We start from the raw sequence: 72089 nt of genomic DNA, 5'->3' as shown, positions 1-72089 counted from the left end.
ATATATATATATATATATATATATATATATATATATATATATATATATAGCAGCCTAAAGGTCACCATATGATTTCAGAAAAATAAATTATTCAGAAAACAGTTTAGGCTCTCTGAGAATTTCCAGTTCCCCTATCTCTATTACTGACCTATGTCTTCTGACCTGCATTACTCAAACTTGAAACTAAGAAGTAGCTTTAATTTTCTGGGAACATTTTCATACTTAAAAAGTCATCTAGAATCTATAGAAGAATATTATATAGTATCTTTAAGAAAGGACTTCGCCAAGCTACATTCATTAAAAAATGGCAAAACAGGTACAAGCAGAGAGGAAATTAAATATCATTAGATCCTGACATTTTTGTTTATTGGTTCAAAATTTTTCTTAGATAATATGATCTGAACTTGGTCATATCTTTCTAAGAATTATATAAATTACCAACTGTATTCAGCAAGGAAGTGCTAATAGGGTATTGGAGAGTATTCCTAAGATTATGGCAAGAGATAAATAAAATTAGAAATGTCTGTGGTAACATGTCTAATTTCTTCCTTAAAATAAAGAGAATATCTGGCCTAGCTTTTGCCTTGGTTTTCTTATTGTTTTTCACCCTTCACTGGAATTCATTACTCTCTACCCACAACATGATTAACCAATGAAAGACAATCCCCCATTTATTTTTAACATAGTCTTAATCATTTGTTAATATTCAAGGATCCTTTGCCATTTAAATGAGAATAAAGTAATTGTAATGATATTGTTTGTAAGGATCAAATAGTTGCTTTTTGATCGATTACAGAAAAGTCTACTGAATTCTGTCTTAAAAAGTTAGCTTTGCTTTATTTTCCCTCTTAACCCTTTCATTTCCTTTTGCTTTACTCATTGACTCTTCTAGAATCAATTAAAACTAGAAGATATGTGTTTAAATAGATGGCAGTCAATATTTTGCCACCAAGTATCAGGTCACCTTTACCTAAAATTGTATTTCTCTACTTTAATCATTTTCTAGGTGTATTGTTTAGTTTTTACACTTAAATTCAGATCGTACAGCTCTGTAATATACCTCAAACTTTACTATCTCGATTTGTCTTGCATTTGTCATCATCAACCTCTTCTAATTCCTATGACCAAAACTTAGTATTGATATTTATGTTGGTATTTTTACTCATCAACATTCTGAAATATTTTTTAATCTTCTAGGTATTTTTAGATCAGATAGATAGATAGATAGATGTTCTCTGTAAATTATCATTTTATTATAATTCTAATATTTATTTCATTTAATAGAACATTTTTGAATAACAATAATGGCAATAATTTTGGCCATCTTTGACTAGTTATAACATCATAAGTAACTTTTAATCAATCTTCATGAAGATTGATAACTAAATGTTTCAGTAGACAGTCATCACCTTAAATCTTTCCCCTTCTAATTTTCTTGAGACAGTTACCATTAACAGACACTCAATTGCTGACAAACATCCAATTTACTGAAAACAGTTACATCCCATATAAAAGAAAAAAGTATTTTTTTTGATATTTTTATCAGGATCCTCTGTAAGGTTGTTGTAACATTCTGAAATCCTGGACTATTTATTAAGTCACATATCCATCTCACTTATTTAATTGAGATGTAAAAGTTCTATTATTTCAGCTTCTTTCCACGGTAACTAACCTGAGAATATCTGGTCTGTAGTTCCAACATATTGCCCCTTCATACCTATTATCCTTCTATTAGTTGATGCAAACTACTTTTCGTATCCTAGACAGAGTTTCAAAGTATAGCTATAGCTATGTCAACTTTTAATGAAGTGTATTGGATGGTGTATTCCTTGACTGAATTGATCCAAATGAGTCTTTCTAAGCTAGGGTATATAATTCTAAGCCTCAGACTCAATTTTCCATATCTAGTCTATATTAGTCAAGATTCTCTAGATGTACAGAACTGACATAATCAATGTGTTTTTATAAAATGGGGGTTTATTGGTTTTCAAGGTTTTGACTGTTTATCCAACAATGGAATATCACATAATGGCCATCTGCATGCTGTCCAGGCTTATAAAGTGTAACAAGCTCAATCCATAAATTTGGATCCCCCAGAAAGACCTGGAGAATTCTTGTGAGTCTCTGTTATTCAGATCACATTGGAAGGCTAGAGACACTGGGCTCTTATATCACAAAAATGGTGGCTTAAATTGCAGGGAAACATTTCACCAACAAAATCCAAAGCAGGAAAGCAAGCTATACTGCTTTTCCCACCAACATGTTTATATCTTGTCTCCCACCAAAAGGTGCTGTCCACTCTGGATGTAGGTATTTTACCTTCAATTAGTCCTTCAAGAAAGATCCTTACAGACTTGCCCAAAGGTATGCTCTTATTTGATTCTAAATTCAATCAAGTTGAAAATTAAGATTAACCTCGGCACTATCAAATCACAATTATATAAACAGTTATGCTATAGCAATTATATAAATGTAGGGTTGACAAGTTCATTGGAGAAAGAATGGCTTTGACACAGACACAGAATCATACATACAGACTTAGAAAATGTATTAACAGAAACAACAAAATTATTTTACTTTAGAAATTTCTGGAAGGAAGTGATATATAATACTATTATATTTTATTATGTCAATGTTAATAATTAGTATCCAATGTCAGAAACAGTTCTTTACACTACAAAGAAAACTAAAGAACTTAAATTGACTTTATTAAGGGGCTTAGGTTCAAGAAAATATATGCTCTCTTGTTGTGGTGTAAGACTGACTAAAAGTAACTGAATTGGCTGGGCAGTGGTGGCACACCCCTTTAATCGCAGGACTCAGGAGGCAGAGTCAGGGTGATCTCTGTGAGTTCAAGGTCAGCCTGCTGTACAAGAGCTGGTTCCAGTACAGGCCCCAAACCTACAGAGAAACTCTGTCTTGAAAAAATTAGTTGAGTTTGATATTACAAAAATAATTTTCAGTGAATCAGTAGAATAGAATTCTAATACTGACAGAGTATCTTTCATCTAAAATTTTATGATGCCTGGCTTATGTTTTTTGCATTTCTATCAGCATTTTGTTCTTCTAAACTCAGACTGGGATTATCCATTGCACTCTTCTTGCAACATTCTTGGGCTTCTTTAACTGGCAATTCAAAACTCATGTTCCCAACCAATTCCAATTTCCTTTGGAAGTTATCCAAAGGAAATGTTAATCACAGAAACAAAATCATCAATACCAATTTTCCCTCTTAGCTATCCTGATCATTGTCATGACCATATACCTGATGAGAATCAATTTAGGAAGGATGGATTTATTTGAGGCCATAGTTTGAGTATCATGGCAAGGAAGGGAAGACAGAAGTAATGAGTCACAGCTGTGACAGCAAGGGTTTTCTAACATCTGGGTGGATCAGGATGAAGAAAACTGTATGACTTTGCTCACTTTCTATTTGTTTTCCTTTATATTCAGCCTGCGTATGGTATGGAATGATCTATATTCAAGGTTATCATTCTTCAACAGTCAATTATTTCTGTTAAAGCTCTTACAGACATGGCTAGAAGTGTGCTTCCAATATAATTATAAATTTAAGCACATTGATGATGAAGAAATGTCATTCATATAACCTACTGGGTCTATTTAGTGTTGCTCATTTGTGTATGTGTTTGGGGATAATCTTGGGGTTAGACAGTGTTAGAAAATTATGCAGAACAGGAGATGGAAAGATTGTGAGAGGCAGAGGACAATGATACCTGCTAGGATATAATGATTTTTAGATGTGACAGAGAAGCTACATGATGAAATCTCAAATATGTATTGTCTAAACAAGATCTGCATGAAAACCCATTTGATGTTACAGTTTGTACTGGAGGATTTAACAAGTCTTCACTAGATGAAAAGCTACAGGCAATTTATAGCTTCTAAGAGAGGGAGAATCAGTTTTCTCCATCACAAATATTAAGAATAGAATAAAATGAGAAAACACAGAAGCAAAGGAAACAAACAATAAAAACCTAACCAAAAAGGCAATATATTAGAGCAGCTTCTTTACAAGATTTTTTTTTTAATATAAGAGGTTTACAGCTAGAAGGAATGGTGACTTGATATTGGAGGCTTGCATTTCGTCTCATTAAACTAGCTAGTCTCAATCCAGTGTCTGTTACTTAACAATAGATCAGTCACTGTAGTATCCTCCTTTCTTTACATACCAGAAAGTACTTTTGATTATTATCAGCTTTGTAGTCTTTAAGTTCACAGGTTCTCATTCATTCCAGAGATTTCCTAGTTTTTACATCTTGGGGTAGCTAATGTCCAAGCCAAGGAGTTTCTCTCAACTGTGCAGGGGTACAGTTGAGGCATATAGAACATTAAAATATGTCTCCATAGGATTCATTTCAATGTTTAATGATCTGGCTATCTTAACACCATGTAGGAAGAGGTTCTTGGGACTGTTTCCTGGACCTAATATCTAGACTTTATATTTCTGTTGGTGGAAAAACCACAAGACGGAGAGAGAATAAGTCATAGAAGTGAAGGTAATTGCTAAATTTTGTTTGGGAGCTTTCAGTTTCCTCCAGTTATCAAGATTTTCATCCCCAAAACAGTGGGGCTAATGATCCTCTGACCTCCAAATGCTTAGCCTATTCATATGTGAACACCTCAGCATGTCCATAAATGCTTCCCCATCAGCAGCTGCCTTATTCAGCTGTCTCCCTGTCAGAAGCTATGACAGGGAGTGTCCCAGATCCTGGATTTGTCACCGGAACATAATTTAAGACAGCATTTGAGATGTAGAAAGAGACAAAATGGTCCTCTGTTGGTTAGGAAGGGCAGCCAGTCTGTTTTTACGTCAGATTTGCCTGGCTTGCCTTGTGAAAAAGGCTTTTTTCTTTTCTTCCTTCCTTACTTTCTTTTTATATCTTGTACTCTCTTATTGCTATGCTTTTATTTCCTTCCTTTCCTTTGTACAAATACTTTAGCTGTTGTATAAGCCCTTTTGTGACTTCTGATGCTCCTTTTGTGCAGCATCATTTGAAGTTTGTAGCAGTATCTTGGGTTAGATAATAATTCTAAGAGATTTCATAGTTCATGTTTTCAATTTCTTCTTACAATTTATAATTCTACAATCCTACATGAAAATATCTGCTATTGAAAGGTTATGAAGATATTCTTACAGCTTCCTGAATATATTTCATTGGCAATTCTAAAGGAAGTCTATAATTTTATATGAACTGTTTTGCTTATGACAAAGTTAAGAAAAGAATTTATTCTCACATTCATTATTATGCTGACCCATATCATTTATCAAAATAACATACTTTACATACTGCTATGTGTGTTCAGCTATACCCTGTAGTAGATGGTATCTATAAGTACATCATTATTTGTGACCCCTCCTATATTCTCTGCTTTCTACTTCTTTTCTTAATTTTGTTTTTTTTTATTTCATTTTTCATTTCAACCACAGTTATCCCTCCCACCTCTCCTCCCATCCCTTCTTGCCTTCCTGCCAGCCCACCTCCCTCCACTCCTCCCATAGGATAATGCCTCCCACAGCTGAACCAAGCTTGTGGGAACTCATGAAATCTAGACCTATAGCTGTTGAGTCTCCATGTGACCAAACTAGACCCTCTGCATGTGGGAAACAGGTATGTAGCTCATGAAATCTAGACCTACAGCTGTTGAGTCTCCATGTGACTGAACTAGACCCTCTGCATGTGGGAGACAGGTATGTAGCTTGGTCTATCTGAGGAGCCCCTGGTAGTGGGATCAAGATCTTTCCCTGGTGCGTGAGTTAGCTTTTGGAATCCATTCCCTATGATGGGATGGATTCCTCAGCATTTTCTCCTTCTTATGTCAATATCACACTTTCAGTGTGTCTATAAAGGGTTAAGACTCTCATAATATAAACTGTCCTATTCTTTATTGAGGACTTCCTTAGCTATTTGTTATTTGCATTTTGATGTAAATTTTAAATTCAGATGATTTCTTTTTAATGCATTCCTTGTGAAATGCTCTTATACCAGTAGAAAATTCTCTCACTCATGACCTCAGATTGGTTTGCATTGCTATAAGGTTTTCTCAGTGAAAATCTGCAATTTTCTGTGAAGACTTATGTAAATGTAACTTTCTTTAGAATTATTGTACAATTTCTAATAATATAGTGATATTTAAAATGGTTTTTTATTCAAAATATATTTGCTAGCATTGAAAAATTGGTATTTATATTGATATTTTTATCCACCAACATTTCTAAATATTTTATTAATTCCAGCATATTCTCAAATATTTTAGGTCTTATATGTATACAAAGGAGTTCTCTATGAGTGATTATTTTAATTCTAATATTTGTTTTATGGACAAAATATTTTCTTTTTTTTTTGGTTTTTTGAGACAGGGTTTCTCTGTGGCTTTGGAGCCTGTCCTGGAACTAGCTCTGTAGACCAGGCTGGTCTTGAACTCACAGAGATCTGCCTGCCTCTGCCTCCTGGGTGCTGGGATTAAAGGCGTGCGCCACCATCGCCCGGCCTGGACAAAATATTTTCAATAACAAAGATAATAATGGTCATCTTTGACTAGTCATAACCTCATGAATAATTTTTAACCAATCATCATGAAAATGAATATTTATGCATTTCAGTCAAAAATTATCACATTAAAGAAACTTCTACTTTTTCTTAATTTTCTTTAGACAGTTGCCATTAATAAATACTCAATAGTTGACAAATAGTAAATTTATTGCAGTTATATCCTATTTGAAAGAAAACTTCATTATTTTTGAGGTGTTTAATAGCATTTTCTGTAATGTTTTTGCAACTTTCTGAAATTCTGGACAATTTATGAAGACACATACATATTAATCTCACTGTTGTAATTTAGTAAAATTTAAAAATCTTATTTTTTCTGCTACTTTGCATGATAACTAAACTGTGTCTGTAGTTCAAATGACATCATTCTTGATAGTCTATATAATATATGTATTTGAAGCCTATATTCTCTTTATATGAAGATTTATATCCTCAATTTTAGTGTAATCATCTTCCAAATAGCTAAAAGAATTCACTATGAACTTGATATTTTGTATTAATATATACTCTTTTCTTATCTTTAGCCAATATATTTCAGATACATCTATACTAAGACAGATTTTTCATTTTATATTGAGTATATCTCATAAATACTGCATATTTTCATGATTGTGCATTAATATCTGTCTATCTATTATGGCATGTATTGGTTCTGTTTTCAAAACAGTACCCCTTCATGATCTGTATTTCATAGAGAGTATTTTTATGTTTCCAGTCATCACCATTTCTATCTTTCTATAGCTTCCTGTTTCTGTTCTTATATCAGTTGATCTATGCCTACACTGTTCATAGCACTAAAGCATACATGATAACATTATACAGTTATAACTAAGGTGACATTATGTCATAAGAAAGTAGACAGATAATACACAAATCAGAGGCACAGTCAATAAGATAAAAAGACAGCCTACTGAATGGGAAAGATCTTCACCAACCCCACAGAGGACTGTCTCCAACTAGATAAAGAACTCAAGAAACTAGACACCAAAATTCCAAATAATCCAGTTAAAAAATTGGGTATGGAAGTAAACAGGGAATTCTCAACAGAAGAACCTCAAATGGCTGAAAGACACTTAAGGAGCTGGAGAGATGGCTCAGCAGTACTGATTGTTCTTCCGGAGGTATTGGGTTCAATTACCAGGACCCACATTGCAGATTCCACTTGCCTGTAACTCCAGTTCCAGGGATCCAACATCCTCACACTAGTGCACATAAGATAAATTTAAATAAATTATTATAAAAAGACAAAAAACAAAAAAAAACAAAAAAAATTAATAAAACATGACACATATAAAAAGAAACATTTATGGTTTAAGCATAACATAATTGAAAGGAAAAAGACAATATATTTTACTTAAGAATAATAAAATGGTTTTGGATATGGTATTATTTATAATAGACCTCAAGAATGTAATCCTTTGCATTTAAACATAAATAGAATAATAGTATCACAAGAGGCTTTCTATCTTTTCCAACCTCATACTTCACTGTGTTTCCATAATATTTCATAGACTATATTGAAAACCTTTAGATTCTTAGATTGTGTGAATTTTGTTGATGTTCATAGGTATTTTGAAGAAAAATAAAGACATCTATTAAATTTTTGGTGCCACAAAGTTCTTACATAAGGGACTAGAGGAAAAGGGATCCAAAATTTAATATTTCCATGTTAGATTTAGATATCTTACAGTTCTCTAAGGTAATATTATTAATTCTATTTTTAAGGGTACAATTGAATATGAGACTCATTGGTGTTCATTAGTTTGTTCAAGGATATCCGATTAATACCAGGGTTGAAATTTCAGTCCATGTACATTTTGCCACACACATCTACTTTGATCACAGAATACTTTACTATACTATAGTATGCAAGCCTTGAAAGGTTGGTTTGAATTATATTGAGAAGGATGTTTAGATGTCAATCTTTAGAAGCGAATGCCATAATATAAATTGAAAGGTAGAGATATGAGGATATAGTAGATTGTTATTTAAAGCTATCAGTGAAAAGTGATGAAAAAGTGAGTATAAGATAGTCAGTAAAGATGAAAGAATACTAAAAGCTATTAGAATTGGAATAATCTTTGATATAAAGAAACCAGGAAAAGTGTCCTAGAAACAGAGTTTTTAATAACTTATTTTTTTTCTGGAAGAAAATAAAAAATTACACTCAGCAATGATATCAATCATTTTTTAATATTTTTGTCATATGAATTATAATTATTTAATCATACTTGTGTAGAAAAAGTATATTTTTACATATAGTATATGAAATTACAGCACTAAAATTTTAAGACAACAAGGACATTTTCTATTCATATGAATATATATCATAATATTATTCACCCCGTTGTTATTAATTATTCTACTTTTGCAATTATCAGCATATAAATAATCCATTCTTAATTGTACATTACAGTCATTTTACCTTAACACCCCTGGCCATATATCCAAAGGACTCTATAACCTACTGTTAAGAGTCTTATTTATCTATGATCATTGCTGCTCTATTCATAATAGTTGGGCATATGAGTCAGCCTAGAAATCCATCAGTAGATAGATGGATAACTGAATTTTTGATGCTATCCAAACTTTCCAGTTTGGGGTTAGATCTTTTAAATTTACATATGTACAGATGTTTCACTATGTCACTATTCTACACTTTTTGCCTATGGGATCTTTTAGAAGCTTTATAATGTTGTCTTCCTGTGATTCATGTTAAGGTAAATTTTGTGCATGATATGAAGTGAAGTCAGGATTTAAAATAGAGGTATACAATCATTGTAATTTTGTTTAAAAGACCATCACTTGTTCTAACAAAGCACATTGACAACTTCACTAAATACGTAGTGATCATACAATTATAGATCATATTTGAGACAGTCTTGCAAATTCAGCTGAGATATTTTCTGTTCCATTTTAAAAACAGTAACATTATAGCAAATACCTAAGTCATCAGAACATGTCCTCCAATTTTATTCTTTATCAAAATCAATGTTATGGGGAAAGATGAATATCATCTCGCTGCTGGTGAGCATGAAAGCAGGTACACTCAGTATGAAAATCAGTATAAAAGATTTTCAACAAATTCAACATAAAGTTATATTATGACTAATGTAGATCATTTCTGGACATTTACTAAAAGGATTTTACTACAGCTATATACAGCACATTTATGTTTATTATTGCTCTATCCCCAATTGTTAGAGAATGGAGTGAGCCTAGAAACTGGCCAATGAATAATAAAATAAGGTACATATAGAGAATGGAATTATATTGAACACTATAGAAAAGAAAATTTATCTGTATTTATGTCTTGTTGCAGCTCTTAAGAGAGCTTTCCACTTATCACTGCAATTTTTTTAAATTTGGCCTTTCAATCTTTAAGTGATTTTCAAACTATTGAGCTATATTTTGTGGCACACAGTTAATATGCTATACCTTCTTACTCAAATTATAATTTAGTAATTAGACACTTGCATTATTCTTTATCTCTGCTAGTATTTCTATAGAATTTTACTGTGTACTTGTTCTCATGTTAGTGTTGTCAGTTGAAGTGCTATTTTGTTTGTGTTTTAACAAATGAAGCTTGCCTGAAGATCAGAGTGCAGAGCAAAACCACTAGTGGCCAGGGGGTGGTGATGCACACCTTTTATCCCAGGACTCTCTGTTAGTTCAAGGCCACCCTGGGATATACGAGATTAAATCTGTCTAAAAGAGAACCAGAGTTGACACAAAGGTGATTCCAATACTTGGAATTCCACATCTTTAATCCCAGCACTTGGGAGGTGGAGGAATGAGAGATATGGCTGAGCAGAGAGAGGAATATAAGGCTAGAGGAAACAGGAGCTCATTGCCATCTGAGGATGGTGGAGACAATTGCAGATCACCCCTGCAGTCTGAGCATGCAGACTGAGGAGACAGTCTGGCGACATGACCACCCCTTCTGTCTGAGCATTGGTAGAAGTAAAAGGTATCTCTAGTGGCTGGCCACACTGCTTCTTTGATCCTTCTTTGATCCTTCAGTTTTTATTATCTGACTCGAAGTTTTACTTACTAAGAACAATTAGAATTTGTGTTACAGTCAGTGTCTTGTTATTTTGAGTAGTAGTCTAATATTAGATTATTTCCCCAATATTTATTTTTCTCTTTACATTTAATATACACTTTTGTGAATATGAAAGATAAGGAACTTGTTCAAAGTTTCTGATTAACATTATTTTATTTCTGTGTTTAGACAATCCAGATTTAATACAATTATCAATACAATTGAGTTTAAATCTACCAGCATTAATATATTTCTATATGTCACCATCTTGGTTTATAATAATTTTACATACAAATCTCTTATCTTAATTTAATATATTTGAGATGTTTCACTCATGACTTCATTATGTATATTTGATTCAGTGCTAATATTTTATTATTATCCTTTCATTTTGTTTGCTGCTATGATTTGTTTTTAAGAAAAGCAGAATTTTTCATGTAGAATTTCTCACATTCAAAATTTTGCTGAGTGATACTTGTATTGGACTTAAATGTGTTCTCTGTGGGTTTTTCAAACCAAGAGTCTTGATTTCATGACTGTTGAGCTTTACACCAAGACTTCTATGTAGGTTCATTGTGTACAAGTCTTCTCTACTATGGCAGAAAGCCTATATCCTTCATTTAGTTCAGTTTTTTTTCTTTTACTTAATGCTACAGTCCCTAAGAGTGTCAACATCAATCCAGTAAAAATATTAGAATTCTATATATACTATGCTGCATGTTCTTTTGTGTTTAAGTTTATATTGCTGAGGTTTTCCTAGGACAAATTAGAGATACTTTATTCAGTCTCTGTAAGATATGTCTTCTCTGTTATACTTCATCTTCTTAAAAAAATCTAATTAGTAGGTCCTCAGCATATATATACTTTCAGCTTAGTAGTTTTGAAGAACTCCTCAATGGATAAATGAGTGGGTATCTGGCTTTTGTACCTTCTCTTGGAGATCTTTTATTTTTCTGTTGGGTTGGCTTGAGATGACGGTTTTTATTTATCTTATTATATTTTATTTTCTTATGTTTTGTTATTATCGCCTTGAAGTCTGTTCTTGTCTAATGAGAGGCAGAAAAACACTGCATGTGGATGGGAGAGTACATGGGTTGGAACTGAGACAAGTAGGGAGAGGGGAAACATTATTCAGATTATATTGTATGAGAAAAGACTCTGTTTAATAAACAGGAAAATGATAAGAATAAAAATCTGATATTTCTACCTTGTTTGAAAAATTTGGGTGTAGTTCTCTAGCCCACTTCCTGTTGATTCGGGGCACTGTTAATCAAGTATTTCATGGTGTCTCTTGTGTGCTATGTTCATCTCAGTCAGCAGTTGGTTGAAGTAATTTGGGGAGGATGTTCATGGCAACCTTTCAGAGGGTCTTAGTCCATCAACCCATATTAGTCTGGAAGCAATCCAAAGTTTCTCATCCTCTGTGGAAACAAAACAAAGCAACATATCTTTAGACCTAAATTTTGAAGGCATAACACCTTTAGAACATATATATTGGTTTAGCTTAGCAGCCCATACAATGAAATGTTTCTCTGTACATAGCTCCTTCACAGTCAAAAAATTCAAAGAAAACTCAATAATATTCATAATCTAAACTCTCTGTTTTTCATCTTTATGTGGCTTATTTTTTACTCCTTTTAATCTCTGACTGACTGTACTCTGTCTTTTTAAAGACATTGCTTTATATTTTTTAATGATTTATTTCTTTTTCTAACTCTCTATACTCTTTTCTTCTCTCTACCAAGCCTATGAACATTTTTAAACACTGTGTATCATTTAGAGTCTTTTATGTCTGAATCTGTCTAATTGTGCATCTGTAATTCTTTTATGTCCAAGAGTGCGCCTTAAAATGCTAAGCGATTCTTATGACCTTAAGATGTGTCATTACTAGGTCAAATATGGCACGTCCTGCTTGTTTGGCCCAGTCCAACAAGGCAGAGGAAGTCCATTCACTGTCTCTGAGCTATGAACACTGCCCCACCCAGTTCCAAGTATGCAATGGGTCTATGTAGAGCCATTAAGCAAGTTTTAACACTCTGTTCACAAACCCCATTTAAATTTTCAGTAGCCTGATCTTCAGAAAAAAATCAGAGATTGCACTGGCAGCACAGCCCAGAAAGAAAGCCTGCATTTCAAAGGTGCATGGCTTTTTCTACTACTGCTGAATCAGGAAAACCTCTCTTAAAGGAACCATGCCTCTGCTTACTTCTACCAAACAGAGCCCACCCAAGAAAATGCTGCTACCAAACCTTGCTTAACTCTGTTCTTTTATGTCTAGGATTCCTTTTTAAGCTTTCTCCAGCTTTATGTAGATTTAGTTAAACACGTTGGCATGCCAATTTGTTGGAGGAGGGCACTTGTTCGTCCCAGCCACTCAGAATCAAAATAATTACACAGAAACTGGACTAAATAAATCACTGCTTGGCCCATTAGCTCTAGCTTCTTATTTTCTAACTCTTTGTTGGAGTAAGGCTGCTTAGTCATTCCTGGCCACTCAGTGACAAAAATAATCACACAGAAACGGTATTGATTAAAACACTGCTTGGCCCATTAGCTGTAGTTTCTTATTGGCTAACTCTTACATCTTACTTTAATCTAATTCTAATAATCTGTATTTTACCATGTGGCAGTGGCTTACTGAGTAAAGTCTGGCATCTCTCTCTGGAAGGGCTCCATGGCTTCTCTCTGACTCTGCCTCCTTTCTCCCATCATTCAGTTTAGTTTTACATGCCTACCTAAGTTCTGCCCTATCAACAGGCCAAGGCAGTTTTTTTATTCTCCAATGGTATTCTCAGCATACAGAAGGGAATCCCACATGATGTTGCAGTTTTCATTGTATTAATCTGAAGAGGAAATTCTTGTTCAATTTCTTTAGTTTCATCTCATTTCCTGAGTTGTCTCATGTATTTGTTCTTACAGATAAAGTTTAGAATCATATTGATCATTTCATAAATAATTAAATGTTGTACCCTGTTGGTGAAAAGAGCACATTGACCCCAAATTTATATTATTCCAGTGAGCATAAACATACAATAATATTGAATCTTTTTCATTCAATTGTTTCTTTCAAAAATTTAGGAGCTGGAGGTTAATGTCCACAGTTTTTATTAAAATAAATGAAACGAGGCTTGGCTAGGGATTGTTTGTCAGTGAATTTGGTTTGAATATTTTTAAAGAGCTGTGAAAGATAATGAAGTGTGGGTAGAAGTGCAGCTGCATAATAACTCTGGAGAAAAAAAATGAAATTAAAATCCATTAAAGTTTGAAGCACTCAGGTGTCCATGGACCATACAGATTTTGAAATAACTGATATTAAATTAAACTAGAAAACAAAGGAAATCCTATTTATCTATCATGATCAGAAAGTTATTGAGTTGAGCGATGTGTTTCTTAAACATATTTGAAACCTGTTAGTGAATAAATTGGATTTTTTTTTACTAAGTTTTCAAAGGTTATTTTTCCAAGAGTTAATGGTGTACTTTTCCAGAACTAGTTCATTTCAAGTAAGGAAGTTACTAATTCATTTGGGCAGTCATGAGGAAAAATAATTGAGTGAATTCTGAATGTGACATGTAGAATTCAAAGATAGAGTGTATAGAATGAATATTGTTCAGAAACATACCCAGAGAAAAGCATTTAAACAACTATTTTCATAACATATAGAAATATATTGCTCAGTTTCAATCAATATATGGCTCTATTATTAAAACAGGTATAAGAAGCCCTTTTTATCAGTTCCATCAGTTTTCAGAGATAGCTGTCTTATTTGTATTTATCATATCCAGGCTTCCAACATAAAAATATAAATTTCTATAATCTTTACCTTTTAAAATTAAGTAGTATATTTGATGGAGGATGGTCATCTGTCTATGTGTTACTTTCATTGGTTAATAAAGAAACTGCCTTGGCCCTTTAATAGGATATAAAATTAGGTAGGCAGAGTAGACAGAACAGAATTGTGGGAGAAAGAAAGCAGAGTCAGGCAGATGCCTCAGGCAGACACCATATAGCTCTCCTCTCTGAGATGGATGCAGACTAAGATCTCTCCTGGTAAGCCACTCCTCGTGGTACTACACAGATTAATAAATATGGGTTAAAGCAAGATATGAGAATTAGCCAATAAGAGGCTGAAACTAATGGGCCAGGCAGTGTTTAAATGAATACAATTTGTGTGTTGTTATTTCAGGTGTAAAGCTAGCCATGCGGGAGCCAGGCTAGAACGCAGCCCACCGCTCCTACTACATATATTTTTGTATAAGGGGAGCTGTGAAAGAGAAATTAATTCTTTTGTAATCATTATTTTCATGTGAAGACAAAATTCTAAGATAAATCTCCAAAGTTTACATAAAACCTTTGTATTTCATTGCATTCATTTTCTTTAGTGTTGGACAATGTGTTTTAAACCACTGTTGTTAAGTGCCAATTGGTGGGAAGTACTTCTTAGAATGTTATAAGGAGTATTTGAAGGGGATGAAAAAGGAAAATGTTTCTGAAGAATTTAAAGGAGGAAAAAGCATTGAGGTTTTCCTCAGTGTAAGATTTATTTGAAAAATACTATAAAGAAATGAATGAAGAATATTAAAGGATCACCAAAAAGAGAAATTTTAAGATGAATATTTAAAATGAAAAGTCCCAATTTAAACCTGTAAATATAAACTTTGCAACTTTTATTACTGAGTGAAAATACATTGCTCTATTGAAGCATATTAGTCCATTTTACTATTTGAGGTGATCAAATATATTTGCTCTATTTTAAAAAGCTTCAAAATTTATTGCAAATCATAAACACAGCATTTGTCATATCTGGGATAAATTAAATCATCAAATTTTTAACACATTCTTATCTACTAAATTAAACCTGTGTAACACAGAGAAATTATTCCCCAGTATTTACACCAGTCAGCCTGTTCTTATTAGCTACATAACTTATTTTTAAAAATACATAGTATTCTTGAAACATTCAGTGACATAGATGTACAATGGGATCTTTCTCACTTTAGCTTCACTGAATGATGCAGATTAGAATAAATAATTTTCTAGCACTAAGGGCAACATTTAACACTTATGAAACTTCACTTTAGTGAATTCACAGTCTTTACAATTTAAAATTATTTAAAAGCTCATTAGAAACAAACAAGGTTAGGAAAAAAATGGTATAAGACCAAATGCTACAGAGAGATAGAGCCATACCTTAAGATTGCTGTAATCATAAACTTCCAACAATTGTCTTAAGGACTTCAGAAGATTTGCACTATCTTGTGAAATGAGGACCTAAGGTAATAATGAAATTTTACAAAAATAATGAACAGCTTATACATATACTTCAAAGTGATCTAAAACTGGATATTGAAGTATTTAATATGTTGGATATCAATATTAGTCACATACATAATTATCATCTTTTTGTCAAACTCAGGAGTAAGAAAACAGTTTCAACTGTTTTTTGGCTGATGTATTGCATAAAATAAAAGACACTAATTAAAATCTTTAGTTAGGAACCTGGAGCCAAAGCATAGGAAATATGTCACATTTGTTTTTGCCCACAAGCTTTCACATTTAACACATTTTCATGGCAAATCCTGCATCTTATACTAAATCTGAAAAGTGGAAAAAGATACAGCAAAATATCATTATTTATTTTTCTGCTATTTGACACCCAGTAAGTACTATCTGGATATAATTATTGTTTGAAGTTTAGTATTAATCCTTTTACAGGAAATTTATGATTTTATAGACATATATGAACAGTAACTATGCTTAGCTTTAATTTATCCTTACTGAAAGGTGTTTGTAAACAAGTCTTTACATACAAGCTATGACTAGGCATTCAATATTCAATTCTTTTGCTTAGGCAAGAAAAAACATTTTATACACTTTTATGAGAAATGCACCAATAATAATATATATTTATTTCCTTTTATATGTGTGAGAATTTATTAGATTGATTATCTCCACCTTGCTATTCTTATGTTACATATCTCTAGGAAATCATTCTACATCAACACTTTGGAATATTGTTATTTTTTATTTAAATTTATTTTCACTTTATGTGCTAAACCAGTTCCTCCATCTTCCCCTTATCTCCTCCTTCCCCTCCCCACTACTTGCTCCACTTTCACCCTCAGATGAGTACGGGATCCTTTGGAGACTGAACAACGTCTGGAATACCAAGTTAAGGCAGGAGCATCCCCTCCCCCCTGTATCAAGGCTGAGAAAGGTATCCTACCATAAGGAATGGACTCTGAAAAGTCAGTTCATGCAGTTTAGATAATTTCTGGTCCCATTGCCAGCCCCTGCCAGCCCCTTCCCTCACCCCTGCCAAAGACCAAGTCACATAACTGTCACCAACATTCAGAGTGCTTGGTTTTGTCCCATGCTGGTTCTTCACCTGTCAGCCAAGAGTCAATGAATTACTATTAGCTATGGTCAGCAGTCTCTGTGGTTTTCCACATCATGGTCTTTACCACCCCCCCCTTGTTCATATGTTCTCTCCTCCTTCTCTTCAACAGATCTCCAAGAGCTCATTCCAGTGTTGGGCTATGAGTCACTGCATCTAAGAAAGAAAATTACAGACCAATCTCCCTCATGAAAATTGACACAAAAATACTCAATAAAATACTGGCAAACCGAATCCAAGAACAACAAAAAAAAATCATCCACCATGATCAATTAGGCTTTATACCAGAGATGCAGATACAGTTCAACATACAAAAAAAATGTGTTAATGTAATCCACCATCTAAAGAAACTGAATAAAAACCCCGATATGATCAGCTCATTAGATGCTGAGAAAGTTTTTGACAAAATCCAACACCCCTTCATGATAAAGGTTTGCTGTTATATTATTTATAGATCTGTCATAGATGATCAGAATGTTTTCTGTGTTTAATAATTACATTTCTATGTACTATTTTTTTATTTTGAAAGGTTGTATATAATGTGGGATGGGAGGCAGGGTAGAGTGTAGGTTATGAGGAGGAGGAGGATGGGAGAAAAAGGAAGCAGAATGGGTGGATTAAGAGATATCTAAAACTAAAAGCCTTTTGAAAAAGTATGGAAAACTAATACTATAGAAGCTTCCTAAAATATGTATATATACATATATAAAAATACTTTAAATTATTTATATTATAATGGGGGTGGGTATAAATAACTAACTAGACAGCATACAGTACCAAATAAAACTCTAGTACTATAAATGTTGTCTTAGTTAAGATTCTATTGCTTTGTAAATGCCATTACCAAAAGCAACTTAAGTTGGAAAAATTTATTTTAACTTACAGTTGTAGTCTATCATGAAGAGACATGGCAGGAAGTCAAGGCATGAGCTTAAGCAGAGGCCCTGGGGAATGCCAGCTTACTGACTTGCTCCACATTGCTTTCTCTACCTCCTTTCTTAGACAAAAAAGTAACAAATATCTATGGATGGCACCACCCACAGTGGGTTGAGCCCTCTCACAGAAATAATTATCAAGAAAGTATCCCCAAAGGTTTGCTTACAAGAAAATCTAATGGAGACATCTTTCTCAGTTGAGATCCCCTCATATCAGGTGAGCCTAACTTGTGCCAAATTGACAGAAAATCTAGGAAGTACAAATATGGTACCTAGTTTGAGGTTTTTAGACCAAACAACCTATTACTAGTGTTGTTGGTTTCCCCTCCAGTAATTCATGCTAAGACCCTGTTTCAGGGGATACACATATTTGAGTCATGGATAAATCTAGCTGGTATTCAGTTGGAGGCTTCACCAATACTTGCTAACTTTAAGAGTGCAGGAATGTGCTATATAAACTACTGGTGAAAGATATAATATTTCAGACAGATGTGAACCCTATGAGTTACAATAATGAACCTACCAGGCAAGATGTGCCTATTATGCAATAGAGTCATAAATATTACAGGAATAACTGAGCACTTTTATTGGATGCAATAGCTTCTTCATGAGATGGAACCCATACCTTACACTATAAACAAGACTAAAATCATGTTGCTAGATAGATCGACAGACACCTGTTGGAAATTATTATTATTATTATTATTATTATTATTATCATCATCATCATCATCATCTTCATCATCATTATTATTATTATTATTCAATAAAACAACTCCTAGTAACTTACTGTTATATCCATAGATCAGTATATTGCTCAACTCTCATTAAAGAATTTTCTTCTTGCAGTAAGCGTGTAAGTAACTCAGAAACCAACAACTCTTCAAAATGCAGAGGACAAAAAGAGACTTCAGAATGAGATTTTTCTGCTGTTACACTCTTCCTTCTTCATCCTCAAGGTTCTACCATGAAAGAGGTTGACAAAAGATGGTCTAAAAGCCAGAGGTTATGGATGACTTCAATAAACTGTCTTCCACTCATAAAAGGGTCAGACATGTATATGATCTCACAATTATAACAGCCTGGACAAGACCTTGAACAAATTCAAACCAGACAAAATCATAGGTATGGAGGATTAGAAAGTGGTTAAACTTGTTGACCAAGAAGCTATTGGCGTTTGATTGCTGCTGGTAGAAAAGTCAGTTTTTCTTTAATAGTGTGGTGCCTGGAATATTAGCCGCACTCCAGAACAGTAAAAGAGTACTGAATTAGGAAAGAGAGAGAGAAGTAGATAGATGATAGGTAGGTAGGTAGGTAGGTAGGTAGATAGATAGATGATAGATAGATAGATAGATAGATAGATAGATAGATTGAAAGAAAGAGAAAGGAAGAGTGACACAGACAGACAGATAAATAGATACAGAGAGGCAGATAAAGACAGAGTGACGAGAGAAAGAGACAAAGAAAATGGAGTTGGGTGATTAAGGATGTAGGGGGCTCTGAGAGAAGTTGGAAAAGATCAAAATATGAAAAATACATTGTCTTTATTATGCATAAACATAATCTATCTAATATATATTATTATTATTATTGACTAATAATGGTGATTTCATGAGCCATATTGCACTTATTCTTTGGTACATATATGTGTTTTTTTTTATCTTTGCTAGACATGGACTTGATGTTGGAGTTACGAGAAATAAGGTACACTGTTTTCTGGAAGTATATGCTTCACTGGTTTTAGTGTGGAAATCCTTGTTCTATATCTTCCTTTTTATGCTGATGATGGCAGTTTTTGAAGAAAAGAATTTTAGAGTTTTCAGTAATATTTTTTGTTTTCCTCTTTCCGATCAGTGCCTTTGTTTTTGTGGATTAATAGATTCATTCTAAATATGCATAGAAATCTAAGATGTTAAGAATAAACCTATGGTAAGAAGTGGAGATATGCACACATCACAAAGACAAAAGCATATTTTCTTCAATGTCACTAGTGTTGTACTGTATGTGTTCTTTACTATTTTGTAAAATTTATTTTATTTTTAAGTATGTGTATGTGTTTGTGCATGAATGGGTGGCAAGGGCCTATACAGGCTACAGATTTCAGAATCACTGGAATAGAATTGTAGCTAGTAATGAGCTGTCTTATGGGGTATTGGGAAATGGATCCTCTTTAATTGTATCATTAACTTTAGTTTTTAAGCCAATGATTTTGGTTAATTTCTTTGCTTTGCCTTCTATGTAAATTGATTTTTGTTTTTTCCAGAGTGTATTTCTTTATTTTGAAGCACAATATTTCCATTAGATATTTTCCATAATATATTGTATGAAGTCAATTTTCACTGATAAAGACAAGTACTTTATTCCTAAGTATGATTAACTATTTTGTTCCTTGTATTTGAATGAAACATCTCTCTGCTCTATTATTTTATCTTTTTTTCAATGATTAACTTAAAAGTGACAGCTCCTCTTGGTATCAAATGTGTATCCAGAAATATGAAATATTCCCTGTAATACATCCTGATTTCTGAAAACCTGCTCAAAACCAGGTGCAAGGAGCTGCTAATGCAGAATTAATTGTGATGCATTCTTTTGTTTTGAGATTCATGTAGTATCCTTTTTTTTTCAAGGAAGTGCTTGGCTTAGTGCCCCTGTCTGTATTTGAAATAGCACTGTTGACCATGCTGTCCTCAAGCTCACAGAGATCCACATGCCTCTGCCTCCCAAATACAGGGATTAAAGATGTGTGCCAACACCCTAGCACATGCAATGGCACCTCAACGTGGTGCTGACCCACTGAACCCCAAGATTAAAGCCAATATGGTACTCACACCACTGACCTCTGAGACGAGTGCTGGAGGAAGAAGTATGAAAAAGAATGTGCTGCTGCCAGCCAGACGATGAATGGAAGACCCATAAATGCTGTCTTTTGAACCCCAAGAGAAATCGTGAGAAATTGGTGAAAGGTGAGGCTGATCGGCTTCCCCAAAAAGCAAGGAAGAGGTGACCAGACGTGAGGAACCCGCAAGAAAAAAAATTCGGTGGATATCTCTTCCTCTACTCCTGCCCAGACTCCTAAGAAGCAACATGTGATCTGCCCTGCTATGAAAGGTCTGAGCAGCTGGGAACAAACAAGCAGCCACCCATCCATTCCTTCGAGAAGAAAACGCTGTGCCAGGCAGGAAAGTACAGGCAAGCAACCAGACAGGAAGTAAAGGCGGGTCTAGAACAGGCAAATGCTGGAAAGGAGGAAGACCATGCCTGTCAATCCAGCCCAGACCACCAAAGGAGCAACATGTCCTCTCCCGCTGTGAAAGGCCTTGGCATAATGGCCCCGATGACTGAGATGAACCTGGCACACAGGTTACACCATGAAAGACCTAATTAACAGCGTCCCCATTCAGCAGGAAGCAGTTTGGAAGAGAAATAACTGCGCCCCATGTTCCCAAATATGGTTTATAAATGTTTTTTTTTTTTTTTACATTTAAAGGAGGGATATGATATGGAGATGAATTAATTTGCATTGATATGGATTTTGCTTTAGTGATTTAAATTTAAGGTAAATTTTGTTATATGTATGTTGTATTTTGATACTGATTAATGTATTGTGATTGTGTGTAGTTCATTTAAAATGTATGTATATAGGTTGTTAATGGATAGTTATCAATAATATTAAAACATGTAGTTATGTAGTTAGATTTTACTAGCTATATAGAGATTATTTAAGTTACATAGGCATTCGTCATATCTTTCAAAGACTACAGAATATCGCATTTAGATGTTTTAATAACTTAGGACTGTTCATGACAATGAGACATGTCTGTTCCTGGCAGCACCAAATCTACTTCAAGAAGATGATGGGCATCGAAGATGACCTATTGAGTTTGATAGCCATTTGGGTCAAGAACTGGCTCTTGCCTGGACTATTGCATAACTGGCATAGAGAACCCTCAGAGAGAGACTGCTGAACTTGCCTAAAAGTGAGATGATCTTTCGGGATTCCTGATTCATGAAAAGAGTCTGCAAGACATTCTTCAGGACACAGCAGAAAGTGACTGAACTGTCTTTGAAATTTCTTGCTTATATGGAAATGTCTGCAGGAAACTATGGGGCCTGAAGGCCGAAGATGGATGCCCCAACGGTACAGAGGAACTTTGGGTGACTGTCCAGGCAGCGAAGATGTCTCTGTCATTTCTAGAGTTTTGTAAGTTGCTTACTTCTTATTTACTTAGGTAATATTATATCCTTCTGGAGTCTTTGATGGAGTTGAAGAATGGATAGATAGTTAAAGTTTTCCTTTGTTATGATAAAGATAAAATGGATATAAGTATTGTAACTAATTCTTATCTTGATAACAGTTTGTGTTATAATGTAATTTTACTATGTTAAAGTTAAAGCCTTTCTTTATTGTTTAAACAGAAAAAGGGGGAAAATGATGTTGGAGAGTCTTCTGTTTGAGTTGATTTCAGTGGCTAATAAAGAAACTGCCTGGCCCATTTGATAGACCGCCCCTTAGGTGGGTGGAGTAGACAGAACAGGAAGAGGAAGTGAGGTAGAAGGATCAGTAAGATGCCACACCTCTCCTAAGTTAGACAGACTAACTAAGTAAGAAACTGCCTGGCCCATTACTTTTCAGCTCTTACTCACATCTTGATTAACCCATATCTAATAATCTGTGTAGCACCACAAAGTGGTGTCTTACCGGGAAGTTTCTAGCGTACGTCCATCTTGGGCTGGAGCTTCATCGCGTCTGACTTCTCTCTGAGGAGAGGCACGGCGGTCTGACTAACTTAAGAGAGGTGTGGCATCTGACTGAGCCATCTACCTCACTTCCTTATTCCTGTTCTGTCTACTCCACCCACCTAAGGGCCGGTCTATCAGATGGGCCAGGCAGTTTCTTTATTAATTATCCAATGAAATCATCAGATAGATAGAAGACACACCTACATCATTTCCCCTTTTTCTGTTTAAACAAAAAAGAAAAGCTTTCACTTTAACATAGTAAAATTACATATAACAAAACAGTTATCAAGTAAGAATTACAGTTACAATATTTATATATACCTTATCTTTTATCATACATAAGGAAAACTATAACTTTCTATCTATTCTTGCCGTGCCTCTCCTGAGAGAGATACCAGATGCGATGAAGCTCCAACCCAAGATGGACGTAAACTAGAAACTTCCTGGTAAGGCACCACTTCGTGGTGCTACACAGATTATTAGATATGGGTTAATCAAGATGTGAGTAAGAGACTGAAACAAATGAGCCAGGCAGTGTTTAAAAGAATACAATTTGTGTGTTGATATTTCGCGTGTAAAGGTAGCAGTGCAGGAACCAGGGCAGCAGGAACGCTGCCCGCCAAGCTCCACACTACAACATGCATTTACTTTGAAGAGTCACTACATAATTGCCAGTAACAATATGACTAGGCATGGTATGAAGTTTCTTCAGATGATGAAGCTATTGATAAAAACCTGTAACATTTTCTTATTGGTGAAAGTGTATTTTCATCTCTTATGTAGAGTATGTTTTCTGATGCCACTAAACTACTTAATCTGTAAAGGACTCAGTTTTATGGCTGAACCCTAACCTTTTATGAGTTATCTTTCCCATCCTATGACAGGTAGCTACTGTACTAGGACACACAGATTATTTTCAACTTCACATTCACTACTGCTATATCAATATAATGGACAAGTGAGATGTTTCTACAGAATGTCAAGGAAATTGAAGTTCCCATGTACAATATGTGACAGAAACCTGGAACGTTAGCATAGAGCCTTGAGGCAAGAGAATTATTGTATAATGCTCTCCTTGACATGTAAAGTTGAACTATTTTGATAAGGCCTACTGATGAGGATCAAGACAAAGACATTCTATAAGATGATAAGTAGAAAACAAGTGCCAGAAGCTGGGTGGATATGCTCCAGTAAAGTTACTATATCTGGCAGATCAGTTTCAGTTAGAGCTATGAGTTGCTTAAGTTTATGGGGTAATCCATTGTCAGTTTTCAAGTCCCATCTGTTATTTCCCAACCATGCAAGTGAATTGAATGGGACTAAGACAGTCAATACCCTCTCTGAATCACACAGACATTTGACAGTAACATCAAATTCTGAAAACAATTCTAGGATGAAGAAATTCTGATTTACAGCATTGGCAGGAATGTTATAAAAGGAATTTCAGCAATGTTCACCTAGTCTTTCCTACCATAAATTTATTCTACCAAAGAAATTATATATATATATATATATGTTATATATATGCATATATATAACATATATGCATATATACACATATATATGTGTATGTGTGTGTGAGAGAGAGAGTGTTTATGTTCCAATTATATGCTTGAAGACATGTATAAACACAGAGTAGACACCATCACTTTTTCTAACACAGTTACTTGAAAGTCTATGGCTAATAGGTTTTGAAAATTCTGAGTAGTCACCTTTCAACAGGAACAGGATAGGTGTGTTATATATGTTTGGTAGAGTGGTACATGAATAAATTGTTATTCAAATCAGTGCTTTCTAGAAGTGTGACCTTTCTGGGATCTTTCAACTGAGTAAAAGATGGCAATATTTCAATTGTAATGGTTATTATCAATGCTCTCTCTCCTTTTCCTCTCTCTGTGTGTATGTCTGTTTTGGTGTCTCTTCATGGGTGTCTTTGTGTCTCTATCTCTCTCTTATTTGTGTCCCTTTTTTACACACCTTCCTTCTTCCTTTTCTTCATTCTTTCTTCTTCCTCATCTTTACAAATTAAAACAGCCTGTTAAACGTCTCATCTATTTCTTCCTGAGAACAGCAACATCTGTATATAAATCATTGTCAAAGAAGACTGTGACTGCATTCACCCTGACAGGTACCAAAGGCTGCCATTTTTGTTGTGTCTCACTGATAAGTTTACTTTCCTTGTGTTTCCCAAGGATTCCATCATCTCTATGGACATTTTGAATCTATGGACTGCACATTAAAATGCTAACTTTGGCCTTATATGAACCACCAATTGTGTTTCAAAGATACTAAAGTTCTCTTGAATCAGTATTTTCCAAATTAACTTTAAATAAGAATATTTTAGCTTTCCATTTTCCATAAAGTGTTATGAGATATCACATGATAAATTAATTTTAAGATGTATAAATCACTAAGATGTAGGCATCCATACCTTATACAACTTCAATTATTTTCTGCTTCAAGTCCAACTTCAAGGAACTCCTAACTCAGAAAATAGTTCTGATGTCAATTGCTTTTTTTGACTGAACATTCAATCTCAACTTATGATTGCAGCCTGAAATTGCTTATAAATCAATACAGTTCATTACATACAACTTCATATCCTGCCCATTTTGGTCCATCATAAAGACACTTTTTTGCCATGAGTCCTTTCTTTTCTGTTAGTACATGATATCAGAATTTGGTAGTATCTGTAAACTTTTTTTTCCTATGAATGGAATACTAGATATCCTTATATTTGAATACTGTTACTAGACTGAAAACTATTAAATATAAAAGGGAGGGAAAGTTTCAAGGGTATAAAAAACTTACTTTGTTAGGTACTGTATCAAATGATTTAATTATTTTGAAGGGCAAGGGTAGGCTGTTTCATATGACAAAATTGGAAGGCAGAAGTAAAGCTGGATAGAATTTGAGCTGCTACTCTTTGCATACTCAGTTGTTAATTCACCACAGAACAATTGTTTCTAGTTACGTTTTCTCTGAGAGTATTCATAGTATAATAGCAAAATATTAGCATTTTTTCACTTTTTATTTTGCCTGATTTGATGGTGGTGGGGTCATTTATGTGCCACTGCACAAATGACTGGAGTTAAGAAGTCACGTGCTAGAGTTGGATTCTCCTTTGACCATGTGATCCTCAGGATAGAGCTCAGATTTTTAGGCTGGGTGGCAGATGCTCTTTACTCACATAACTATCTTGTTGTACCAGGCTGAGTATTTTCAAGTTTGCTTTATAACTTCAGGACTTGAAGTTCCATTCCATATTGTCTGTAGGTAGTAGCATATAAATTTCATATAATTTGTTTAATTGAGAGTTGGCCATATTACATAGTCATCATGCTTTAGAATGCTTCCAAATATTTTGATGCATGTCAGGACATTACACAAACTTTTAAAACTTACCATCTCCCTTGTACCATTCGTATGCTTGTTGCATCTCAATTTTTCAATGAAATCTTACAAGAATGTATTGTAGTCAATAACTATAAGTAGAAGTGTTAAAAATTTATGGAAGACTACCTGACAGGTGTGATGTACTCTCCATATAATATTAGAAGATTTTTACGTTGTTGTCTCTTTGGATAATAATCCATCTTAAAACTTGCATCCTAGAGAAAAGTGTAGAATCAATATCAATGCTCTTAACCCTGTTCCCTACAAATAAGAGTCTTAGGTAAATGCATGTGTGCAATTCTATTAAGCAATGCAATTCCAGATAGCACAAGTAAGAGATAAGAGAAGTGAGATGAGGAAGAGGAAGAGTTATGGCAGGACTAATTTATAAAGTTGGTTGTCATTGTCTGTAAAAGAGTTGTATATATATTTTAAATATTCAGGTTGAACCCCAATTTCTCGAGCTTTTATTAATTGTGCTTCACACATTCTTCTGTTGGTTGTCCTTTCCTGTGTCCTCCTCTATGCCCATGTCCTCTAACCTTAGAAAAAGTAACATATTAAATGTTTCCTGTTACATTTTGTTTCAATACACTTGATCAAAATTTTCATATAATCTGTCATAATCATCCAGGGCAATGTCTTGGTTGGGCATGGTGTCACATGTCTGTAAATCCTAGAATTAGGTACTTGGAATCTGAATAATGAAGACTGTGTGCTTGGAGATAACTTGGGTTAAATTACAAGAACCTGTCTCAAAATGAAAACAATAAATAAATGAATAAATAAAAATTCTAATTAATGTTTGTTACAATCTTTATTTTGACATATTTTTCTGATCTTAACAAATGCATGCTGTCAATTCTATAACATGATAGTATCACACAGAATAGTTTCACCATCTGAAAGAATATGCTTTACCTCAGCAATTGAATCATCCCTATGTCTGTTTACATTAATATATATTAATGTACCTTCTGGTATTGTTGAATTTAATATGTCTGCACATTTTTTCATTTAATTAATGTAATAGTAAAAATTTTGTTTTGTTCTTTATTATAATTCATTTGACTATATCATTGCCAGATGTAAATTTGTTATAATTTACATTGTTTTATCATCTATGAGACTTCTGAACCTCTGGGGTTTGTTTCCTAGTAAACCATCTTTCTTTTACATATTTTCTATTTTTAATTTATAATATAATGCTACAGTTTTATTACTTTTCCATCAGTTTTGATATTTTGTTCTTCTTAAATTATTGTTCTCTTTGTATTTTATATTTGGAATCATCTACTGACATCTCAGCAAAGTAAGTTTTTCACCTCTCAGGGGACTCAAGACCACTGATGGATCAATCAAATGCAGCCTATGTTTCTGTAACAGTGTTTCTTTACTTGAACACATTTTTTCTATTTGTTTCTTAACATATTGCTTTTCTTTTTTATTTCTACTGATGAAATATGTTTCTTTTTCTGCATTGTGTGCTTCTTTGTGTTATAGGATATGGTACATTAATGGGGGTTATTTTAAGCTATATACATGATCATTCTAGCATGGTTGTCTGAATTTTATATTATGATTGCTTTATATCTTTAAAGTGTGGTTTACTCCATGTTTTGACGTACTTGTTTTGTTTAAAGTCAAACCTATATCAGAAAATTTGAAATAGAATTTAAAATTCATCCTAATCTGACTGAATTGAAGTTTTATAAATGTTTTCTATAGTTAGAGGTGTCATAGATTTCAAATTCCTTAGGGTTCTTGTTTATTTTTCCTTCTTGAGAGAGGGTCTTCCTTAAGTACTGTTCTACAGAAATACTTGGCACTATCTAGTTTTAAGTAATAAGTCATTGCTACCTGAGCTTTGTTGTGTTATGATAAAGGTAGGTGATAGGATATTTTCTCTGATATTTTACTAATTCTCAGTCATTTTGGAAACCAATTCCATATACTATGATGTTCCCCAAATATTTCCTTTGAAGGTTTCTCATTTTAAGTGAGAAAGAAGGAATAGATGATACTGAAGTGGGAGAGATGTCTTTCCCTAGTTGACTTAAGACACTACTGAAGTTTGGTTGGGGTTTGTTACAGAGAAACTTTGAGTATATTGCAAGGTGGTTATTTTTTACTTTTTTTCTTCTCCTACCCCATGTGGCACAAGAATCTTTAATGTCTCTTTACAATGAAATTTTCATACAGAATTTCTGGAAACAGAATTGATTAGAGAGTGAATATACCCCAGAGATTTCAGACATCAGAAGTTTATCTCCCTTTATAGTAAATTAAACTCAGGTATGTAGAATTTCCTACACACCATATGTTAAGTTTTTAAAATGTGGATGTTAGTAATAATTTTGAGCAATCCATATGTTGGAGCTGAAACTATTATTGAATTATTTTGTTCAACTCTTTCTTAGGTAAGTCTATTTAGGAAGTATGTATGAGGGAGATAGAAAATGACCTCAACAATCATATTTATCTTGATGGCTTTGTGGGTTAGATTTTTATCAACTTGACACAATCTACATTCATCCAGAAAGAGGAAACTTCAATGAAAATACCTCCATAGGTTGGCATGTATCAAACTTGTTATGAAATACTTTGATTAATAATTATTTTGGGAGGACCCATCCAACTGTGGGCAATACCAATACTGGGATTGTAGTCATGGGTTGTATAAAAAAGCAGGCTGAGCAAGCAACAGACAACTATGTAGTAAGCAGCATTTTCTCCACTGTCTCTGCTGTAGTTCTTGCCTTCATGTTTCGACCTTGAGTTTCTACCCTGATATCTCTTCATTATAAGCTATGGTCAGAATAAGTAAACCAAATAAACTCTTTCTTCCAAAGTTGCTTTTGATTATGGCATTTTATTGCAGCAAAAGAAGCAAACTAAGAATATGACTAAGGGCCATAAATGAGTATATGTCTAGATACAACAAATTAAAACCATAGCTTTTAAATGTTTTCTTTAAGCACTAGTTACTGATAATTAATTTCATATAAAACTGTATACTTATTCTGTGTTCAAATTATCTTCTTGGGTTCTCAGGACTTCATGTTTAAATGGCAATTTAGACAGATTTTGACTACTACCTTTGCCAAGTTTTCCTTTTGTGCCACAAAAGCAATCATTGGTTTAATAACTCTGACTATGCTACTTACATGGCAGGTTTTAATAAGATCCACATTTTGCTTTCTTCTACTCCCCCAGTTCAATTTTAACCATCACTGTCCAGTTATTTTTGATTTGATGTAAGAATTAATCAACTTCAAAAGTGGAAAAATTTATTTATTTGTCTTATAATTTTAGACATTCACATCAAGAAGGCAGTTGCTTTGAACCTTAATAGTCAAGCAATGCATCATGATTAAGATCACACAGTGAACCAGCTGATCACCTCAAAGATATTGGGAAATAAAGAAAAAGAAAATGGCCCAGTGGACCTAATATTTCATAAAATCACACATTCTTAGGTACTGTTACAAGTCATTGCTACAACAGCAACACAGGATTATGTTGAAGTCTTTATTAAAAGAATCTTTAGGTGAAAAGTATCCAAGCCATCTCATGATTAGTGTTTTACCAACTTTATTTTATTTAGTTCTTTGTAATATTGTTCATCTATCAGTTTCCTTGACAATATTTTGCTTCTTTTTCATCCTTTTCCACCCTTTCTACTGATTCATGAGAAAAATGCTTAGTAAACTTCTGGAGTTTTAAAATGTTTCTGTACACTTTTTATTGGACCTGATAACAAAAGGGTGTTACATGGCTGATGACGGCTAACTAGGAGATCACTGTGTTCATTCATTGGGATGAACAAAGAATTGAATGTCAGAGAAAGACAAAAGATGAATCACTAGAGAAAATGAAAGGAACAGCTTTATTCATTCACAATGGGAGGGGGCCCCTAAGGCTAGAAGTCAATTAAACAGAAGTGAAGATAAGTATTTTTATAAAGACCTGGATCCTTCTTATCCCCATTGGTGCCTTTCCACTCCTTTTTCTCTCAAGTCCTCTGAGAACAATCTCAGGGGCCTGTTTTTACTTTGTCGGTCTACCTATGTCCCTCTAACTATCCTTAATGAGATCTTGCATTAAAAGTTCAGGATTAAAGATGAAACAATGGTAATTTGTTTATGTATACTTATTTGTTTTACAGTGAATTTTGGTTGTATTAATTGCAAACTTTCAATATTTATACTTATATTTCTTCTATAAAATGATTTTTAAATTTCAATAGTTTCACTAAAATTAAGACAGTGCAGTAATTTTGTAACTTGACAGGTATGCACATTTCTGGCATCATGTATGCTTAAGCTTAAAAGTCAAATTGCAAAGGTAGATAAAAATCTAATGCATAGCAAGCCCAATATGAGCAATATAAACATCAGGGTCATTGGAGTTCAGTCTCAATGAGAGCCCACACATTTATTTTAAAAGACTGAAGAATATAAAGTATTCACAATACTTATGTCTTTAAAAGTGAAGGTTTAGTTCCCTGCAAAGTGTTCAAAATCATTAAAAATGTATAAAAGAATCTGGATATTGTTAAAATATTTTTCAGAAAAACAATAAACTGAACTTTTAAAGAAAGATATTAAGGTATCCTATTTTATATCTAGATAAGAAAATTTTGTGTTTAATTATAAAACTTCATGATGTGCATCTGAGATTGTATTTGGTAGATTAAAATGATCTCAACAACAGCAAATGACACACTAATTTTCTTGATCATGTCACTTGAAATATTAAAAGACCTAAGATATCTCGCCGCTTGCTGCAGCCATGGTCAACCCCACCGTGTTCTTCGACATCGCGGCCAATGGCGAGCCCTTGGGCTGCGTCTCCTTCGAACTGTTTTGCAGGACAAAGTTTCCAAAGACAGCAGAAAACTTTCGTGCTCTGAGCACTGGAGAGAAAGGATTTGGATATAAGGGTTCTTCCTTTCACAGGATTATTCCAGGATTCATGTGCCAGGGTGGTGACTTCACACGCCATAATGGCACTGGCGGCAGATCCATCTACGGAGAAAAATTTGAGGATGAGAACTTCATCCTGAAGCATACAGGTCCTGGCATCTTGTCCATGGCAAATGCTGGACCAAACACAAATGGTTCCCAGTTTTTTATCTGCACCACCAAGACTGAGTGGCTGGATGGCAAACACGTGGTCTTTGGGAAGGTGAAAGAAGGCATGAACATTGTGGAAGCCATGGAGCGTTTTGGGTCCAGGAATGGAAAGACCAGCAAGAAGATCACCATTTCCGACTGTGGACAACTCTAATTCTTTTGACTTGCGGGCTTCTTACCCACCAGAACATTCCTTCTGTAGCTCAGGAGAGCACCCCAGCCCCATCTGCTCGCAGTACCCTGTAATCTCTGCTCTCACCGAAGTTCTTTGGGTTCCATATTTTCCTCATTCCCCTTCAAGTCTAGCTGGATTGCAGAGTTAAGTTTATGATTATTAATAACAAACTAAGTAAGAACTGTAAAAAAGATATAGATTATTATTCCTTTAAAATTTAATATGCAATGATTTATGTAAGCGTATTTTATTTTTTAAAACTAAAATAGCACAGTAGGTATAAAGTGCAGGTTTATATAATTTGAAGATAAAATGATGAGATCAGTTCAAATCTCATGTACACAGGTATAGGATCAATAATTGGGTCATGGCATATGCATATGTATAGTATTAATTGAATTAAATAGGTTAAAATACAACTAATCAAAATGAAGGATAGTGTGAGGAAGATGTGATTATTGGCCCTGATAGGACTTTGTGGAAAGGAATCAAGGATGGATATGACCACAATATTCACTATATGAATATATAACAGTTTTAAAAATAAATGAATTTTTTAAAGAAAATTGCTATTAATAAGCTATGTCAATTTTATCAATACTTTCAAAAAATAAAATGTAGAACTAAAGCGTTTTGAATAATTTATGTAGCTACTCTGGTTAATTGCAATAAAATTACTCTTATTTTTAATATATAATCCAACCAGACACAATGAACATTTTGTAATTTTGTATCTGTCAAGAGATTATGACACATATTAATACTCTTATTGTGAAATACTATACTTTTAATTTATTTTTTCTTATTTATCTATTATCTATTATCTTTTTGGTCACTTACAATTCTTTGCTACAATGTCTTTATATATTAAATTACAAAATATTGGAATTTCAAGAGTTTTGACTTGTTTTCCCATAATCATTCTTGTACCATCGATAAATTCTAACCCAATATTATGTCAAAATGTGTCTCCCAATTTTTTCATAATATCTTCATCTAATACTATTTTCTTCTCATATTTAATGACTCTCCACTTAACTTTTGCCATTAAGCAAAACTATCTTGAGTTGACAAGCTTAAAAATATACCAATTTATGTTTAATTATAATTTTGCATAGAATATTTTTCTGGTATGTTCTTCATTCTGGATTTATAATAATAGTTATATATAAGTGTTATCTGTAATAGCCACAAGACCTACTCTGAGAAGTGGCAGCTGATGTCTGTATTTGGTTGTATCAGTTTAATTCTCCTCCATGGTTTGCTTTATGCTCCAACAGAGTACACCATGTTACTTACAGAGTAGTCTCAGAGCACTATTCCAAGAGTTCAAGAGAAAAACTACATAGTCACCATATTGCATCAATAAGGTTTGTGTTTCTATCCCTTTAGATAACATTATAAAGTTATAAGACTATGAATTTCTATAGCATTTAAAACTTCTTCCTGATATGAATGCATATACATGGGGAATAAGTTTGGTCAACTCTATATATCCCCATCTGTATATAAATCCTAAATCTTAAGAGTGTATTAGATGGTTATCTATAATTTTCAACTTTATAACCTAGAACTTTATAACCTGGAAAGACCAATTTCAACAAATGATGTCTACTGTGGATTAGACTTTTACGTGGCCATGTCTGTAGGAATGTTTTAGAAGTTAATGGATGTGCTAAGACCCAACTCATAGTGGGCACCACCATTCCCTAAGCAAGGAGAAACTGAGATGAGCAGACAAATGCTGGCCTACATGTATTTACTTATTCCACTCTTAATTGTAAATATGATATAACTAATTATTTGAGGTTCCTGTCTTTATTGCCCTGCAATAATGTACTGTTGCCTGAAATTTAAAATAAATCTTTTTTCTCCTGACTTGTTTTTGTGAGGGCCCTTTATCACAGCAACAGAAAAAAAACATTAGAATAATACTCAAGAAAATATATAGCAAATGGAAATATTATAGTATACAGTACAATAAATTATGTTTTGACAGAAAAAAATCATTATATTAACAGTATCAAGGTCAAACACAATTATGTCATCTTTCTAACAAATCACCTGTATCCAATATCAATCATTGCTGCTGCTTTAAGTGTCACCATTATCTGGGTACCTATATCTATGGATTAGTTGTATGTGTACAAAGCAGGGTAATGGAGGGAATATAGACAGGGACAACTAACACTGAAGTTATTTTGTAAAAATAATGTGGACACCTACAAATATAGCAGCTTTCTAAAATGTGTACAATAATAAAAGGAATCTAAATTGATTCATCAAATAATAGGGGAGACAATATCCCAGCCTGATATTTTACATAAACAAGTATAACGTTTCGTTTCTGGAGTGGTTGCAACTTAATGAATCCTTGCACAAACAAGGTCCTTTGGAACATATGGAAAGCAATTAAATCAATATATAACAGAGATAATGTACATTCATGTATATTACCACACTATCCATAGTAGCCAGGAAATGGAATCATAAAAGATGCCAATCAGTAATTGAAAAGTAAAGAAAATTTGGTACATATACACAATAGAGGGGTATTCTAACATAAAATGGAATGAATAATTTTCATTCCATTTTATGGAATGGATAATTTTCAGTGAAGTAGATATAACTAAAGATCACTATGTAAAGTGAAATGAATCTGGTTCAGAAAAACAAAGATTACCTATATTTTGTACATGTAGATTATAAAAAGGAAATGACATAATGGAAAGGTGACTATTAGAGAAGAAGAAGGAGACTAGTGTGAGAAGTGAGCAGGCATAAGAGATAGAATGAGGGAAAAGGAAATGATAAAATTACCTTATATGCTTACGTACAAATATCATAATGAGACCCATGGTTTCATACAATTACCATATAATAATAATAAAATATTTTAAATGTTAGACAATATCTCTTTGAAATAAGCAGTCAAAATTGGTATTGGATCTTGTAAGCCAGGAAGAGGACTAGAGATTTTGTTTGACCACAAGGCCTTATAAAACATTATAATTGACAAGGACACAGAAGAGAGATGGATGTACTTATTAGACTGACAGAAATCAGGTCTTTGGAGAAAGAAACTGATGTCGTACATTATAACTTTGCAAAGATCTTTAAAACTCAATCTAGTCCACAAAATAGCTGAAGATCAGCAAAAGTGACACTCAGGTAATTCCTCCATATAAATATCCCTATTTACAACTGAACAGTTTTCCTGTTTTAAATTCTTCTTTGTTTTCATTACTCCATTCCATTCTCTTTCTTTTTTCTTTCATTCCTTTCTTCATACATTTCTTCCTTCCTTCTTTCCTTCCTTCCTCCCATTCTCTCTCTCCCATTCTTTCTCTGTCTCTCTCTGTCTCTCTCTCTCTCTCGTCCTCTCTCTCTCTCTCTCTCCTCTCTCTCTCCTCTCCTTTCCCCCCTCTCTCTGATGTAGGTGTGTCTTCTACCTATCTGATGATTTCATTGGTTAATTAATAAAGAAACTGCTTGGCCTGATAGGTCAGAACATAGGTCGGTGGAGTAGACAGAACAGGAAGCTGGAAGTGAGGCAGATGCCTCAGGCAGATGCCATGCCTCTCCTCTGAGAGAGACACGATGGAGCCAGCTGCCAGGTCAGACATGCTGAATCCTTCCCGGTAAGACACCACCTTGTGGTGCTACATGCATTATTAGAAATGGGTTAATCAAAATGTGAGAGTTAGCCAGTAAGGAGGCTAGAAACTAATGGGCCAGGTAGTGTTTAAAAGAATACAATTGGCGTGTTGTTATTTCAGAGCATAAGCTAGCCAGGCAGCCGGGAGCTGGGCAGGAGGAAAAACAGGAACACAGCCCGCAGCCCCTCACTATCTCTCTCTGTCTCTCTGTCTCTGTCTCTCTCTCTCTCTCTCTCTCTCTCTCTCTCTCTCTCTCAAGAAATGTCTCATGACATTGCCCAGGCTACCTTAAACATGATCATGTTTCCAAATATCTGCCAACTATGTACTGCTACTAGTGGCATATATATTCAAGTCCACTTATTCATTAACGTTCTTCCTTAAACTGTTATAAGAGTTGAACCTTAAAAAGAACTGTCCTTAATATGCCATTACTTTCCTTTAGTGCTTCCATTGATTTTGTAATTTTTCAAATTTCAAAGTTATCTTGTCTCATACTGCCTTTTTCCATTATTTCTTCATTCTCCTCCTTTTGACTATTGGCATACTATCCAACTTACAATTTCCCGTTAAGATTTTTGTTTGCTTTGGCCATGATACTTTCTTTGACAGAAATAATTCCAATATTCTGTTTTTTAAAAATATTTTATAAATGCTTAATTTTGATTGTACATGTTTGTGATGTGGGATTCTCTTCTGTATATGTGTTGCTTTTATTTGTTAACAAATAAAACTGCTTTGGTATATGACAGGGCAGAATAGAGTAAGGCAGGAAAACTAAACTAAATGCTCAGAGAAAGTAGGCAGAGTCAGGGAAACACCATGTAGCTGTGACATGAGACAGACAGCTGAGCCCAGTGGAACTTTACCAGTAAACCACAAGTCTCGTGGTGATGCACAGATGAATAGAAATGGATTAATTTAAGATGTAAGATCTAGCCAATAAGAAGCTAAAGCTAAAAAGCCAGCAGTGACTTAATTAATACAGTTTTGTTTGTGTAATTATTTTTGGTTTGGGCAGCTGGGAAATGAATAAATAGCCACTGACAACAGAATGACACCAACATGAACAACTAAATTCACTTAAAACATGAGAGTTTGGAAAGGAATTCTAGACACAAAAGAACAAGTTTAAGCATGGCACCTTGGGTGTCAGCATTTCTTTTAGATAGGCTCTGTTTTCTGGCAGTGATCAGGGCTACCACACCTACTTTAAGAGAGATCTTCCTGATTCAGTGGGAGCTACAAAAAAAGCCTCAGTTTCAAAGCTGCAGCTCCCTTGTTCATGTTAGTTGAAGGAACAGCTCTGGCTCTTTCAGGAGACTGAGAATTTGAATGGGTCTATGAGCAGAGTGCTACAACATGCTTAATAATGACATAGACCCACTGCAAACCTGGATCTGGGGCAGCATGTATGGATCTTAGAGGCAGTGAACATGCCTCCATCATGTTGAACTGGGTGGAGTCAACAGGCAAAGCATAGAGTTCGTCCTAGCCATGCTTACTTAGCATAAAGAAAATTTCTCTTGGTCAGAAAATAATTACAGATACACATGCGGTAAAGACAAATCCAAGTGAAAAAGACCCCTAAAAGTGTCATAGTGTTGAATAAATGTACATAGGCTTGGGGAAGAGAATAAATAGTTATAAAAAGAAGTAAATGCTTTACAAGAAAAACAAAGTCTTTAAATAAACAGAATTTAGACAGTTATAGATTAAAAGAATAAAAAATAAGGCATGTAAAGATAGAATATACACAGAGAATCTGGATTATGTATATTATTGTGTTTTCTTTGAATTTTTAACTGTGCATAAGCTAAGTACAGAGAGACATTTCATTGTACAGACTGCTAAATTAAATTAACATATATATTTCAAAGGTATATTGACGTCAAAATCTGGGTCTAATGATATGTTGCTTTGGAAAAGAGATTCTGCTTTTGTTTTCACTGAGGATGAGAACCTTTGGATTCATTTCAAACTAATGTGGTCCAATGGAATAAGACACCTTGAAAGGTCTCCATAAACCACTAAAATTACTTTGCCCAAGAAAAATCAGGAAGTAGTTTGATGAGAACTATGCCCAAATTTCTTAAATGATTGTTTATAAATATCTGTTTACATTTAAAGGTGGATATGCTATAGAAATGTATACTTTGCATTGGTATGGACCTTGGTATATTAATATAAATTTAAGGTCAATTATTCATGTTGTTGGAAACTGCTTGTTTGTCCCAGCTGCCCCAAAATAATCATACAAAACTATATTATTTTAAATCACTACCTGGCCCATTAGCTCTAACTTCTTATTGGCTAACCATTACATATTAATTTAACCCATTTCAATTAATCTGTGCATCACCACGAGGTTGTGGCCTACCAGCTAAGATTCAGTATGTCTATCTCCAGTGGCATAGCTCTCTCTCTGCCTCCTTTCTCTCAGCATTCAGTTTAGTTTTCCATGCCTACTTAAGTTCTGCCCTATTAACAGGCCAAGACAGTTTCTTTATTCACCAATTGTATTCAAAGCATACAGAGGGGAATCCCACATCACCTCCACTTTTCTGTTTAAATAAAAAGGAAGGTTTTAACTTTAACACAGAAAAATTACATATAACAAAACAGGTATGAAGCAAGAATTATACTTATAATATTTATATCTACTTTATCTTTTATCATAACTAAGGAAAACAAAAACAATAAATTCTTCAACTCCATCAAAGACTCCAGAAGGATATAATATTACTTAAGTAAACAGGAAGTACATTGTAAGCAACTTCCAAAACTCTAGAATTGATAGCGACATCTAGCTACCTGGATAGTCACTCAAAGTTCTTCTGTACCATTGCCGGCACCCATCTTCAGCCTATAGGCCCACAGTATATAGTAAACTATTTCACAAAGCAGGAAATTTCAAAAACAGTTCTACCTATATTGGCAGTATGAAGTCCAGGTAAGAGTAGTTTCTTGTCCAAATGGCTAACAAACTCCACAAGGAACCTCTTCAATGCCCATCTTCCTCTTGAATAAACTGGTACAGCCAGGAGCAGATGTGTTTCACTGTCATGAAGAGTCCTAAGTTCTTAAACATTTAAATGCCATATTCTGTAATCTTTGAAAAATTTGAAGGATCCCTACCCATCTGAAATACATCTCTGTACATCTTGAGAATCTAACTAATGTGATTACAAGCTTGACTATTATAGATGACTCTCTATTTACCTATATTTTGTAATTGTACATTATATTTTTAAATGAGCTGTATAAACACAATACCTCAATCAAGAGCAGAAATGTACATATACACAGTATAAGAAAATTGACCTTAAATTTGTATCAATAAACAAAGATCCATACCAATATAAATCTATAGCATATCCCCCTTTACATATAAACAAGCATTTATAAAAAATATTTGGGAATATGAGTATAGAAGTATACCCATACTGCTTCTCCATACTGCTTCTTGCTTTTTTTTTTTTTTTTTTTTTTTTTTTGGTTTTTCGAGACAGGGTTTCCCTGTAGTTTCTAGAGCCTGTCCTGGAGCTAGCTCTTGTAGACCAGGCTGGCCTCGAACTCAGAGATCCGCCTGCCTCTGCCTCCCGAGTGCTGGGATTAAAGGCGTGTGCCACCACCGCCCGGCTGCTTCTTGCTTTTTGTTAGGCTGTCTAGGAGGAGGCTACTTGTTGGTTCCTGGCCACTTAGCCCCAAAATAATCACATAGAAAATGTGTTATTTAAATTACTGCTTGGTGCATTAGCTATAGCTTCATATTGGCTAGCTCTTACATATTAATTTACCCCCATTTCTATTAATTTGTGTATCACCATGTGGCTGTGACTTACTGGCTAAAGTTCCATCTGGTTCTGGCGAGGCTACATGGCTTCCCTTTGACCCCTCCTTATTTTTCCCAGCATACCGTTTAGTTTTCCCTGCCTAGCTCTGTTCCGCTATAGCTATGCTGTAGGTCCAAAGCTGTTTCTTTATTCATTAATGTTAATCACATCATACAGAGGGAAATCCCATGTCACCTCCCCTTTTCTCTTTAAACAAAAAGGAAAGCTTTAACTTTAACAGAGTAAAATTACATATAACAAAAACAGATATAACTGTATATCACTACATAGCTGTGGCTTATTGGATAAAGTTCCTAGCATATGTCTCTGGTGGCTCCATGACTTTTCTCTTACTTCTCTGTCCTTTCTCCTCCCATGCTATAGGCCAAGCCAGTTTATTTATCCATTAACCAATAAAAGCAACACATAGACAGAAGGACCTCCCACACCATTGGGCAAAGTATTTTGGGGACGTATTCACAGCAACCTTTCAAGAGGTATGGGTGGATTAAATCACATTAGCCTGGAAGTATTCCACAGGTTCGCATCTTCTGTGGAAACAAAAGCAGAACCTCTTTTTCAAAGCAACGTATCCTTAGACCCATATTTTGAATTCAAGATAACTTTAAAGTATATATGTTGCTTTAGCAATTCCCAGATCAAATGTCTCTCTGCAGTCAAAAAATTCAAAGAAAACCCAATAATATACATAATCCAGACTCTCTGTGAATTTGCATTTTTACATGTCTTATTCTTTTTTACTTCTTTTAATCTATGACTGTCTCTACTCTTTCTCTTTAAAGACTTTACCTTTAAAAAAACCATTTACTTCTTTTTATAACTGTCTATATCCTTTTTTCTTTTCTCTCCCAAGCCTACATACATTTATCTAGCACTGTGATCCATTTAGAGGTCTTTTTCATCTGGATTTGTCTTTATTGCATATCTGTAATTCTTTCCTGACCAGGACAACTTGAAAACACCATCCTGAGTGAGGTAACCCAGGCCCAAAAAGATGAACATGGGATGTACTCACTCATAATTGGGTTCTAGCCATAAATAAAGGACATCGAGCCTATAATTTGTAAAAAATCCTAGAGAAGCTATATAAGAACATATATATATGTTTTCCAAAGAAAAACATATTGTTATCCTACTGGATAATGGAAGTAGACAAGATTGCCAGACAAAAAAATGGGAACATGGGGGTGGGATGGGATGGGGGGAGGGGGGATGTGGAAAAAAATGCTAAGCAATTCTTATGAATTTAAATGGCATCATTGCTAGGGGAAATATGGAAGTGCCTACTTGCCCCACCCAGTTCAGGATGGCAGAGCTGTTTGCTGTCTGAGAGCCATGCTCACAACCCCATTTTCAAGCACACAACCAGTCTATGTTGTCATTACACAAGTTGTAGCACTCAGTTCACAAACCCCATTTAAATGTTCGGCCTCCTGAAAGAACCAGAGGTTGCACTGGCAGCATGGCCCAGAAAGCTGGCTGTTTCAAAATTGCAGAATTTTTCCTGCTACCACTGAATCAGGAAAACCTCTCTTAAAGGAGTTACAGCTTGTCACCAGCAAGCAAAGCCCATTCAAAAAAAAAGTGGCTAAACTTGTTTTTTAGTGTCTACAACTTATTTGCAAGCCCTCTTAGGTTTTAAGTAGATTTTAGTTGGTCACGTGGGCTAATGGGTCAAGTAGTGATTGAATTAATAGTTTCTGTGTGATTATTTTTGAGATGAGTGCCCAGGACAAACAAGCAGCCTCCAATAATATATATCAGCTCTTTATTAAGGTATTGTATTTGTGAAACTTATTTAAAAATTTAATGTATAATTAAGAACTAGAGATTAATAGATAATCATTTATAATAATCAAACTTGTAGTCTTGTTAATTTAGTTTTCTAGATGTACAGAGGTATATTTTGGTTAGATAAGTATTCTTCAAACCTTTCAAAGGCTACCAGAATATGGCATTTAAATGTTTTAAAAGCTTACAACTTTTTAAGACAATGAGACACATCGGCTCCTGGAAGCACCAATTACTTCAAGAGGAAGATGGGCATTAAGAGGCTCCTTATGAAGTTTGTTAGCCATTTGGGATAAAACTGTTTTGTCTGGACTGCTTGATGATATTCCCTATGAATTGGACTTACAGGACCCACAGAAAAATTACTGATGAACTTGACAAAAGGTGAGACAGTCCTTCAGGGTTCCTTCTTCATGAAAGAGTCTGCCAGACATTTTGCGGGATACAGAAGAAAGTGACTGACAAATTGTCAATATAGGCAGAACTGTCTTTGAAATTCCTTGCTTCATGGAAAAGTCTGTCAGATGCTATGGGACTGTAGGCTGAAGTTGGATGCCTAGGACAATGTTACAGAAGAACTTTGGGGTGACCTGTCCAGGTACCGAGATGTCTCTGTCATTTCTGCAGTTTTGGAAGTTGCTTACAATGTACTTCATGTTTACTTATGTAATATATCCTTCTGTAATCTTTGGTGGAGTTAAAGATAAATAATTACAATTATAATTTTCCTTAGTTATAATAAAATATAAAGTAGATATAAATACTGTAACTATAATTCTTGATTAATACATGTTTTGTTATAGATAATTTTACTATATTAAAGTTAAAACCTTTCATTTTATTTAGACAGAAAAGGGGAGGTCATGTGGGATTCACCTGTGTATATGTGTTGCTTTTATTGGTTAATGAATAAAGCCATTTTGGCCTATAACAGGGTAAAACAGAGCTTTGCAGGAAAACTAAACTGAATGTGGAAGAAAGTAGGTAGTGTCCAGGGAGAGATGCCATGGAGCTACTGCAAGAGACAGACACATGAGCCCACTAGAACATTACCAGTAAACCATGAGCCTTGTGGTGATGCAAAGATTAATAGGAATGGGTTAATTTAAGATGTAAGGGCTTTCAAATAAGAAACTAGAGATAATAGGCCAAGCAGTGGTTTAATTGATACAGTTTCTGTGTAATTAGTGTGGGTATCGGTGCCTGGGAAAAGAACATACATCCTCTGACAACATGCACCCATAATATATCTGTGGCCATTCATTCTATTGTGTGGGTGAAGAAATCAGAGAATAATTTTATGAAGTCTATTTTTCCCTTTCACCTTTATTTGGCTTCTTGGGATAAACTGAAATTGTCAAACTTACCTAGAAAATACCTTGATCTGCTGAAATTTCATTAATCCTGTTTTTAAATAAGTATGAATGAAAGACTTCCTTGACCATCTCTTCTTTCAAAAGTGATATTATACATAGCAACCACATGTCATGGGCATAAAAATAAAAAAATAATGTTGATTGCTGAGATATTTTGAAGATAGTTGGTTAGGGTTTGGCATCTAACAATTACCATCTGTATCACCTCAGGGTGTCAAAATCATTAGATTTGGGACTTAAAAACAACACAAATATGTTTTTACTCATAGCTTTTAAGGCTGAGAAATATGACTTTATGGCATTGGATGGTCTGCCTTTTGCAAGCAACTATCATCTTATTTTTGTCTTATTACTTCATTGACAAGACAAAGTGAGAAGCTGTCTCTGTTTTCTTTTTATATATACTTAAAATATATTAGCTAGCATGCAATGTAATAAGTCTTATTGAATTTTCAGACATACTGTTTCTTTTGATAACTGTCCTTAAGTCCACTTTACCATCCCATTCCATCCATCCTTCTGCTTTTATGTAACATGTATTCTTTTATGGTCTTGTTCTCTTGACCCCCACAAAACAACCTTTTCCTCTTCCATTGATTCATTTCAAATTTCATTAACTAAACACACACATGCATGTACACAGACACACACACAAACACACACACACATTAGAATTTAGGCTTCATATATGAGAAGAACATGTAGTCTGTTTAATTGAATCTCAATTACTTAATATGATAAGTTACATTTCTGTTCAGTTTCCTGAAAATGTAATGAATTCCTGAAAATGTAATGATATGTAGCCTGAACTGAGCAACCTCTGTGACCAGGCAAGACAACCACAGAGAGGACTGGGATATCAACCCAGCCACATAACCCTTGATTTATAGTCTATGTGATGCGCTAGAGTAAAGGTAGTATAGAGATTGTGGCAGTGGTCAACCAATGACCAGTCCATCATGAGTCCCATGACTCTAGAGTAAACAAACCCCTGACACTGCCTGAAATGCCAGGACCCAGAAGCTAGATGACCCAGAGTTCTAGGATAGAATGAAACAGGACTGATTAAAAACAATTGTAAATGTAATGTTGCCTAATGTTTTTCTGCTATACTCATAGATTGATACTTGTACCTCACCTAATTTTCATTAGAGAGGTTTCATCCAGCAATTGGTAGAAAAAGATGCAGAGATCCACAATCAAACATTAGTCTGATCTCAGGGAATCCCAGTGAACAGAGGGAAGAAGGAGTGTTAAGAGTCAGGGGTATCAAGGACATGCCAAGAAAATCCACAGAATCAACTAACCTGAGCTCATAGGGGTTTTTAGACACTGAACTGACAAACAAGGAGCTTGCAGGGGACTGACATAGGCCCTCTGTATATATGTGATAATTGTCACTTTGTCTTCTTGTGGGACTCCCAACAATGGGAACAGGGGCTGTCTCAACAATTTGCTGGCATTTTAGACCATATTCATCATACTGAGTTGCTCTGTCCCAGCCTCAATATAAGGCAAGGTCTTATTACAAATTGAAATGCCATGCTTTGTTGATATCTTTGGGAGGCCTGCCCTTTTCTGAATAGAAATGGAAAAGTGGAGGTGTTGGGGAAGGATTGGGGCAATAAACGATTATCTTCATGAAACTGCAAACAAAGTCAAAATTCTAACAAGACTTGGGGAAAGGCCAATGAAGCCACACCTGTAGTTGAAGAATGATTGGCAGTTGGTGGTTGCCAAGACAGGAAGTGCTAGTTTCCATCAGAGTGACATTATCTGTTATTTTGTCTATGATCCAGTTGATTACCCTATACCCATGTACATGCAGGCAGCACTAAGTGGACTCAGCAGATTATGAAAAGTGAACTTGGGTTGGCAGAGACATGTGTTAGGGAAGATCTGTGTAGATCAGGCAGGGAGTAAAGTGTGAATATAAAATACATTATACAGTGTAAAGATACATAATGTCAAAGAAAACAGCAAAATAATATGAAATACAGTGGATAAAAACATGTAACTATATATGTATATAGAGAAAATAAGTATATATAATAAATATATGTGTGTGTGTGTGTTTGTGTGTGTGTGTATGTGTGTGTGAGAAATGTAATCAGCTGCTAGAAAGAAGCAGCCTTTTTTATTTATTTAATTTTTTTTTTTTGATTTTTCGAGACAGGGTTTCTCTGTGGTTTTGGAGCCTGTCCTGGAACTAGCTCTTGAAGACCAGGCTGGTCTCGAACTCACAGAGATCCGCCTGCCTCTGCCTCCCGAGTGCTAGGATTAAAGGCGTGGGCCACCACCGCCCGGCTGAAGCAGCCTTTTTTAGTATAGTGAAACATAAAGTTACTGTCAGTAAATGGACATATAAAATATTTCCTTAAGCGAGGAGTGATAAAGAACAGAAGAAATTTAGTGACACAATGTTCAAAAATTGTGAAGGATAAAATATAAATTGACAAGTGGTTGGCTCAGAAAAGCAAGAGTGTCACTTGCCAGGATCTGTCAGTTTTGAGGCTGTTAAAATTCAGTCCTTCTTGCCAGTGGGACAGGAGAGAGGAAACCCAGAAGAGTATTTGCTTGGCTTCTGCATGACTTAATCAAATATTGGATGCATTTGTTTATTCCTGTTTGTTTTCCTTTTAAAAAGTTGATTATTTCCACCCTAGTAAATATTCCTAGTAAACACTCAGGCAGTTGGTGGTGATGTGATGCCACCATGTAAGTGTTGCTTTGCATTTTCTTTAAGAAACAATTGGGAAATGTAGCAATATAATTATCAACCATTATGATTTGATGAATATTCTAAGTAGTCTGTGTTTCCTTTGAGACCTCCTATGTTTAACAGTGTGAACACTGAGAGTAGCTGTGAAACACTGCTCTTTGGTACACTTAAACCTATTGAATATTTTTTTAAAGATTTTAGAGGCCTGCATAAGCATTTGTGTATGGTAAAATTAACAGTCAAATAACAGTTCAGTTTTACACCATTGTATGTACTTCTAAGCTTCCAAAAAAAAAGGATTCCAGCATTATCAATTATGTCACAATATGTTTTACTCAGGTCTAATGAGAAATTTGTTGCAGAATCCAGTGGTGGATGCACAATTCATACCCCCTTTCCTTCTAAGTGCCTCTTCAAATAAATCAATTTAAATGTCTAAAATAATAATTGGGCTCCCCCCGTTCTCCCCTTCTGGGAGCAGGGAAGCATATATCCTAATTTAAAGAGCTACCTGAGGGTTGTCAAGAGACTTGACCCTAGAGGGGTTCCCAGGTTTCCAGGGAGACGCCCCCAGTTAGTTCCTCGGGCAGCTGAGGAGAGGGAGCCTGAAAAGGCCAGTTCCTATAGCCATACTGATGAATTTCTTGCATATCACCATAGAACCTCCACCTGACGATAGATGAAGAAAATGACAGAGCCCCACATTGGAGCACTGGACTGAGCTCCCAAGGTCCTGATGAGGAGCAGAAGGAGAGAGAACATGAGAAAGAAAGTCAGGACCGTGAGGGAACCTCCAGCTAGCGACAGATGGGGAAGGTGACTGAGCCCCACATTGGAGCACTGGACTGAGCTCCCAAGGTCCTGATGAGGAGCAGAAGGAGCGAGAACATGAGGGAGAAAGTCAGGAACGAGAGGGGTGCGTTCACTCATGGAGACGGTGGGACAGAACTAATGGGAGATCACCAACTCCAGTTGGAATGGGACTGATGGATCATGCGACCAAACCCGTCTCTCTGAATGTGGCCAACAGCGGGGGCTGACTGAGAAGCAAAGGACAATGGCTCTGGGCTCTGATTCTTCTGCATGGACGGGCTCTGTGGGAGCCTTCTCATCTTGGTCGATCACCTTCCTGGACCAGGGGGGAGTTGGGAGGACCCTGGTCTTAGCATAGAGTGGGGAACCCTGATGGCTCCTTGGCCTTGAGAGGGAGGGAGGGGAGGTATGCGTGGAGGGGAGAGGAGGGAAGGGGAAGAAGGAGGGGAGGGAAGGGGGAGGAGGGGAGGGAGGGGGGAGGAGGAGGGAAGGAGATGGAAATTTTTAAATATAAAAAAAATAAACCATGAGGAAAAAAAATAAAAATAAAATAAAAATAAAATAAATAAACTAATAATTGGATTTTTAAAAATTGGGTAATGTTTTGGCATTTAGGAAGAAGAGGAAGTCTGTTTTCTTTTAAGAATCTAAGGTTCAGCACAAGGAAGTGCCTTCTTGTGTTTCCTTACTCATCAAGCTTGAAAGTTCAAAAGATTTTTTGTACAGTAAAAAATCAATACACAAAAGCATTAGATGTGAAATCTTTGGTATAAGCAACATAAGAGTGTGACCTAAATACTAAAATAGACTTTTAAATTTAATTGAGTTTTTATCTTTTATTTCTGTGTGGTTGTATTTTTGTGAGTATATTTACACATGTTTGCAGCTACCCTGAGAGGCCAGAAGACAGCACTGTACTGGAGCCCCTGGAACTGGAATATATATATGCAGCTCTTTTTAGAGAAACTATTTAAGTCATTTACTATTCAAAAGAAATATGTTGAACTGTAGGTGAAACCTCTGTAAAACATAATGAGAAGTCATTTGTAAGTAGGTGCCTCTGGACTATCTTTTAAGGTAACTTGATTTTTGCCAAACATGGGGGGGGGGAAGTAAAAAAAGCTAGAATGAAATAATAAAAATGAACAATGGCCTTTGATCTATATTTTCAAGTAGACAAAAACCATACAAACTTCTGTACTTCACTGACAAGTACTCCAAAGAAACAGTATCTATAGAAGCTGAATACCTTTATTCTACTATGAGAGATAAAATTCCTGATTTTACTTCAGATCTTCCACTTATAAATGCTGAAAATCATCTAAATAGTGATACTTTGGAATATAGGAAAGAGTCTTGGTACCAGTTTTTTTTTTTTTTTTTTTTTTTCCGGTTCGGGAGGAGTTCTTTGTTTTTTCTAATAGAAGAAAAGCAACAATGTATTTCAAATGTTTGTACATGTTCTTTTCCTTCCACACAAATTGCTTTGAAGTGTTTTTCTTTACCTCAAAGTTTTCAATGAAGATGAAGATAGTAAAACTGTTCCCAAACTAAACTTTTGTTGTCAATTCAGGAACTTATTTATTATTCTACAGTTCATTTAAAACTTTTGTTTATTCTTTGAATATGCATCCATTGTATTTTCATTTTATCCACCCATGAAAACCTCCATCCAGTTCTCCCAAGGATCTCTTGAACACATTTGCCTTACTTCATTCTCTTCTTATGTCCTTATTTTTAACTAATAACATACTGAGTCCAGTTCATACTGTCTATATGTATGCAGTGGTGAGTCCATCCACTGGGTCACGGACAACCTATCTGTGCTCACACCCTTAAATAAAAGTGAGTCTCCAACAGTCATCATCCCTCATAATCTTCTTCACAAGCGGTGTGGCTTTGGATGCCTCTCCCATAATCACGTTGGAGTTGATCTATTGTAAGTGTTCTACAGGTAAAAATAGCTGCTTTGGATTCATTTGTGCAACAGCATGTCACATGCAGAAGACATTACAAGGACTTATTCTTCATCCTCTATAATTTTTGTAGTTATTAAATGATACTACCTACCATGAATGTTCAATTTAGTTAGAAATATGGGAAACAAAATTCAAAGGAGAAAGAAATTAAATAAATGAGGCTTGGCATTTAAATTAGACTTACTCAGAAGGAACACTAAAACTAGAATATTTGCCCTTTAGCCTATCCACTTGCAAACATTGTCTTCCTGTGTATGTATAATAGGCGGGGCAATTACCAAGAGAAGAAAATGCGGGGAAGTAGTCTGTCATTGCTTAAAAAAAATGTCTATCATTTGGGAGACTGATGCAAGAATATTGTCAGTAGTTCCAAGCCACTCAGGTCTACAATGTGAGACTTTCCCAAAATAATAAAAAATATTGAAATTTTCTTTCAGTGTGGAAATGGATTCTTTAATATAATATGTAAAAAGTAAGAATGGAAATTGTAAAGCAATGCACAGAGCAATATTTTTCAAATTACAGTTGATGAGTAACCATGGGATTATTAAATCAAATATTAAACAATTGTTACTAATGCTTAATACAGTAGAAGAACACAAAACAAAGATATTCAAATATTTTTAGGAAATTGGCATAAATACTTTGGTGAAACTTTTACTTTAGTTTTAGACCTCTCTTTCTATATGTATATTATGTCTCTTATTTGGGGATTTTCATTAAATAGTTTTGGAAAACCTCCATGTATCAGAAACAACTCTCATTTCAAAAAAATGAGGTTTGTTTTTTGTTTTTGAATAATGGCTCTCATTTTAAAAAATGGAGGTGTTGGTTTAGTTTTTTTTATTTATTATTTATTTAATTGAAATCTCCAGGAATTAGTATAGTTTTGAAAGAGCCTTTATGTGACTCTGAGTGCTTTGGAATTTACATACTTGAGCAAAATAAATAGTCATTAAAATTTCAGCTTTCAGGTGATGGTGACACACTCCTTTAATCCCAGCACTCAGGAGGCAGAGGTAAGCAGATCTCTGTGTGTTCAAGGCCAGCCTGGTCTAGAAAGGAAGTTCCACGGCAGCCAGGACTGTTATGCAGAGAAACTCTGTCTTGGAAAACCACAAATAAAGAAAGAAAAAAAACTGAAATGATAACATGGCTGTTTGTGTCCTCTTCAATATGAAACTAAACCAAAGCTAGATCCTGAGCACTCATTTTCCCTGCCTCCTGAGTGCTGGGATTAAAGGCAAGCGCCACCACCCATTCTCTATGGCACACTAGTGTGGCTACTGGGATTAAAGGTGTTTTGTAGGTGGAGACTGCTCATTTATTTTCTAGCCTCCCACACCCGAATAATTACACAGAAACTATTATTAATTACAACAGTGCTTGGCCAATATGCAGGAGTATTTCTAGCTAGGATTTACATCTTGGATTAGCCCATTTCTATTAATCTGTGTATTACCACAAGAGTAAGGCCTACTGGTAAAAGATCTGGGCTTCTTTCTCCTTTGGCAGCTACATAGTATCTCTGACTTTGCCTACTCTCTCGTTATATCTCTTCCAGCCTGGGTATATTTTGCCATAACATAGGTTGAATTAGATTCTTTATTTACCAATGGTAATAAAGCATATTCATAGCATAGATAGGGGAATCCCACATCAGTGTGATGGGGTAGTTGACCAATCCCTTGTCTGAGGGGTGTGACCCCTCCAGGCACAAAATAACTTAAAAGATCTGTGTTTTAGTGGTTTGTTCTCTTGGTTCCCTGCTCTTCACTGGAACTCTGGCTCTGTAAGTTTCTCTCATTTTCTCCTTTTATTAAACCTGAGTATTAAAGAGCCCACAGAGAGAGGACTGCTGAACTTTCCTAAAGGTGAGATGGTCTTTCAGGGTTCCTGATTTGTGAAAGAGGCTGCAAGACATTCTGCAGGACACAATAGAAAGTGACTGAACTGCCCTTGGATTTTCCTGCTTCATGGAAATACCTGCTGGACACTATGGGCCTGTAGGCTGAAGATGGATGCCCCAACGGTACAGAGAAACTTTGGGTGACTGTCCAGGCAGCGAGTTGTCTCGGTCATTTCTAGAGTTTGAAAGTTGTATATTTCTTGTTTACTTAGGAAGTATTATATCCCTCTGGAGTCTTTGATGGAGTTGAAGAATAAATAGATAGTTATAGCTTTCCTTAGTTATAATAAAAGATAAAATAGATCTAAATATTGTAACTAATTCTTGCTTAATAACTCTTTTGTTATATGTAATTATGCTATGTTAAAGTTGAATCATTTTTTGTTGTTTAAACAGAAAAAGGGGAAATGATGGAGGACTTTCATTGGTTAATTAATAAAGAAACTGCTTGGTCCAATAGGTCAGAACAGAGGTGGGCAGAGTAAACAGAACAGAATGCTGGGTAGAAGGCAGTGAGGGAGACGCTTCAGGCAGTTGCCATAGAAAGTTGCCATGCCTCTTCTCTCCAAGATGGACACAGGCTAAGATCTCTCCTGGTAAGCAACCACCTTGTGGTGCTACACGGATTACTAAATATGGGTTAATTAGCCAATAAGAGGCTGAAACTAATGGGCCAGGCAGTGTTTAAATGAATGCAGTTTCCATGCAATTATTTTGGGTGTTAAAGCTAGCCAGGTGGCGGGACGCAGCCCTGCCACCTCCTTCTACATCAGTGTGTGCCACCACTGCCTGCCTGGTCTGTATGGCTTATCAGTGTAGCTGTTTACTCTCTGATCTTAAGGCAAAAATTATTTATTAAAATACAAATGAAATATCACTAGAGTTAAGTACCCAGAACCAACTTGGTAGAGAGAAAAATTAGTCAAAAGCAAACTGTTTTCTGACCTTGACATTTATTGTGTAAAGCATATAACACTCCCCTCTTACATACACACACACACACAAATACTTTAAAAGAAAATTTTGAACTATTTTAAAACTTGTGATATAAACTTTATCTAACAAAAATTTACCATAGAAGTATCTAACTTTGAAGATGATCTATAATAAAGAAGCCCTGTTAGATTTTCCACAAGAGAAAATAGCTTTCCTCATGGGGTACTGGTGCCTAGCCTCTTCATTTGGAAAATTAGAAATAAATAATAAAAATGCTCATTAAAATATAATTTCAAAGTCTCATGCATCTTCTCCACACTTTTAATTTCTTTTGAACATGGATTTCCTATGTTCAACACCATTGTTTCAGGTATCTGTGTCCTGTTGTTACTGACTAGTAAGTACATTTTACCAATTGACAGAAAAAAAGACCATTAAATAGAAGTCTCTATTTGTCCAAATCTATTTTTTGTGTATTATTTTTAAATATTTAGTTAGTCCCCCAGCATATTATCAATGACTATTTATCCTCATCATTTTGAGGAAGAGATAAAGTATAATTTTAATGTCTAAACATATAAATAGAAAGCCCACATTTAAACTCAAATTGCTCTAATTTAATTAGTATGATGTTATAGAATATAAGAAATGGTTGGAAACAAAAAATTATAGGTGTATTTTTTATTCTTTTTGTCTATGGACTGTTGACTACTAACAACATATGGAAAGATAGGAAAGACCAAGTCAGTTATTATGGTAGTATCATTTATTAAGATAATTGTCTATATTGAGGGAGATAATGACTGAAGGACATATAAAAACACAGGTAAATGGAAAGTTTAAAGTCTGATAAATTTAAGTATTAAAAAAATCTTAGTGCATACCTCTTCTTATAAACACAGTGTTCAGGAAATAAACCTCAGCAATATTCTAAAGACAGAAAAAAATTAAATTGAGAATACACTAAGAGCCCAAGATACTTTTAAAAGTAAGATATTGCTTTCAAATACCTTAAGATAAGATCGATAACTTTATAGTATATTGTGAAGCTGGATGAAAAAGAATCATAATGGGGTTCCTAAGATCGTCTCTGCAAGAAATACACATGAATTAAAGCATCAGAAAAACTGTTTAGAGTCTTCTTGGAGGCCACATAGTGGGATGTTATGGCAAAATTATGAAACAGATATTGATTGAATATAATACAAAACTACAAGTTTTTTGTTATTTTTTATTTTTATGGTCATATGAAATACCACCTATTTATGAGAAAGTCCAATGAGCTCAATTAAGTACAGAAAACACTTTTTATATTACTGTGCACTGGAAAAGTGAGGGCTGGAATTTGGGCAAGGCTACAAAATGAACACCTGAGACTCCACTTCAGGAAAACTTTAATCTTCTTGAGATTTTCAGGGAGATAAAGATATTAGTAAGTGGCCAGATGCTGGTACTGAAAGCCAGATTGTCTTTCCTATCCAAGTAATCTGTCTTTATTTGACTAGCTAGCAAATACTTTCCTGACAGCTATGAAGGCACTTCTGGAAGTATTTATGAGTGACGTATTTGATTCATTAAGAAATTAATGGATGATAATATGACCACAAATCTAAGATTATAATCAGAAAGCTGCAAGTAAGGAGAAAGATTTTTTTCCTTTCTGTAAACATTTTCCTTACTGATTTTTCATCTTCTTCCCATGATTTTCTCTCGTTATAGTAAAGCAGGACTCAACATGTCTTAGAAAAAGAGCTGAGAAGGGAATTGGGGATTAGTTTTCATAAAGAAAAAAATGTAGGAAATCCTGCAGGTGACAAAGTAAATAATAAGACACTGGAATTTTATTATTCCTCCTTCTTTAAAATTCTTAAACTGTGTGTTGTATACATAACAATAATTCTGTTTTAAACAAGACAGAAAACCCTTCTATAGGAAAAATAATTTTTAACAGTTCTTGCTGATTAAAGACTTACATGTTTAGAAAGTTTTAGAAAATGAGTTTGTTCAATGAATTTAGCTTAAAATGATTACACCTTGTGTTATTTAAATTTCAATTAATTAAATATTTAGAAATTTGAAGAGTGGCATAATTCTTATTTAAAATGCCCAATCTTTTGAAGTCCCTTAGCTATTAGCTATTACAGAAAGAAGTTGTGTTGTATTAGGCTGTTTGTTGGTCCTGGCTGCCCAGAAACAAAATAATCACACAGAAACTATATTAATTAAAACACTGCTTGGCCTGTTAGCTCTAGCTTCTTATTGGCTAACTCTTAGATCTTAATTTAACCAATTTCTATTAATCTGTGTACCAGGTAATGTTCCCAGCATCTGTCTCAGGCAGAGGATCCATGGCTTCTCCCTGATTCTGCCTTCTTTCTCCCAGTATTCAGGTTAGTTTTCCCCACCTAGCTCTCTTCTTTTGCCCTATCACAGGACAAGACAGTTTCTTTATTCATTAACCAATAAAAGTGACACATACATAGAAGGACCTCAAAAACCAAAGTTGCTCTTGTCTAGTAGAAATAATATAGCTCTCAGACTTTCCAGCACAAGAAAAATATGGCTTCCTCCATAAAAATTGGCTGACTTTTCAATGTTTGGATAAGAAACCTACAAATGAGAATTTTTTTTTTACTGTTAAGGAAAGTAGGAATAGTAAAAATGGGAATTTGCTGAAATGACAAGTGAGACAGCTTAGAAGATGCTCCAGTGTTCACTTTGAATAGTTATGGTATTCATTGTGATTTGAGTATCAGGGTGACTGTGGTCTCATAAAATGAATTTGTGAATGTTCCTTCTCTTTATATTTCATGGAATAAATTAAGGAGTGTTGGTATTGGCACTTTGTGTAAAATCTGTTAGAAATCTCCACTAAAACCATATGGCCTTGGGCTTCTTCTGTTTGGGAGATTTTAATAAGTGCTTCTATTTCACTAGGAGTTATATGTCTATTTATATTACTTATCTGATATTATTTAATTTTGGTAAATTATATCTATCAAGAAAATTTTGTATTTTTATATTATCCAATTTTGTAGCGTGCCAGTTTTTGAAGTATGACCTAATAGGTCTCTGAATTTTCTCAGTGGCTGCAGTTGTGTCACCTTTTTCATTTGTGACTTTGGTAATTTGGATATTCTCTCTCTACCTCTTAACTTAGATAAAAGTTTTCTATCTTGTTGGTTTTCTGTAGGGGCTCAGTACAAGCCCAGACCATGAATTATATCTCTCTGGACCACACCCCAACATAAACTATCTCTCTCTGGACTGGCATGGAGGTGCAAAAATAAAGACATAACTCACATGGCTTTATTGGGAGGGAGATTCTCCATGGTCCCTTATGATATCCTGAGTTCACATCCTGAAGAATTCCTCCTCCTTTATTCTCCAAACAGCCTTATATACCAAAACATAACTGACGGGGAAATACAGCAGCATTCTATCTCCTTGGTAAGCAGGTGAATGGCTTTTAGTCACATCTACAACTACCTGTGTGCTCTGTATTCTAGCTGTCACATAGGTTTGAATTAACATCTCTATCAGGCATCCTCCAAATTACAAAGAAGGGAGCAAAACAACATCCTGACCTTTTGTTAGGTAGTGACAGCCTGTCTGGAAGGTTATGTGACTGCTCCAGATACTAGGCATGGCCCAAGAACTTGGCTGTCACATCATGTAAAAATATGGGCCCACAATCCACTCTCTCTTATTAATTTTAATAAAACCTGTGCTTATGCAACAGGACAGAATGATCACACCTGGCTTGGGCAAAGACCTCTTCATTTACCCAAATATGGAAGGGGCATTCATATATGCAAGCTCCTGTCTTAGGCAGCTGGGAAGAAGAAGCTTCAAACCCATCATTGACTGCTGATCTCTGTGAAGAAATGATATATACTTTTGGGCCCTGTGTCTCAGATCCATATTTTCCTGTCAGGATAAATTATGATGCTTTATGAATAATAATGCTCCCAAAGGCTATAGTCTCTTATTTAAAGGAGAAAGGATTGTCTGAGTTGAAAATGCTTCTTCAGCTTGTTTAGAGCATCTCTCAAATCTTTTACATTGTATCAAATCTAAAGTTCTTAACATAAGCATTAATCCAAACAATTTACAAGGTGTGTCAAACTTTTCTGAGCAGTTGCAAACAACAGGTCAATATCATAATTCTTAGCATTGTTAGTCAATACCAACTTTTCCAAATCTCTTTAGGTCAGTACCATGATTCTCAGCATTATTGGTCAATACCTACTTTTTTCAACATCTTATATGTAGTTACAAATATCAGGTGAATACCGGCAAGACTACAATGACATTGCTTTTATCCAGCTCCGCCCACCAGAGTTTTCTTAAAGAACCAACTATTTGTTTCATTGATGCTTTGTATTGTTCTCTTTTTTTCTATTTTATTGATTTTAGTCCTCACTATAAATCCTGCACAAAAACCAAGTTCCAGTGGATCAGAGAACTCACCATAAAACCAGATACACTGAACCTGATAAAAGTGTAAGTGGGGAAGAACCTTGAATACATTAGCACAGGAGACAACTTCCTGAATAGAAGAACACTTAAAGCATCATCACTAAGATCAACAGTTAATAAATGGAACCTGATGAAACTGAAAATCATCTGTAAAGCAAAGGGCACTGGCAGTAGGACAAAATGGCAGTAGGACAAAATGTCAGTCTACAGAATGAGAAATTATTTTCACCAACTTTACATCTGACAGAGGGTTAATAGATATCAAGAAAATAAATAATTCAGTTTAAAAATGTGGTACAGATCTAAACAAAGAATTCTCAAGAAAAGAAATTCAAATGGCTGGGAAACATTTAAATGTTCAACGTCCTTAGACATCAGGGAAATGCAAATTAAAACCACTCTGTGTCAGAGCCCACAGAAGTAGATCTATTCCACATTGACTAAAAGTCAAAGAGTTTAGGTCTATGCTTGCTCCCTCAGGGTTATCAACAAGAGGTTTGGCCCAGGGTGTGGCTACCTAAAGGATGCTTGCCCCAAGGTATGGTCACTGCATGTTCTGCCTAAACAGAATATTTAACTCAGGATATATTACTTGATATTTCAGGTATTGAAGAGATAATTGTTCTGTTTGTTCTTTGTATCATGGTAAAACAGTCTTTTGCCTTTTTTCCCCTTTTTGGATTGGGGTATATAAAGCATATGATAAGTAAATGTGGGCAAATTCAGTATTCACTGATTTGCCCTCCTGACTCTTTTCTGTGTCTCTGTCCTTTTCTTTTGTATCTCTGTTTTTTCCTTCTAATATTTCTAATCCACATGCCCCTACCCTGGAAGATACTAAGCCATCAAGTTTGGACCCCAAGAGATGTCCCATTGTAGGACCACAACAACTATGAGATTCCATCTTTCACCTGTCAGAATGGCTAACATCAAAAACAGTGATAACTCATGTTGAGTAGGATGTGGATCAAGGAGAAAACTCTTGCACTGCTGCTTAGACTGCAAACTTTTATTTCTACTATGGAAACCAATAGGATGCTTCCTTAGAAAAGTGGGAATTGGTCTACCTCAAGAACCAACCACTCTTGGGTGTATACCCTAAAGACACTCCTTCCTACTAGAAGTACACTTGATCAATTGCATTCAAAGTGGCTTTATTCATAGTAGCTAATACTCGAGAAAACCTAAATGTCCCTCAACCAAAGAATGGATAAAGAAAATGTGACATGTATAGGAGGGCAACTGATATTTTGGAGTTGATCTTGTATCCTGCCACATTACTGAAAAAGTTTATCAGCTGTAGGAGTTCTTTGGTGGAGTTTTTGGGGTCACTTATGTACACTATCATATCATCTGCAAATAACAAAAGTTTAACTTCTTCCTTTCCAAATCGAATCCCGTTGATTCCCTTATGTTGTCTTATTGCTATTGCTAGAACTTCAAGCACTATATTGAAGAGATAAGGAGAGAGTGGACAGCCTTGTCGTGTTCCTGAATTTAGTGGGATGGCCTTGAGTTTCTCTCCACTTAATTTGATGTTAGCTGTTGGCTTGCTGTAAATAGCCTTTATTATATTTAGGAATGACCCCTGTATCCCTAATCTCTCCAAGACCTTTATCATAACGGGGTGCTGAATTTTGTCAAATGCTTTTTCAGTATCTAATGAGATGATCATATGGTTTTTTTCCTTCAGTTTATTTATATGATGGATTACATTAATAGATTTTCGTATGTTGAACCAGCCCTGCATCTCTGGGATGAAGCCTACTTGATCATAGTGGATAATTTTTCTAATGTGTTCTTGGATTTGGTTTGCCAGCATTTTATTGAGAATTTTGCGTCAATGTTCATGAGTGAGATTGGCCTGTAATTCTCTTTCTTGGTTGAGTCTTTGTGTGGTTTAGGTATCAGGGTAACTGTAGCTTCCTAAAAGGAATTTGGCAGTGACTCTTGTGTTTCTATATTATGAAATACCTTAAGGAGTATAGGTATTAGGTCTTCTTGGAAGCTCTGGTAGAATTCTGCATTGAAACCATCTGGTCCTGGGCTCTTTTTGGTAGGGAGATTTTTGATAACAGTTTCTAATTCTTCGCGACTAACAGGACTAAGGAGGAAGAACATGAGAAAGAAAGTCAGGACCGTGAGGGGTGCGTTCACCCATGGAGACGGTGGGACAGAACAAACGGGAGATCATCAACTCCAGTTGGAATGGGACTGGTGGAACATGCGACCAAACCGGACTCTCTGAATGTGGCCGACGGTGGAGGCTGACTGAGAAGCCAAGGACAATGGCCCTGGGCTTTGATTCTTCTGCATGGACAGGCTCTGTGGGAGCCTTCTCAGCTTGGTTGATCACCTTCCTGGACCTGGGGGGAGTTGGGAGGACCTTGGTCTTAACATAGAGTAGGGAACTCTGATGGCTCCTTGGCCTGGAGAAGGAGGGGGGTATGGGTGGAGGGGAGGGGAGAGAAGGGGGAGGAGGAGGGCAGGAGATGGAAATTTTTAAATATAAAAAATAAACCATGAAAAAAAAGAAAATGTGACATGTTTACACAAAGATGTACTACTCACCATTTAAAAAATAAAATTTGCAAATGGATTGGACTAGAAAAAAAATCATCTGGGGTGAAGTAATCCAGATCCAGAAAGACAAACATAGTAATGTATTCAGTTATAAATGGATAATAGATGTTAATTAAGGGATAATCATGCTTTAATCTGCAAACCTAGAAAGGCTAAGAAACAAGGAGGGCTCTAAAGAGGATGCACAGATCTCCTTGTGAAGAAAAATATATTTTGTCAGTGGACTGGGAGCCAGTAGTTATGGGAACATTAGGAATCAGATGGCGGAAGGACTAGAGGGCGAATATGGTTATAGATGACTAAAATTGGAAGGCATGGGAAGGGGGATGTGAAAACCAAGTGCAGCAGAAACTCCCAGGATTATCCAAGGAAGACTCCTAGTAATGGAGGATTCAGAGTCTGAGCTGGCCATCCTCTGGAACCAGGCAAGGCTTCCAGTGGTGGGACTGGAACACCAAACAAGCCGTAAAACCTTTGAACGACACCTGTCCTGCCTGAAAATTGTTTTGGGGCAATGGAAACACAGAATTTTTAGGATCAGCCAACCAATGACTGGTCTAATTTAAGGCTTATGCCATTAGAGGGAGTCCATACCTGACACTGCCTAGATGGCCAGGAACTGGAGGCTGGATAGTCCAGAGACCTATGATTAAAAATAATAAATGATTCCTAATGCTATTCTTACAAACTCATAGATCAGTGCCTATCCCAACAGTCATCAGATAGGGTACTTCCAGCAGCAGAAGGGTGCATATGCAGAGACCCACAGCCAAATATTAGGTGAACAGAGAACCCAAATTGGAGATCTCCCTAAATTTCCTCCCCTGGGAGCTTGGGGATTCCCACAGAAGAAGGAGAAGATTAATTATAGGTGACAGAGGGGTAGAAGACAGCAGGAGAACATAATCCATAAGCATCAGAGAAGTTGAGCTTATAGTGAGTGGGTCACAGACACCAAAGTGGCAATCACTGAGCTTGTATATGTCTGAGGTAGGTCCTCTGCATATATGTTATGGTTGTTAGCCTTGTGTTCTTTTGGGACTTGTAACAGTGGAAGTGGGGGGGTGTCTCTGACTATTTGCCTTCTTTTGGAACCTTTTTCCTTCCCTCACCCAGCTTTGATATGAGGATTTGTGCCTAGTCTTTATTTTAACTTGTTATGCCATGTTCCTGGTAGATATGCTTTTTTCTGAAGAATAACAGAGGAGGGATGGATTTGGAGGAAAGGGGAGCTTGTGTTGTGGGGATTGGAAAGAAGTGAAATGAGGGGAAACTGTGGTTAAGATGTATTGAAAAGGAAAAATAAATAAAATAAAAAGAGGAAAAAATAATACTCTGTAAAATAAAATAAATTGCCAGAAGTACATACAAAATTATATACTAAAATACCTGGAAATTATGACAAAGATTTTTCTCATTAGTATTTCAGTTGATGTAAGAAAAAGAATTATGGACCTTAAAGTAGGGGAGCAGAAAATTTTATAGCTCAATAAAAACAATTAAAAAAAACAACAACAGAAAATAATTATGAACCTGGAAAAGGATCATTTGCTATTTACTAATTGTCATAGGTAACAATTCAAGAGAATCTAAACTTGGTATAGAAAAGTCAGATGAAGAGTTACTTTCCAACAAGGAAATAAAAATAACAATTTTACAGAAAAGAGGTGAAGACACCATTTAAGCTGTTAACAGTCCTCTTCATATATGTGTGCTGGTTAGTCTTGTTCAAATTGACACACATACTAGAGTCTCTTGAAAAGATAGAAACTCTGGACATGTTTGTGGGTAAATTTCTGGCTTTTTGATTGATACGAGAGGGTCCAGCCCATTTTTTGTGGTGCTTGGGTAGGTAGTCCTGAGTTGTATAAGAAATTAGACTGAGCAAGCCCTTGTTAAGCAAGCCAGTAAGCAGTGTTTTGTCAGTCTTTAACTGAATTCCTACACTGTTATCCCTCAGTGATGAACTGTGTGACCTAGAAGTATAAGCCAAATCAGCCATTTTCCTCTTTCAAGCTAGTTTTGGTCAATATTATTATTTTGATCTTTTGTAGTTTTTTATTAATTAAATGTATTCATTTATTTTACTTCCCAATCAAAGTTTTCCTCCCTTCTCTCCTCCTGTTCCCTCCTACCACATCCTCTCTGCCCACCACCCAATCTACTCCTCCTCTTATTGTGTTCAGAAATGGTCAGGCATCCCATGGGTGTCAACAAAGCATGGCATATCAAGTTGAGGTAGGACTAGGCTATCTTCCTCATATTAAGGCTTGGTAAGAGAAGCCAGTATGAGTAATTAGTCCCCAAAAGCCTGTCAAAGCCTCAGGGACAGATGCTGCTCCCATTTGTAGGAATTCCACAAGTAGATCAAGCTATACAACTGTCACACATATATAGAGCGACTATATTGGTCTCATGTGTGCTCCTTAGCTGTTAGTTCAGTGTCTATGAGCTCTTATGACCCAAGCTTAGTTGTTTCTGTGGATTCCCTTATGATGACCTTGAGCCCCTTGGCTTTTACAGTCCTTCTTTCCTCATTAACAGATTTCCCTGAGTTTGGCATAATGTGGGTCTCTGTATCTGTTTCTATCAGTTAGTGTATGAAGCCTCTCTGATTACAACTCATGTAGTTACCATCTCATCACAAGGGATGGCTAGTCAGACTATGCATTCACTTTTTCTAGTAGTCTTAGCTGGGGTTATTCTTATAGATTAGTGGTGATTTCCCTTTCTTCAGATTTCCACCTGTTCCTGAAAAAAAACCTTTCCCAGTTTTCTCTTTCAGTACTCTCATCCAATCACACCCAGACAGTTTCCTTAGGTTCCCATCCCTATCTGCCCCCAGTTTGCCCATAAAATCTCTTATATTTTCCCCTCCCAGAATAATCCATATATCTGTCCTTGCTTGGGCCCTCTTTGTTACCTAGGCTTTCTGGGTCTGTGGATTGTAGCATGGTTCTCCTTCACTTTAGAGTTAATAAAACTTATGAGTATCTACCATGTTTGTCTTTCTGGATATAAGTTACCTTACTCAGGATGATTTTTTTCTAGTTCCATCCATTTACCTTCAAATTTCCTGATGTTATTATTTTGACAGTTGAGTAATACTCCATTGTGTTAATATATTAAAGTTTATTTATTCATTCTTCACTTGATGGACATTTGGGTTGTTTCTAGATTCTGGCTATTATGAATACACTGTAATGAACAAATTGAGCAAGTGTTTTTGTGGTACAATTGAGTATCCTTTGGATATGTGCCCATGATTTGTATGCTGGGTCTTGAGAAAGATTGATTCTCAGCTTTCTGAGAATTGCCAAAGGACATTTCAATAAGACAAAAACAGCATGCTACAGGTGAAGATCTTTTAAGAGAAAGATAAACCATGCTACAGGAAAAGCTCTTCACCTACCCGATATCTGAAAAAGGCTGATCTCTAAAATATATAAAGAACTCAATAAATAGGCATCAAAAAGTCAAGTAATTCCAATTAAAACAATAGGGCACAGATCTAAACAGAATTCTCAACAGAGGAAATCAAATAGCTGAGAGACTCTAAAGAATTGCTTAACTCAATAACTTGAGATTCATTCTTATATCTGTTAGAATGGCTAAGATCAAAAAACACTAATGACCAATTTATGCTGGCAGGATATAGGGCAAGGGGAACACTCCTCTGCTGTTACTGTGAATGTAAATTTGTACAGCTACTTTGGCAGTCTATTTTGCCAATATTTTTATCACAAACAGAAATTAACTCTGCCTGTCTGTCGGCCCACTCTCATGCCTGTGGATTGTATTAAGAAAACAAAGCACAATCTTAACTAGTGTGGTATTTCTGCCCAAAACACATGACATGAGTATTCTCATGGGGAAGCACAAGAACTAATGATCCAGCATGTGAACAAACACAAATTACAGGTCATGATGCTTTGAGGCTGAATTGTGAATTTTCCACTCAATTTATATTTTGAAGTTCTATTCTCTAGTAACTTGGATTATAAATTTATTGTTGTGTCAATAACCTTTATTTTTCTTTTTTATTACTAAAAATGCCAATCCAATTTCCCACTCCTTCCCCTCATGCCACTCCCCTCCCTCTCCATACACAGACCCTCCTCCCACCCCTCCAACCCTAAGCGAATGCCATGCACCCTGCCCTGTGGAAAGTCCAAGGCTCTCCCTACTACATCTAGGGTGAGTAAGGTTTACATCCAAAGAGAGTAGGATCCCATGAAGCTGGTATATGCAAGTAGAGACACATTCCAGTGTCACTATCAGTGGCCCCTCAGTCTCCCCCAGCTGTCAACCCCCTTCAGAAGGGCTTGGTTGTTCCCATGCTCATTCCTTCCCAGTCCAGTTGGAGTCAGTGAGCTCAAGCAAACTGTCTCAGTGGATGACCCCCACATGGTCTTGAATTGCTTGCTTATACTCTCACTCCCTCCACTTTTCAACTGCATTTTGGGAGCTCAGTCCAGTATTCTAATGTGGGTCATTTCCTCTGTTCCCATCTGTTGCTGGGTAAAGGTTCTGTGGTGATATTTAAGATGATCATCAGTCTGATTACAGGGTAAGGTCAGTTCAGACACTCTCTGCTCTGTTGCTTAGGGTATCAGCTGGGTTCATCACTGTGGGTTCTTGGGCGTTTTTCTAGAGCCAGGTTTCTTGCTAACTCCAAAATGGCTCCCTCAATCAAGATATCTCTTTCCTTGTTCTCATATCTGTCCTTTCTTCATCTCAACCATCCCAGTCCCTCAAGTTCTTCTCAACCCTCTTTCTCCCCCCTCTACTCCCTGCCCCCCTGCTCCCAAATTTTTGTCTGATTCCAATTTCCAGGTGGGTCTATATATGTTTTTCTTTGGGTTCACCTTATTACTTAGTTCTCTAGGATCCTGAACTATAGGCTTGTTGCCCTTTGTTTATGACTAGTACCCACTTATGAGTGAGTACATACCATATTCATTTTTTTTGTCTGGGTTACCTCACTCAGGATGATGTTTTCTAATTCTGTCCATTTGCATGCAAAATTCAAGGTTGTCATTATTTTTACTGCTGAGTAGTACTCTAATGTGTAGGTGTGCCACACTTTCTTTATCCATTCTTCAGTTGAGGGGCATCTAGGTTGTTTCCAGGTTCTGGCTATTACAAATAATGTTGCTATGAACATAGTGAACAAATGCTCTTGTAGTATGACTGAGCATATTTTGAATATATTCCCAAGAGTGGGATTGCTGGATCCTGAGGTAGGTTGATTCCCAGTTTTCTGAAAAATCTCCACACTGATTTCCAAAGTGTTTGCACAAGTTTGCGTTCCCACCAGCAATGGATGAGTGTTCCCCTTGCTCCACAACCTCTTCAGCATAAGCTATCATTAATGTTTTTTTATCTTAGCCATTCGACAGGTGTAAGATAGTATCTCAAAGTTGTTTTTATTTGCATTTCCCTGATAGCTAAGGATGAAGAACATGTACTTAAGTATCTTTTGGCCCATTTGAAATTCTTCTGATGAGAATTCTCTGTTTAGTTCAGTACACCACTTTTAATTGGGTTATTAGAATTTTAATGTCTAATTTCATGAGTTCTTTATATATTTTGGAGATCAGTCCTTTGTCTGATGTGGGGTTGGTGAAGATTTTTTTTCACATTCAGTAGGCTGCCCTTTTGTCTTATTGACTGTGTCCTTTGTTTAACAGAAGCGTCTCAGTTTCAGGAAGTCCCATTTATTTATTGATGCTCTTATTATCTGTGCTACTAGGGTTATATTTAGAAAGTGGTCTCCTGTGCCCATGCAATGAAGGTTACTTCCCACTTTCTTCTCTATCAGGTTCAGTGTGGTCGGATTTATATTGAGGTCTTTAATCCATTTGGACTTGTGTTTTGTGCATGGTGACAGATATGGATCTATTTTCATTCTTCTAAAGGTTGACATCCAGTTATGCCAGCACCATTTGTTGAAGATGCTTTCTTTTTTCCATTGTTTCTATTTTGCTTCTTTGTGAAAAATCAGGTTTCATAGGTATGTGAATTAATATCTGGGTCTTCAATTCCATTGGTCAACGTCTCTGTTTTTTATGCCAATACTGAGCTGTTTTCATTACTGTAGCTCTGTAAGAGAGCTTGAAGTCAGGGCCAATAACCTTTAAAGACTTACAAGACTAAAATATGGTCACATGAATGACCTCTAAACCCATATTGCTGATGTTTGTTTTTATAAAATGTAAAGATATCGGTCATGAGCAGGGCATGGGGAAAGAAGGTAGAAACAAAATTCTACAAGTAGAAAAAATAAAATGACCATTTTTAGGATAAGAGGAAAATTTAAAAAATATTCCAAGTTTTTGATACTGGTATATCAGTCTTCTAGACTTCATAACTGTTGATGGAGCGGCAGGGCTGCATCCCTCCACCCGGCTAGCTTTACACCCAAAATAATTACATGGAAACTGTACTCATTTAAACATTGTCTGGCTCATTAGTTTCAGCCTCTTATTGGCTAATTCTCACATCTTCCTTTAACCCATATTTAGTAATCTGTGTAGCATTATGAGGTGGTCACTTACCTAAATCCTAAATCCTAAGAGATCTTAACCTGCGTCTGTCTCGGGGAGGAGAGGCATGGCGATTGACTATGGCAACTGCCTGAAGTGTCTGCCTTCTCTCTCCCAGAATTCTGTTTTGTCTACTCTGCCTATCTAATTTTCTGTCCTATTAAAGGGGCCAAGGCAGTTTCTTTATTAACCAATGAAAATAACACATAGATACTCCTCCATCATTTCCCCCTTTTCTGTTTAAACAAAAAAGAAAGGCTTTCATTTTAACATAGTAAAATTACATATAACAAAACAGTTATTAAACAAGAATTACAGTTACAATATTTAGATCTATTTTATCTTTTATCATAACTAAGGAAAGGTATAACTATCTATTTATTCTTTAACTCCATCCAAGACTCCAGAAGGATATATTACCTAAGTAAACAAGAAATATGCAACTTTCAAACTCTGGAAATGACAGAGACAACTCGCTGCCTGGACATTCACCCAAAGTTCCTCTGTACCGTTGGGGCATCCATCTTCAGCCTACAGGCCCATAAGTATCCAGCAGACATTTCCATGAAGCAGGAAATTTCAAAGGCGGTTCAGTCAGTATCTGCTGTGTCCTGCAGAATGTCTCATAGACTCTTTCATGAATCAGGAACCCCGAAAGACCATCTCACCTTTAGGCAAGTTCAGCAGTCCTCTCTCGGTGGGTTTTCTGTGTCCAGTTTATGCAACAGTCCAGGCAAGAGCAGTTTTTTGCCCAAATGGCTATCAAACTCCATACGGAGCCTCTTCAATGTCCATCTTCCTCTTGAAGTAGATTGATGCTGCCAGGAGCAGTGTGTCTCATTGTCATGAAAAATCCTAAGTTATTATAACATTAAATGCCATGTTCTGTAGTCTTTGAAAGATATGAAGAATGCCTATTTTACTAAAATATATCTCTATATATCTAGAAAATCTAACTAACATGACTACAAGATTGACTATCAATTATCAATGATTATCCATTAACAACCTATATTTCCTAATTATACATTACATTTTAAAATAAACTATAAAATCACAATAGCTTAATCAAGATCAGAAATACATATACATATAACAAATTGACGTTAAAATCCATACCAATACAAATTATTCATATCTATATCATCTCCCCCTTTAAATGTAAAAGAACATTTATAAACAATATCTGGGAATATGGGTGCAGTTATTTCTCTCCAAACTGCTTCCTGTTGAATGGGGGTGCTGTTAATAAGATCTTTTATGGTGTAACCTGTCTGCCAGATTCATCTCAGTCAGCAGTTGATGAAGTAATTTTTTAAGGGTGTTCACAGCAAACTTCAGGAGGGCGTGGTCTATCATTCCATATTTGGATAGAAGAAATCCATAGGGTCTCGTCCTCTGTGAAAACAAAAGAAGACCCTCTTTTCCAAAGCATCATGTTCTTAGATACAAATTCTGAAGTCATACCCTTATGATATCCATTCTGGTTCAGCTTGGCAGCCTATGTAATAAAATATCTCTCTGTACTTAGCTCCTTTACAGTCAAAAATTTTAAAGAAAACATAATAATACAAAGAATCCAGACTCTCTATGAATTTTCCATTTTTACGTGGCTTATTTTTACTCTATCACTTTACTTTATTCTGTCTCTTTAAAGACTTTACCCTTTTTTAAAGGCATTAACTTTATTCTCTCTATTTTTTCTTCTCTCTCTCAAGCCTATGTACATTCATCCAACACTCTGATCCATTTAAATGTCTTTTATGTCTGAATCTGTCCTATTGTTAATCTGTAATTTTTTTACTATCAGGAGCAATTTTGATTTGTACCTTTAAATTGCTAAGCACTTAAGAATCTAAGCTGTGTCATTCCTGGGTCAAAAACAGGTACTGTGGGCTTGCCCAGCCCAGTCCAACATGGTGAAGCCACTTGTGACTCTGAATCAGTTGGACCTCTGAGCTGCAGAGCCATGGGCTGTTCTGGATGTTGGCTCCACCTCTCTCCAATTTCAAAATGGAGGACGTGGCATTTTGTGCTAGCTCTGGGGCCTCGGGGTAGGGCCGCATTCAGCACTTTAACTCTGAGACTGAGAGTGCAGCACAGAAACTCTTTTCATCCAAGTTACAGCCAAATCTGATGTGCAGAGCACTGCACAGTCTGAAAACATCTCTCTGTATGGAGGCAGGAATCCGCCATGCTCTTCTGCCTGCCTAAGCCTAATTCTGCCATCTGCCCAGGTGCAGGCAGGGAGCACTGAGCCATTGGCCAGGTCTCAGAGCACTCTCCTTCCGATCCCTAGCGGGAACACAAACATCCAGTCCCATAAATGCCATTGGAATGCTTTATAGCCAGAGTTCATGCTGGCAGCACAGCCCCAGGAAGCGTTTTAAAATGAGCGGCTTTTTTTTCTGCTGCTATTGCTAAAACAGGAAATCTCTCTATGGCATGTCCTCAGAAAAATTTCTCTGCAGCACACTCTAGCAAACAGCAAAAAGCTGTGTTAAACTCTCTCTCTCTCTCTCTCTCTCTCTCTCTCTCTCTCTCTCTCTCTCTCTCAGCTTTCTCAAGTTTCTAAGTGGATTTAGTCCATCATGTTGGAGCGCCAATTTGTTGATGGAGTGGTGGTGCTGCGTCCCGCCACCGGGCTAGCTTTACATCCGAAATAATTACATGGAAACTATATTCATTTAAACACTGCCTGGCCCATTAGTTTCAGCCTCTTATTGGCTAATTCTCACATCTTCCTTTAACCCATATTTAGTAATCTGTGTAGCATTACTAGGTGGTCGCTTACCAGGAGAGATCTTAACCTGCATCCGTCTCGGAGAGGAGAGGCATGGCGATTGACTATGGTGACTGCCTGAAGTGTCTGCCTTCTCTCTCCCAGAATTATGTTTTGTCTATTCTGCCTACCTAATTTTCTGTCCTATTAAAGGGGCCAAGGCACTTTCTTTATTAACCAATGAAAGTAACACATAGACACTCTTCCATCACAGAATTGTGAGAAATTTTTCATAATGTTAAATACATGGTCTGTGGTCATTTAGTATTTAGCTGAAACAATCTACCATTTTCATGAAACACAAAGAGATAGTGAAGATTTACCTCATACTGAAAGAAATTAAGGAGACATAAAAATGAAATGCATTGGGGATCCTTAAGCATATGACAGGTGATAATTGGCAATATTTGAATGAGTTCTGTAAATAAAAAATTATTTCAAAATTACTGAATTAATTTTGATAAATGTACTGCTGTTATATAAGATGTTAAACTGAGAGATTTGTTGGAGGGCATATAAGGATCTTTGAATTAGCAGATTTTGTAAATCTGAAAATATTATGCAGTGAAACTTAAAATTAAATATAATTGATGCTTTAAAGATGTATGTTGGAAAAATTTCTTTGATGAATTTGGATTCTTGGCTCTTGTTACTTTAAAAAACAAATAAGCTTTCTTGTCTCCTCTTTAATTCTTTCAATTTTTATAGCTAAATGAGTATCTAATAATACATTTTACAGAATAGGACTCATTATACATAATATTCAATAGTAATTTCAGTAAAATTTAAGTTAAACTAATTGATGGAAAGCAAAAATAGTAATATGAGTAAAGTTTATTACAAAATTAAGTGATAAATATTGATTACTAAGTGTACTTTGGAGATTTTCACTTACCAATATGTATTGAATATTTATTATGTGAAGAACCTTATGTATAAAATTATAAAATTTTCCTTCTAGCAATTTACAAACTTAACATAAGCTAGAGTTATTTGAAAGGAACCTCAATGAGAAAATGCCTCTATAAGTTCTAGCTGTTGGGAATTTTCCTAAACAATGAGGGTGAGCCTAGCCCATTGTGGGTGTTACCATCCCTGGACTGGTAGTTCTGGGTTTTATAAGAAAGCAGACTAAAGAAGACATAGAGAACAAACCAGTAAGCTGAACCCTTCCAAGGCCTCTGTATCAGTTTCCACCTCCACCTTTCCTGCATTGTTTCAGTTCTTGCTCTGTCTTCCTTCAATGATGGACTATGATGTGAAAGTCAAAGCCAAATAAAACCTTTCTTTCCCGCTTACATTCAATCAAGGTGTTTTATCATAGCAGTAGTAAGTCTAAATAAGACAGGCACACTACCAGTTCCTTTCAGTAGTATAAAATCCAGTCAGTAGAGATGAATATTTTGGGTGATCATCAGTTTGATTTTCTTGTACTTTAGGATTCACAGATGTGGTGTCTTGAGTGATCAAGTCATACTATCTAGTTCTGAAGGGAAACTATTAGCATTGGAAATAACCTGTAATGTTTAGAGTTATATGGATCACCTCTTTCCACCAACTCCACAGGAGGCAACCCATTACTGGCACTTGGGATTTTAATTGTTAGCTTGTGATGTCTATTAGCATCAATTCTCCCTGTCCCCTGTTTTGCAGGATAGTTATTAAAACTCTATATATCTCTATATATACATATTTCAGGAAAGTTTTACTCTATTATGTTTTCATATGGCTAGTTAAAAATAACTTTATTATTACATATTTTCCCATCATTCTCTCCTCTGCCCTGCCATCACAATCCCAACTCAATTTAACCTTCCTGTTCCATTATTTCCTGTTAATCCTTGAAGAGATTTTTAAATTTTTTTATATCAAAAATGGATAAAGTCAGGGATTCAGTGGCTTTAATTATGTATCTGCCAATGACCTCCCCAGGCTTCAATGGACAGTTCCAATTCCATTGTTACACAAATGACCTTAATTAGCAAAACCAAAAGTAATGAATCTTTGAAAGAGACATGTAAAGAGAATGGATGTTGGTAGAGGTTGAAAGCAAATAACAAAGGGCAGAGAAATAAAATAACTAGAATCAAATAACTAACTTCATAAAATGAAAGAAAAAAATTAAAATGCTAATGATTAATAAACTCTTTTATATTTATTTGGATTTAAAATCCTGTTTTCTAATTATAAATTTTAAAACTATCTTAGTTGTTGCTTATTTTGTCAACTGACATGGAATAATTGTGAATATTTTTGGTAAAAAGATTGATAATCCAATACATGTATCAAGGATGAAAAGATAAAATCAGAGTAATTGAAATTTTCACATTAAATTTTTATCATTGCTTTTTATTGAGAAATTTTACATTCTTGTAAGTCTTTTAATATAATAAATCATTATGAATATAATTACTACATCATACTGAGGATCACAGGACTGTGTTCATCTTAGGTTGCTGTACTTTAGGAACACTAACTAACCTTATCCTAACTAACACAACATTTGTTTATTTCTAGTAACTGCCACTTTTCTTTGTTTCATCAAATTAGACACATTTTAAACTACCCCCATAGAATAGGAAAGTACAGCAGTTACAGTTTTCTATCTGGAATATTTCATGTAATATAATGTCCTCTAGTTTCAACTGTGTGGGGAAAGTTATAGGATTTTATTATTTTTAAGTTAATATAATACTCCAATGATTATATACCATATTCTCTCCATTGTTCTGTTGTTGAGCACTTTGGTTGGTTCTACAGTACACTCATTATTATAAATAATACTTCAAGGAATATGAAGAAGATAGAAGATTAAAAGCTTCTTCCATGTGACCATTATTGAAAACATTTGCATAATAAGAAAGCCATATTCTGTGGTTAGAAAGACACATATTCTGTGGTTAGACAGGAGAAGAACAGTAATCAGGAAGCCTGTGACAGACACCAAAAGAGAGTGGAGATAAAGTTATAAGTAGTGCATCAAAAAGTGGAAGCAGTCCAAATTTCTCAAACTGGCTGGGGAAAGGAAAGAAACTCAATGTCTAAACCACAAGTTAAGCCTCTTGACCACAAACTGAAACGTGTAGTTGTTAGAATAAATCCATAGCTACAATAGCTTCAAAACCAGTGTGGGAATTTGCTATGTCAGGGACTTCTACTGCATGGTGGGCTAGCACTGGAGAAGGATTCTATTCTGTTACTTGTTTTCTCACAGACTACCTTACCTGAACATCATCTTGAGAGGAGATCTTAACCTGAACAAAAGTAACAACCACAAAATAGGCAACTAGTGGTCAAATTTGTCCCATTAATAATGTTGGTGAGAGTAACAAGAATAAGTACTGGAGAATGACAGGTTCTGAAGAAGGCAATGCAGTTGATAAACAGCATGTGGCTTAGGCTATGGAAAACTCTGCACATAGGATAGAAGCCCTATCACCTGTAGATAACTAAATAGACTTACAGCTCCAATTCCATTGCTTGCTGATTGTTTGGCCTACAGAGCTGCCTCTACACCATGTGTGGTTTCTTGTTGAGTGGTCCTGGAGGCTTTGACCTTGGGTTTGTCAAATCACATAATCTCTCCAGTTTACTTAGTTCTATAGGAAGGTTTACTTCTGGGCTAAGTCTGAAAGCACTGAGATATGTGAGCTGAGTTCTTGGTCCCTCAAGTCTCTGTCTCAAAATAAATAATGGAAATTTGTAAAGACAGCTAATGTTTATCTCTGTCTCCATGTGGACATGCTTATCCTTGTACACATTCCAAGACACTTATAACCAAACACAGACATGTACATGTACACATACCCCTTATACACAAGGAAATAGCTTTTGTTTTGTCTTTATTATTCTTTCCATTATCTAATTATCTTCTTGTATACTTTACTTTGAAACCAAATTTTAAAATAATACTAAACTGACTTCTAATAACCTAATGTACTCATAGATTTGTGCATCTATGAGCATCTACAATATATCACTGAATCTTGACCAGAATAAGAGACTGTACTCAGCTCTAAATTATATGTGTTTATCAAACACCACACACACACACACACACACACACACACCATTCAGAGATCATCATTCAATGCATAGGGGTTGTCATATTGTAAGAGACAGAAGTAATGGATGACTAAAAGGAAACTTTTCCACACATCACATGACTGGTACACATATAAATTCACAGCAACTGTGATTGCATGCACAATACCTAAAGAACATCAACCAAACAAAAAATCCAGTTCATGCAGTCCCCACTTCTAACTGAGGAATTATTGCCAACTGATACTTCTGTAGGAGAGAGCAAATTTTAGTCAGGGATGTTGCCTCTAAGAAACTACTGATTGCTTCCAGTATATGATCCTATATTCATATACATACTTTCAACACTAAATGTTGTGGTAGTTTTTTTTTTTTACTATTTTGGTGGGCCTGAAACCCAGCTCCCAAATAAATACAGTCTTATTATTACTTATGAATGCTTGTTTCTTGTCAGCATTTCTTAACTAATTATCCCATCTATATTTTGCCTCTGGAATTTTACCTTTCTCTACTCTATATAGAGAAAATTTCTATACCAATCCCAGTTCCCCCTAATTCCCCTCCTCCACTCTGTCCACCTTCCCCCATTCCTCATCCACTCCTCAGAGAAGGGTAAGGCTTTTTTCTTTACTTCTTACTCTATGTCTTGTGTGTAGCTGAGTGACTGGTCTCTGATTCCCTCCTCCATAGGAAGTTAAGGCCTACAAGGCCAAAAGGAGACAACCTGGACCTGCCTGGATCTGTCAAAGGTCCTGTTCATGCCTAGCCAATGAGAGACGAGCATGAGATATCAACTGTTAACGAATCAGAACACCTGCGTTCTGGGAGCATATATAAGTTTTTCCTTGTTAAATAAACGAGTCTGCTGTAAGCCTTCTACCTGACAGCTGGGGTCTGTGTTTGCTGACATAGCGCCTTTTTACCCCATTCCCCAAGGAATATGTTGGGGACCAGCAACACTCCTTCTTCCCTTGCTCCTCTTATCCTTCTTCCCAAATTTCTTCTTATATTTATACTCTCTGCCTTCCGGCCCTGTATAAGCCTATTTGACTGTACTGTAGACAAAATTTTATAGTTTAGTTTTATTACAGAACATATTCAGGACACACTGGTAAACAGTAAAGATTTTCATGTTATGTTAGTTAGCTTTCTACTTTGTTGCAAAATATCTTATAAAATCTGCCGTAATCAGCTTACCTAGAAAGGGATGTGT

The 72089-nt window shown here is 35.5% G+C and overlaps 1 protein-coding gene across 1 annotated transcript; it reads left to right on the top strand.

The window, feature by feature from the left end:
• The first annotated feature begins 20685 nt into the window (after window positions 1–20685).
• Window positions 20686–31389, top strand: LOC119804348 (peptidyl-prolyl cis-trans isomerase A-like). The gene is made up of 2 exons (XM_042054338.1): window positions 20686–20809; window positions 30854–31389. Exons 1-2 carry the CDS (start codon window positions 20686–20688, stop codon window positions 31372–31374), a joined length of 645 nt encoding a protein of 214 aa, XP_041910272.1. The 3' UTR covers window positions 31375–31389.
• The last annotated feature ends 40700 nt before the right edge of the window (window positions 31390–72089 follow it).

This window comes from Arvicola amphibius, chromosome X (assembly GCF_903992535.2).
Source record: "Arvicola amphibius chromosome X, mArvAmp1.2, whole genome shotgun sequence".
Taxonomy (NCBI): domain Eukaryota; kingdom Metazoa; phylum Chordata; class Mammalia; order Rodentia; family Cricetidae; genus Arvicola; species Arvicola amphibius.
Note: the sequence above shows the minus strand (reverse complement) of the source record. Positions and strands in the feature narration are given on the sequence as shown.

Bases quoted from the DNA above. Each gene is read 5' to 3' on its own strand.
- LOC119804348 (XM_042054338.1), top strand. From the start codon at position 20,686: ATGTGTGCCAACACCCTAGCACATGCAATGGCACCTCAACGTGGTGCT. The intron at 20,810-30,853 runs GTATGAAAAAGA...AAAAGACCTAAG, and splicing joins GACGAGTGCTGGAGGAAGAA to ATATCTCGCCGCTTGCTGCA.